This window comes from Drosophila miranda, chromosome XR (genome assembly GCF_003369915.1).
Source record: "Drosophila miranda strain MSH22 chromosome XR, D.miranda_PacBio2.1, whole genome shotgun sequence".
Classification (NCBI taxonomy): domain Eukaryota; kingdom Metazoa; phylum Arthropoda; class Insecta; order Diptera; family Drosophilidae; genus Drosophila; species Drosophila miranda.
The window spans coordinates 27,973,976-28,045,704 of record NC_046674.1 but is presented as its reverse complement, the minus strand read 5'-3'; the positions used below and the strand labels follow the sequence as shown (position 1 = coordinate 28,045,704).

The 71,729-nt window shown below is 47.5% G+C and overlaps 2 protein-coding genes and 1 long non-coding RNA gene across 8 annotated transcripts; 2 read left to right on the top strand and 1 right to left on the bottom strand.

Moving 5' to 3' along the window:
- Window positions 1-5,973: 5,973 nt before the first annotated feature.
- Window positions 5,974-8,483, top strand: LOC117186413 (predicted GPI-anchored protein 58). Its single transcript, XM_033387177.1, has 3 exons — window positions 5,974-6,292; window positions 6,348-7,202; window positions 7,258-8,483. The coding sequence occupies exons 2-3, from the start codon at window positions 7,067-7,069 to the stop codon at window positions 7,932-7,934; spliced, it is 813 nt and encodes a 270-aa protein (XP_033243068.1). The 5' UTR covers window positions 5,974-6,292; window positions 6,348-7,066; the 3' UTR covers window positions 7,935-8,483.
- A 16,250-nt stretch (window positions 8,484-24,733) lies between these two features.
- Window positions 24,734-25,810, top strand: LOC117186311. 6 transcript variants are annotated; one of them, XR_004471412.1, is made up of 3 exons: window positions 24,794-25,232; window positions 25,291-25,527; window positions 25,717-25,810. It is a non-coding gene; the product is annotated as an uncharacterized LOC117186311 (long non-coding RNA). The 6 variants fall into 6 exon arrangements; XR_004471416.1 differs by lacking the exon at window positions 25,717-25,810 and having other exon boundaries at window positions 24,832-25,071; window positions 25,125-25,232; window positions 25,291-25,528; XR_004471415.1 differs by lacking the exon at window positions 25,717-25,810 and having other exon boundaries at window positions 24,832-25,084; window positions 25,125-25,232; window positions 25,291-25,528.
- An 18,174-nt stretch (window positions 25,811-43,984) lies between these two features.
- LOC117186081 (atrophin-1-like) lies at window positions 43,985-45,992 on the bottom strand (the record flags this gene model as incomplete). The annotated part of the gene is made up of 2 exons (XM_033386181.1): window positions 43,985-45,210; window positions 45,266-45,992. Coding segments are annotated over 2 exons (1,404 nt in total), but the record flags the coding sequence as incomplete, so codon positions are not given.
- Between the last annotated feature and the right edge of the window lie 25,737 nt (window positions 45,993-71,729).

Sequence of the window (71,729 nt, the reverse complement as noted above, 5' to 3'; positions counted from 1 at the left end):
CACGCTCATGCATGCAATTTATTTAGAGTAAAGCAATATTCTTTCACTTACGTGCCATCCATCTCCAAAAGCGCTTTTGTCGAAGACGATCCGCTTGCTATAATTGCTGTAAATGTAATTTTATTGGGAGAGCACAACAACAAAAAGAGAAAAGAAGAGAAAGAACAAGGCGCGCAGAGGCTTTCGGGGGACTGCTTTTTTTCTTTGCTTTTGAGCATTGATATTGTATTTCTATTCCCTTATGCCTTTCTTTTCTTTGGGCTCCACATAGGGCTAGCCCTTACGGTTTAAGGGAAAAGAAAAGCAAGACTGAATTAACGGCGCTACACTGCCGAAAGGGGAGCAAGGTATTTGTATTCGTACTCACTAAGACCTTGCCTATTGGCTCATGGGTATAATTTTGATCTGGGTTTTTATTTCCTCTACTTTTTTTTCACTAAGCCAGGTCGGCCGAGGGCAAGATATTTACGCAAAAAAAACTTGGGGGCCAAAAAAAAAATGTTCAATATTCCGCTTTTAGTTTCGCAGCTTCCCGGCGCCGACGATGCTGCTGATGCACTGAGTCGGACCCACAGCTGGAGCGGCGGACTCTCTGCCTTGCGCTTCTCTGCGCCGGCGGCGAATTCGATCGGTTCTTGTGCTTTTTTTTTTTTTTTCGGGAGCGCAGTCTCTTCTCTTCCCTTTCTATGGCCAGCTGGTTGTGGCTGCGGCCGGCTCGGTCATCGATCCCAATTATCTTTTTCCGCTATTCTCCCTTGGAAATCTGCTTGGCACAACGTGCCAATTCTGTAATACAAGAAAACCCATGTTCCATTTAACACTACCTAGCGACACCTAAACCCCAATGTCCAACTTACCGCTATGTGGCGATTGGCACTCTTGTTATATTAACTTGCAAATGGCCGTCCGAAACAAAAAAAAGAGACCACTTTCGGATGCCTTGCCTCCGGCGTGGGGTCAGAATGGAACGCCCCCTTACTGGGGTGGCAAATTTCTTTTCGATTTCTTTATGGTATAATTTGAAAGCAACACGATTCTTTTGTTTGTCTTTTTTTCTTTGATTTAGCACTGGCGCGAGGTTTAGTTATGTTTTTCCGCTAATATTTCCTCTTTCCACCACAAACACTACCTTCTGAAGTGGGGCCCAAAATCGAAAAGAGCGACCGTAGCTGGACTTGCATTCACGAACCCTCCTAACAGCGAAAGTGCCAACCACCATTTCCCTCGAGTTAACATAACCGCGGCCGACTCTCTCCCGAGTCCGACCGTCTGCCCAAAAAGTACCCGTCGATCACGAGCAATAGGGGCGCTAAACGCAATTACGATATTCCCTGGATTTAAAATTTTTGATTAGTTTTTTTTTTCCGTTCTTTTATTTTTGTTGTTGTTGTAGTAATATTTTTGTAGCTGGTTCAAGCGTCACTACACCCCATTGAAAATTTGTGGGCCTACTTGAAGAAGAAAGTGGGAAAAAGACAGCCCAAAAACCGCAATCAGCTGAAAGAATTCATACTGGAAGAGTGGCAAAAGATTCCCTTTGAGTATGACCTACAAAAACTGATCAGTTCAATGAAAAAACGGCTCCAGCATGTAGTCAATGCTAAGGGAGGACACACCAAATATTAAAATAAGTTAAATATATTAAATAATCACGAAGAATTTTGAATTTATAAAATGAAAATATTTTGTGTAAAGACTTTCTTGACAGTGTCAAAAATGAGTAATCATTGTTTTTGTTATTTTTTAAGTTACCTACATATATATAGTTTTGTTATTTTTTTTTCACAAACTACTTTATAATTAATCCCTGAATGGTTATGAATTAAAAAAATTTGATAAATTGGAATCAAAAGCCATTATACTCTTATGCAAAGTCAACAAATTTAATTTATTTTCAGTGTGTAAAGAGTTTCTTGACATACTATATATGTATGTATTAACGTTGAATTTTCATGCTCGTCCCAATTGTTTGTAAGTTGACTAACAGGTTTGGTTTTTTACTATTATGTATGTGTTTTTATACCCGATACTCAAAATGAGTATTGGGGTATATTAGATTTGTGGTGAAAATGGATGTGTGTAACGTCCAGAAGGAATCGTTTCCGACCCCATAAAGTATATATATTCTTGATCAGCATCAATAGCCGAGTCGATTGAGCCCTGTCTGTCTATCCGTCTGTCCGTCCGTCCGTCTGTCCGTCCCTATCAGCGCCTAGTGCTCAAAGACTATAAGAGCTAGAGCAACGACGTTTTATATCCGGACTTCTGTGATATGTCACTGCTACAAGAATATTTCAAAATTTCGCCCCGCCCACTTCCGCTCCCACAAAGGGCGAAAATCCACAATTTCGACGATACGAGAACTAAAAACCCAGAATCGTAGAGGATGACTATATGTTCTAGAGTGTAAAATCTCAACCAGATCGTATAATTATTATAGCCAGAATCAAGAAAACAAGAAAACAATTTCATTCTTTCTCGCTCTGTCTCTCTCTAACACACAGGTTTCATGGTCGGTTTTGCCAATTGCAAAATATGAGTTCAAGGATCTCAGAACCTATAAGAGCCAGAGCAACCAAATTTGGTATCCACACTCCTGTGATATCGGACCTTGACCGTTTCGTGTCCAAATTTCGCCACACCCCCTTCCGCCGCCGCAAAGGACGAAAATCTGGGGCATCCACAAATCTCAGAGACTATTAAGTCTAGAGTAACCAAATTTGGTATCCGCACTTCTGTTAGATCTCACTATAAAACGTATATCTCCAAATTTCGCCCCACCCCACATCCCCACATTGCATCCACAATATTCAAGATACGAGAAAACTAAAAACGCAGAATCATAGATAATGACCATATCTATCAGATTGCTGAATCTAAATTAGATCAGATCATTTTTATAGCCAAAAGGAACAAATCAATTTGCAGTGGAAATATGGCAGCCTGGTTATCCCGTTATTTAAAATTTTGCAAATTAGCATTTGGAAATTTAAAGTTGCGCTTATTGGCTTGTTTTGATTTTTGCTGTCAATATGCCACCGAAACAAAAGGAAACCACCGTAGCGCAGAGGAAAATAATCCTGCACTTGCAAGGCAAATCGTATGCGGAAATAGGCGAAATTATGGAAAGAAGCCGCTTCACAATTAGGAGCATCGTTCAACGCTTTAAGGGAGCCTCAAACTTGGAGAGCTCTAAGCACACAGGTCGCCCAAAAGTTTTAAGCAACCGCGAATGCAGCCAAATCATTCGCAAAGTGAAATTGAGCCCCACCATATCCTCCACACAGATCGCTGCTGATCTAAAAAAAGACATTGGGACGGATGTTCACCCGATTACGGTACGCCGAGTACTACACGAGGCCAACTACCATGCGCGTGTGGCTCGACGAAAACCTTTGATCTCGGAGACTAATAAAAAAAAACGTCTGAACTACGCCAAGGAGTTTATAACTAAGCCCAAAGATTTCTGGCAACAGGTGCTATTTTCCGATGAAAGTAAATTCAATATTTTCCGATCGGATGGATTCCAAACAGTGTGGAGAAAGCCAAATACCGAGTTCGACAATCAAAACATAACTCCAACTGTTAAGCATGGTGGTGGAAGTGTCATGGTGTGGGGTTGCATGTCTGCTGCTGGTGTGGGTGAATTGGTATTTATAGACGGCATAATGGACAAAAATATCTATCTGAATATTTTGAAGGATAACCTAAAAAAAAGTGTCGAAAATCTAAATTTACCAAATTCCTTCACATTTCAGCAAGACAACGACCCCAAGCATTCGGCCCATATAGTCAAAATGTGGCTTACTTACAATACCGCCCATGGTCTGCCACACCCACCACAGTCCCCGGACCTCAATCCAATTGAACATTTGTGGGAGGAATTGGATAGGCGCATTAGAAAGCGGGCTATAAGGACAAAAGCCGACCTAAAACAAGCCTTAATGGAAGAATGGCAAAATATAGGGGAGGAAACTACTAAAAAATTAGTAGACTCGATGCCAGCTCGCTTATCGGCCGTCATTAAGGCTAAGGGATTAAACAATTTGCCAATAAATTTGTTCATCGAAATATACCTTATTTTTTAGTTTTTTAATTTTTACTATTACTATGTTTAATTTTTTGAAATAAGTTTTTTGTTTATGTATAAAAAATACTTTAATCTCTTTGTTCAATATACTTTTTACGATTTATTTTCATTCCAAGGGTCACACGGTGGCCAGAAAGTTTAAAAAGCTTACTGTGCCAAAAATTTAGTTCGTCACTGTACATATATATGGCCGTTCTGCGATCCACTCTCATGCGAGGACACGGACGATATCGATGCAAGAGATGTGGCTTAAACCATATGCTCAAGAATGCCGGTGCACACTCGAAGATGGTGGCCATCTTTATTGAGGGTCTGGCCAAGATCAAACTTCTCCAGAGCCACGCGAATGGTTTTAAGATTTTTTTGTATAATAATAACGCAATAATAATAATATAATCAAATGGGAAAGTTTTGAAACATCCGCCATACATCGATGCATTGAACAAACATCGATGTTTGATTTTGACAACATCGATGGACATCGACATCGATGTTTTCATTCAAATTTACATCACTAGTGTGGTATTCGCAAGCGTTATATTTTTTAATAAACTTTAACTAACTTAAATAAAAGGCTGGCCGCTGCTTTGGCAGAGAGGTCGGTGTCAGCACCGTGCATAAATGTATATAATATACATATAAGTGGATATGTACATATATATGGCACGTTCTGCGATCCACTCTCATGCGAGGACACGGACGATATCGATGCAAGAGATGTGGCTTAAACCATATGCTCAAGAAAGCCGGTACATGCTCGAAGATGGTGGCCATCTTTATTGAGGGTCTGGCCAAGATCAAACTTGTGAAAATGTGAATGTGAAAATTTGTGAACGGGCTAACAAAATCATCTCTAAGTACTTCACTAGTCATGTAAATAGCCAATAGCTAAACCGGAATACATGTGCTCATACTGATGGAATGCCTCTCTTTCAACAGGTCGAACAAACACACGTCCCACAGGTACAGATACACTCCGAGGAGAGGATTCGTTGCGGAGGTTCTAGTAAGTTCCGAGGAGAAGTTTGGATGCGGAGGTTCAAGGACGCTCCGAGGAGGATATTCGTTGCGGAGGTTCAAGTTTGCTCCGTGGGTAATATTCGTTGCGGAGGTTCAGGTACGCTCCGAGGAGAAGTTGGGATGCGGAGGTTCAAGTACGCTCCGAGATTATTTGTTGCGAAGGTTCAAGTACGCTCCGAGGAGAATATTCGTTGCGGAGGTTCAAGTTTGCTCCGTGGGTAATATTCGTTGCGGAGGTTTAGGTACGCTTTGAGGAGAAGTTGGGATGCGGAGGTTCAAGTACGCTCCGAGAATATTCGTTGCAGAGGTTCAAGTTCGCTCCAAGGAGAAGTTGGAAGGCGGACGTTTAGGTACGCTTCGCAGCAGCAGCCAAACCATGAAGTAAATATACAAGGTGGTCTCGTCGGTTAAAGTGAGTGAGACGGCATATGTTGATGTGGATTAACCCTTAACAGGCCCCTGGGATTTAAAATTTCCTATTATAATACAAAGAGTTGCACTTTTTGTTTATAGTTTTATTCTTATTAATTTTGAATTGGCAAGCAAACGGATGGATATTTTTTTGTTAAGGTTGTCGGCCTCAACCATTTCCTCATTTGCATTTTTATTTACATTTATTTATATATTTTCACACGCCAAACTTACTCTGTTTGCGTGTTCGAATTGACGAAACCATCTTTTAAACTTTCTTCCTCTCTCTCCGGCACGGCGTTATCAATCAATTTCTTCCTATTATAAGTCTGCCCTTTGTTAGGAGCAGACTTCCTTCATTTTTTGTTGGGGGCACGTAAGGGCGAAAACTTTATGAAAAAATTCGTCCGCAAACAACCTTCCACATCAACAAGCAAACACGCACGATAAGGGACGACACGAACGAACTTCGGCTCCCGACGAGACCTATTTAGTCATTCACAGTCCAAAGATAATATTAATAGAATAAATAAAACCGTTTTTAGATAATTGAAACAAAAAATTTAACTCGATTAGCATTTTGCGCTCAGCTTGCATCGAACCACGCGACTATCGATATGTTATACAAATTATTCATCTGTTGAAGTCCGGAACGTTCGAAAGCTTTTCGCTGGCTTGGGTCCAAAACAGACAAGTAAAATCAGTTAATAACCAAGGCAAGCCAATAGCAACAGCATCATCATCAGCAGCAGTCGAGAGAAACTGGTTTCTGTAATTAGCATGCACATTTGATCGCTGAATTATGATTAACGTTTTCATTTCGCAGAATTTTCTGTTTTTGTCGGAGTCTGCTCTGTATTCAAGGGGCCATCGAAAGTATTGAAAATCGTTAAGACCGATCTGTCACGGAGGCAGATGACCGGATCACGGATGGCTTCTTCCAATTGAGCAGTAGTCGCCCTCAGCCTGTTTGCCCTCCTGCTGACGCAAGGAAGCGTTGATGTTGTGGATGCGTGACGTAACCAAGGCAGCAACCAGCGCAAAACATCATCCTCATCCAGCTCCAATGGTCATGTGACCCAGCCCAGCTACATCACGAACGGACATGCGGCCGGCAACTCGCATGCGGACGTGGCCAAGCTGAGTTATCCCAACTACAACTCGCAGCCGAATCGGCCGAATGTGAATGCGAACGCGAATCCGGCTTCGGCTCCGGCTCCTCAAGCTGGCTGGAATGTGCCCCAGGGTCCGCCACCCGCCTACTCCGCCTCAAATCCCGTAGGCGGCGCTAGACCAAATGTGCACGAGCAGGCGCCCTCCTATCATGCACCCAGCTATGGGGCAGCTCCGCCCAGCTATGGTGCCGCTCCGCCAAGCTATGGAGCAGCCACCTCAAACGTCCATCAGCCTATCACGGCCACCCAAAACCATGGCACCCAATATGCCGGAGCACCACCCGGAGCCACGTACTATCCATCGGGCGGACACAATGGCTACCCAAGCAATCTACCAGCCGGCGCCACCTACTACCCCTCGTCGGTACATATGCTCATGGGCGGGGGCTATCAGCCGGCAGCCGCACCGCCGGGGGCCACATATTACCAGGCTGGCTCTGCTCTGCCTCCAGGGGCCACCTACTATTCGCAGCCACCCCAACAATCATCATCAGGCCTGGGCTTTGGTAAGTTCATCTCTCTCTCTATCTCCTCCACTCTAATACGGAAGCTTTTCTGCAGGAACGGGTCTACTTGCTGGTGGATTGGGTGGCGCTCTGCTTGGCCACGCGTTGACCCCCTCCGGCGGCAGCTCATCGCAGCCAGCTGCAGCTGCAGCTCCTGCAGCTGCCGGTCAGGACCTCATTATCATCATCAACAATGGAGTGCCGGTGAATGCCAGCGACGGCACCACAGCTATCAATGCAGCTGGAGTAGCTGCAGCAGCACCAGCACCAGCACCAATGAACACGACCCAAGATGCCCAGCCAGCTGCAATGCCAGCTCCCATGGCGCCATTCAGTCCGGAAACCTCCAATATGACCGTGCCTAATTCGGCAGATGCAGCTGCAGCTCCACCGCCACCCGGTGGCATAATTTGTGTGCCCACCAAGGTCAATGAGACAGATCCGGCCGACAGCACCAAGATGATTGAGGTGGAGAAGATCGCCTGCTATCCGGCGCCTCCGCCACCGACGGCAGCACCCGGCGAAGGACCTGCTCCCATGGCAGCGGCCCAACCAGGGTCTCAGCAGGTGCAGACACCCCCGGCGGCCTCCTCATCGATGGACGCAGCCCTCAAGTCCAGCGCTAGCGGAGCCTCACTCCTGGCACCTGGTGGTAGCCTGGGCCTTTTGCTGGTTGCAGTCGGTGCACTCGCCATGCGTCTGACAGCTCCAGAACTTTCCAATTCGTTTTAAATCCTCTATTATCCGGTTTTAGTACCATTAGTCACTCCACTGTTAGCCGTCCACTGCACCCACCACCCCTAGTTGACCACCCCTGTGCGCAGCTTTTAGGGGCCTTGAAATGATTGCCGCAGGTTACCCAAGAGTCTGTTTACGCTGGCCAAGATCGATATTCCAAATGCGTTATGGTCCCGCTCGCCATGGGCGTGGACAAGTGACAAATAGCACGTGTTAATTGGGTGAAAATTGTTTATTTATTGCGTACCCTCTTCAAACTACAGCAGTCAGTGTTCAGCGACATCCCGTCTTAGTATTTCCAGCTTATTGTCTCGATATATTTATATATAAATATGAACTTATACATAATGTATACCCAAAAACCGTACCCATTTACGTGAAAGCGCGTTTCCTTAACTTAACCCTCGATTGTGCCTGTGAGCCTAAGATCCATTCAGTCGTCTCTCAACAACGAATCTCTCACAAGTTTGAACCAAAAAGACATTCGAATATATAATACCCTTTATTCTCAAGTAACGAATTATGTAAGCAAAAAAAAAAAAACGAAAGTACTAAGTACGGCCCTAAAAGGGTTTGAATATTTTTCTAGAATTATAATTGCTGCACGTTTGGCATGTGTCTGTACTTATTCGACAATCCTGGCCGTTGGCCTGGACACCGAGTCGACGGACAGTGTACCATTGTCAGTCGTTTACCATTCACACACACATGCCGCTTGTTTTTTGTGCAGTTTTCCCCCCTTCGGAAAATGTTCGAAAAGTTGAAATTCAGTTAAGTTTTTGGGCAAGCTAAAATAATAGAAAGAAGAAGAAATGAAAAAAGTGAACAATTAATGGGAAATGAGAAAAGTACTTTTTTGTGTTGTAAGTTGTGCCAAGTACTGATAACGTTTAAGGTGTGAAAAACTCGTTTTTAAATTTAACAACTATTTAAACTATAAAAAACTACTTACTAAAACAAAACGACAAAAACAAAAAAAAATGAAAATTTATAAACAAAATCTACTATTATTATTTAACGACAACAAAAAATGCTTTTGATGTACATTTTATACACAAACACCTAAACACTCTCAATCACACATACACACACACACGTGCCAAAAAAGTACCACACACTCAAACTCATACACAGACACACACCAAACCACAAAAGTACTTTGACAACTCGATTCAGGAACAGCAGAGGAAGAAGACCAAATGAACCAGAACCACAACTTCAACCAGAAAAAAAACAACCAAAAATTTGCTTTGCCATCACAAGATTTGACAAGATTTAATTTCGTTTGGTTTTTTTTTAAACGTTTTCTAATAATTTCTAATAACTAAAGGCAGTTTGTACTCTTTAAAAGATGATGAAAAAAAGAAAAAATGGAAACTCTATACAGAAGAAGCTTAAAAGGAATACCGATGGGAAGTGAGTTGAAAATGAAAGCGCAAGGCAGGGGAATACTTTTAAAAAAAGGCATATTTATACCCGATACTCAAAATGAGTATTGGGGTATATTAGATTTGTGGTAAAAGTGGATGTGTGTAACGTCCAGAAGGAATCGTTTCCGACCCCATAAAGTATATACATTCTTGATCAGCATTAATAGCCGAGTCGATTGAGCCATGTCTGTCTGTCCGTCCGTCCGTCTGTCCGTCTGTCCGTCCGTCCGTCTGTCCGTCCCCTTCAGCGCCTAGTGCTCAAAGACTATGAGAGCTAGAGCAACGATGTTTTGGATCCAGACTTCTGTGATATGTCACTGCTACAAAAATATCTCAAAACTTCGCCCCGACCACTTCCGCCCCCACAAAGGGCGAAAATCTGTTGCATCCACAATATTGCAGATTCGTGAAAACTAAAAACGCAGAATCATAGATCACGACCATATCTATCAGATTGCTGAATCTGGATCAGATCGGATCATTTTTGTAGCCAAAAGCAAGGAATCAATTTGCAGTGGCTACGCAGCGCCCGACGTCACGCTCAGACTGATTTTCTGTCTCTCTCGCACGCACTCTTTGTCGTGTCGTTTAATATTAGCGGCGTCTGCCAGAGGAGAGCCATACTGACTTAGTATCGGGTATAACTGTAGAGTTGCGGTGTCCGCAGCAACTCACAACGTTCCCCCTCGTTTTTTATATATGTATGTACATATACAAGAATATTTATATAACAAAGAAAAACAAAAAGATAAAAAGGAAACGTAAAAGTAAAAGAAAAAGTAAAAGTAAAGGAAGAAAATTGAAGAGAGAAAGAAAACGTTTTTAGCGGTACAAACACGAGTACAAATCAAGAGTTTTATTATTATTGTATTTTTTATTTCGAATCTTTTTTTGGTCATCTACATCTATGAGAATGGAGTTTTACATATTTAAATGAAAGTTTTTAAGCCATTACTATACGAGCCATTATTACGATACTATAAGGCAGGAAGGAAGAAGATAGATAGGGAGGTAAGACAGGAGACAGAGACATTCTTTTTAAAACGCGAAGATAACGATTAGCGATAGCGATAGGGATAACGATGTGAAGCGAGTTTTAACGTAAGCCTAGCCAGCAGCAACAGGAACTTAACGAAGAAAGCCAACTAGACTAGGAGTACAGAACCGTTAACAAAGCAGGAAAGCAAGAAAGCCGGACAGCCGGAAAGCAGAGCAAAGCAGTAAACCAGCAAATAGCCCAGCACGCAAGACGCCTCTCACACAGTGAAATCGACGATAGGGAAACGCAGACACGCAGAAAGAGAGCTAAATGAAAACTAAACTATAATGAAAATAGCATTTGAAAAAGAGATCAGATCATGAAAAAGTTGAATAAGAATAAAAAAAATAAAATACAAATTGGGGGTTATTTTGTTTAGTTTCGAAAAGAAAAAAATTTGGACGCAAAATCCAGCCAGAATCAAGAGCAGCAAAAATCAGGAATACCAGCAAGGACGAAAAGAGTCAGCAAAGTTAGTCAGAATGAAACAAAATGAAAGGAAAATCAGACCCACTCTGAAAGACGTCGCGACACAAAACAACAACAAATTTCCGAATCTGTACCAAACAACTTAGCGAAACGCAGAGATTGGAACAGCGGAACAACAGATAAAGTAAACACAAAAACAAAAACAAAGTGAGAAAACCAGAAACCGAAAAACATTTTTCAATGCAAACGAGAAAACAAACATGAAATATAACTTTCAACATTTACTATATATTTTTAGCGTTTAAGATCCCATCCCGAAAATGGAAGAGAAATAAACCTATTGTGTCAGACCGTAAGGAAATGTACTAAAAAAAAAAAAACATTAAAAAAGCCCCAAAAAAATAGGGAAACCAAAAAAAAATAATCAAAGAAAAAGCTACAATATTACTACTACAAAAAATAAGAAAACAAAAATCAAGAAATTTTGATACACCCCCCTACACATACACACACACTGAATTCTCTATGTGAAATTCAAAAGGCGGAACCACACTCTATTCGTAAATTTAAATGTATAACACAAACACAAACAACAACCACAACAGGAACCAGAAACAGAAAAAAAAATCTGCTATAGTTCTACGAAAATGCATGAATAATATTATGTATAGCCTGTTCGGAGCAGAACCCAGCCGATTAGCTGCTTGCCAAATAGCACCTAATTCTTCGGCCCTCAGCCGCTTATTTTGTTTGTTACTTATGTCTATGTCACTCATTTGTTTGTTAAAGCTCTGCGCTTGCTTGCCCTGCTAAACGCTCTCTGCCAGCTCGCTCTTCGCTATCTCCGCTTTGCGTCTGCCTACCGACGTCGGCCGAGCGAAGCTGCGCTTAGCGATCGGAGCGGCAATGTAAAGGGCAGGCAAGCCACACTTGCAATTTGGATGTCACGCATTAAAACACACTTACATACACCTACATACACGCATTGCTGGCTATTAATTTCTCTGTCGCGACAATTCGGTCAGTGCAGTGCGGTAGGCAGTGCAGCGAACTCACTAATACACACAAGCGGAGTACAAAGCGGAATCGGACAGCTCGCACAGCCGCACAGCTAAAGGCATTAGCTGTAATCCCTTTGCTTTCGGTTCCCACGTTTATACGTATACAGGGTGTCTTTTTCGGTCGTGCTGAGTGACTCTTTTAAAACCTCAACATGGCAGCACCTGAGCCTACCAATGTCGCGAACGCAGCAATGCCGAGTGATGTAGATTTCTACAAGCACAAGGCCGAGTCCATCGCGCGCCAACTAAAGGCCATGGATCGCTTTCTCACCAAGGGAGAGCTTGCCGAGTTAGATGAGGCAGAACTTCAAGCTCGCTTAGAGCAGATCGAGCGAATGAATGCGGATTTCGATGCCGCTCAAACGAGCCTTGAAAGGCTGGATTTCCTGCAGTTAGCCCATGATGCCCGGCTGGACTTTTCGAATGTTTATGTCAAGGTTAGGTCTAGGCTGTCGCGGGAGTTGATGGCTGCTCGCACGGTAAATGTTGCCAATTCAACGGCTCGGCATACTCTCGAGGGGAATTCGTCGTTGTTCGCCTATAATAGTATAGGCCGTTCTCGAATGCCCGAGTTGCAGCTTCCGCGATTCGGTGGGAGCTACATGGATTGGCCAGAATTCCACGCGATGTTTTCGACAATGGTGCACAAAGACCATCGTATACCAATCATCGAAAAATTCCAATATCTTCGTGGATGTCTAGATGGTGCTGCGCTGGATACGATTCGTTCCTTGGAACTTTCTGAGGAGAATTACGACAAGGCGTTGAATTTACTAATGTTGCGATTCGATAATAAACTGTTACATTTTCAGGCACACGTCAAGGCTCTTTTCGGGTTGCAAGGGGTGGAGAAGGGCTCGGCTATCGGCTTGCGCGCGCTCAGCGATAAAATCAATTCGCACTTGCGTGCACTTCAGACCTTGGCGACCCCGCAGGAGATTTCCGATGGGTTGCTGATCTTCATCATAGGCACGAAATTGGACCACAAGACCAAGGAGAAATGGGAAGAGAACTTGCCGACGTCAGGATTGCCTCGGTGGTCAAGCATGGCCTCATTCTTGGAAGCAAGATCTCGGATGCTGGAAAATTTGGGATCGGCTATGGTAACAATTCCTAGCCAGCAGGTGGGAGAAAGTAAACCTAGCACCCTAATCACCTCCATTAACGATCATAATAGCTCAACATGCAAGTATTGCAAATCCTCCGATCACTACATATCCCGATGCCAGGCATTTATAGATCTCCCTGTTTTTTCTCGATACAAGGAGGTGAAGAAGCGCCATTTATGTCTAAACTGCCTCAACAAAGGCCATTCATTGCAACGCTGCAAGTCAGGGGCATGTAGAAATTGCCAAGCCAAGCATCACACACTGCTCCACATGCAGTCGGGCGCTGACGCTGAGTTGCCGTCGCCGAGCACGGAATCGACCCAGCATGATCCTGCAAGTGCCCTAGTAGCAAGCAAATATATTAGCCCTCCCCCCTCGAGTCAGAAATCTCTGCCTAGCCAAAACGTGCTGCTAGCTACTGCAATCGTATATGTCAGGGGCCGTTTTGGATCGCTTATTCCATGTCGTGCCATTTTAGATTCCGCTTCTCAGGTTAACTTTATAACATCGAGACTCGCCAATCAGCTGCAGTTAGATCCTCACCCGTCTCACGTTCAAATCGCCGGTATTGGAGAGTCAATTCTACCATCCAGCAAGGCTGTGGACATCGTCCTGCAATCTCAAGACGAAAGCTATCGCGGTTTCCTCTCTGCAATTATCACTGCCTCAATCACAGGAATGCAGCCTAACTTCGGCCTAGACGCAAAGGATTGGCCAATGCCAAATAATCTAAAACTGGCTGATCCTAATTTCGCCAAGCCCCAGCGTGTCGATCTGTTGATAGGTGCTGGTTTGTTCTTCGAATTAATGTGCGTTGGACAGATTCGACTGTCAGACCAATTGCCAACATTGCAGAAGACGAAACTTGGCTGGATAGTGTCAGGAAGTATTAAAAACTCTGAGAAAGCCCGTGCGGCGCTAGCAGCCGTTGAAGATCCCCCTGTCATCTCCGCTTGCGAGACTAATTTGTGCGATATTGTAAGGCGGTTTTGGGAAGTCGATGGAGATTATTCGCCCTCATCAATTTCGGAGGAAGATGTTCATTGCGAACAGCATTTCGTCACAAACTGCATTCGCCTAGAGTCCGGAGCTTACTCCGTGCGTTTGCCAACCAAATTCAGTCTAGAGGAATTAGGAGAATCGTATCAGCAGGCGCTACGTAGATTTCTCAATTTGGAGAGGAAGCTAGCAAAAAATGCACAGCTTAAGGCAAAATATATGGAGTTTCTCCAGGAGTATCGTGATTTAGGACACATGTCGCCAGCTTCGCGGCAGTCAGACCTCCCGCAGTACTTCTTGCCTCACCATTGCGTCCACAAGCAGGATAGTACAACCACCAAATTACGCGTAGTGTTCGATGGATCTGCCAAAACAGCGTCTGGAGTATCACTGAATGATGCGCTAATGGCTGGACCCACCATCCAACCTAAAATTCTGATAACTCTGCTTCGTTTCCGCTTTTTTAAAGTCGCCTTGTGTGGCGATATCTGCAAAATGTACCGCTGTGTACGCGTTTCCCATCCCGATACGCACGTGCAGTGCATCCTATGGCGCAATGACCCGAAGGAGGAGATTCAGGTGTTCAAGTTGGAGACTGTTACTTACGGAACCAAACCTGCCGCTTTCTTAGCAATTCGTGCTATGCATCAATTGGCAAATGATGAAGAGTTGCGTTTTCCGCTTGGCGCTGATGTTGTTCGAAGAGATTTCTATGTCGATGATCTCATATCTGGAGGGGACAGCATTGATTCTGTCATCAAGATTCGTCAGCAGGTAAAGGAGCTATTTTCGAAAGGATGTTTTCCCATACGTAAATGGTGTTCCAATGAACCCGCTGCTTTGGAAGGCGTATCGGAGGCGGATCGCGAAAAGTTCCTTACCCTTCATGACGGGACTGAAGTAACCAAGGCGCTTGGTCTAGTTTGGGATCCCACCACGGACAATCTTCTGTTTAGCTTCGCTCACGTCGGAACCGCTGCAGGCCCAATATCGAAGCGTTCGGTCCTGTCTACACTAGCTAGGTTCTACGATCCTCTTGGGCTCATCTCTCCCATCATCACAAAAGCTAAAATATTTATGCAGTCGCTATGGAACGAAAGCCTAAAATTGAATTGGGACGAAAGCCTGCCCCAGGATCTACATACGACTTGGATTGAGCTGACTTCGCAGTTGTCGATGGTTAAAAACTTTAAGTTTCCACGTTACGTGCTTCGGCAGCAAGCCAGATTAGAAATGCACGCGTTTTGTGATGCGAGCCAAGCAGCATATGGCGCCTGTGTATACATGCGTTCGGAAGCTCTTGGCATTGTGCAAAGTCATCTCTTATGCTCTAAATCCAGAGTCGCGCCCTTGAAAAGTATGACTATCCCCAAGCTTGAGCTGTCCGCTGCCCTCGTATTAGCCGAACTAGTGTCCACCATAGTTAAGGGATTATCAGCTCCATGCCAAATACATTGCTGGTCGGATTCGTCCATAGCCCTTGCCTGGATTCGAGAATCACCATTGAATTTTAATATATTTGTTTCTAATCGAGTTCAGCGGATCCAGGAGCTCACCGCTGGAATGACTTGGCATCACGTGCCCACAAAGTTGAATCCTGCCGACATCATATCACGTGGATCCACGCCCGCTGAACTAATGGATAGCAGCCTTTGGATCTCTGGACCACCATTCTTGCGTCTTGAGAGCTCAGAGTGGCCTGCAGGCTTGCAATTGCCGACCGATGTACCAGAACGTCGTCATGCAGCATTGGTTGTTTCAAACGAAAGGGATGTATCGTACGATTGCAAATTTCAAAACTCATTCGGATCCATGCAGCGCGTCTTTGCTTACATATATCGATTCTACATTCTCAAGGACAAAGGCATAGCGCGGTCGAAGGGTCAACTTACCGTAATCGACATCAAAAATGGTACGCATTTGCTCATAAGGGCAATACAGCAGCAACAATTTTCGGAAGAGATAAGGGCCCTCGCCAGCAAACAGGCCCTACCCCCAAAAAGCACGATGGCCTCACTGAATCCATTTCTGGAAAGCTTTGGATTGCTGCGGGTTGGAGGCCGCCTCCAAAATGCCGAATTGGACTACGACGCGAAGCACCCGATCCTGCTTCCTAAGGGACATCCTGTCACTGTCTCTATTATTATCTTCTTTCACGAAAGGTTTCTGCACGCAGAAGCTCAAGGATTGCTCGGACTGCTTCGGCAAAAATTCTGGCCTATTGGTGGACGCAAATATGTTGCGGGAATCATTCGCAAATGTGTTAGATGCTTTCGTTTGAAGCCAGTGCTGAGGGAACATATCATGGGAAACTTGCCTGCGGATCGCGTAAGGACTAATCCAGCATTCCACACAACGGGCGTTGATTTTTGCGGACCCTTTTATCACAAGTCGGAAGTCAAAAGCAGGCCTCCTATCAAATGTTACATCGCTGTCTTCGTATGCTTTAGCACCAAAGCAACTCATTTGGAAGTCGTTCGGGATCTATCTACAGAATCCTTTCTGGCAGCATTAAGGCGTTTTATAAGTCTACGTCCCAAACCTCGAATCATCTGGTCAGACAACGCTACAAATTTTGTAGGAGCAAAAAATGAGCTTTTGGAGCTTCGGCAAATGTTCCTCAGTGATCCTCATACGTCGGCTGTGTCACATCTCTGCGTTTCTAGTGGAATCGATTGGAAATTCATCCCCCCTCGCTCACCTCATTTTGGGGGTTTGTGGGAGGCGGCTGTTAAAGCAGCTAAATATCATTTTCATCGCATCGTCGGGACCTACATTTTTACTCTTGATGAAATTTAGACCTTGGCTTGTGAAATCTCTGCTTTGTTAAATTCCCGTCCGCTTTATGCAATTACAGAAAGTCCCGATGATCTAGATGTGCTCACGCCAAACCACTTTCTCAATGGAGCCCCAAAAGCTGCATTCGACGAGCCAGATGTGACGCATCTCCGGGTCAACCTACTTAGTCGATGGCAGCGGCTGTGTCAAATGAAGCAGGCGTTTTGGAGAAAATGGAGCATGGCGTATCTTTCGATTCTTCAGGAGCGGAGCAAGTGGCGGTCATCGTCTCCAAACATCAAGCTAGGAGCGCTCGTCATGATCAAGGAGGAAACGCTGCCACCATTAAGGTGGCCGCTTGGCCGCATTGAGAGCGTCATCCCAGGAAAAGATGGAACCATCAGAGTAGCCGTCATCCGCACTCAAAAGGGCCTTTTCAAGAGGGCCGTTGGAAAAATAGCGGTTCTGCCCCTTCAGGATGGATCTGTTGAAAGCCTTTGCCTTCCAACGGGGGGTGAATGTTCGGAGCAGAACCCAGCCGATTAGCTGCTTGCCAAATAGCACCTAATTCTTCGGCCCTCAGCCGCTTATTTTGTTTGTTACTTATGTCTATGTCACTCATTTGTTTGTTAAAGCTCTGCGCTTGCTTGCCCTGCTAAACGCTCTCTGCCAGCTCGCTCTTCGCTATCTCCGCTTTGCGTCTGCCTACCGACGTCGGCCGAGCGAAGCTGCGCTTAGCGATCGGAGCGGCAATGTAAAGGGCAGGCAAGCCACACTTGCAATTTGGATGTCACGCATTAAAGAACATATCGTAATTTTATTTCTGCGCCGAGTTTTATTTAATTCGAAATAATTAGTCGGCCGATTGGGGATAAAAAACATTATCTCCACAGAAAGCATTTGGCAAAGGACTTCTTCCTTTACAAGGACAATTCACAAGCGCACATGGACACTAATAATTTGATTGATTGCGTGGCTCTGTGCAAAGATTAAAAATGCATAAAAATATCAAGTGCACAATATACATTTTCTTATTTACGAAAAATCATTTATTGAGTAAATTTCTTTTCGATTTAATTTTTTTTTTTCACATGTTCACAAAATTTTATTTGGGTTTTCTAATTTTTTCCTTGCCCTTGGGATACAATGCAAGCTTGTGGGTTGTATTTTTTGTGGGTTTGTATTTGTGTTAGTTAGATTTTGATGTTTGTTTAATTTGGTGTGGTAAATTTTCGTATTGAGCGCTAGCAATTAACATTTAATTACACCGAAATGGGGAAAACATCTTACGCAGATTAGTACGAGTATACATCTATGTATATTTGTATAAGTTTTTGGTTTTGGTTTGGGGTACGGGTACGGATACGGATTGAAATTATAGAGAAGAACTTTGTAATTTTGATAATTGGTAAACAAATGCCATTTACTCGCTGGTAAACACTTGGTTCTAAACTTATATGATACAACGGCAGACATGACATGACATCCATTAGTACGTTATATCTCTAGGGGGCGGTTTGCTTTAGCCTATGTAATGTCGTTTATATGGTTATATGGTTACTGTGTACTTTATGGCAGATATAAACATACACAGAGTGTGTACAGCACATACATATGGATATGTTTTTTTTTTTTTTTTTTAATTCCATTTAATTGCTCGTATTTACAACTTATTTTATACTTAAAGCAAACTATATTAAAGGTTAGACTATGCAAGCCCAACATGTGTGGTACGGCCGTGAAGCAATGCTTCACACATGTGCAGGCTTCGTTTAGACTACAGTCCAAGTTCAACAGGAACTGGAATTCCTGTGTGTAAAACTGATTCTTCCCGCTTGGGTCGATTGCTTGATCTGTGCTTTGTATCGGATCCGACCATAGTGTTGTTAACCCGAGCCCTTCCGCTCACTATACCTGAAGACGCCTACCACCCTACTTTCGAGGTGTCGCTAGATATGGATTTCTAGCTATCTTTGTTCTAGGTCTCAAAGAGTCCTCTTCAAAAAATCCCTCTCTTTACCAGTAAAGGTTTCTTCGGGAGTACCACAAGGCAGCCATCTAGGCCCCTCACTCTTCACACTCTTTATTAATGACTTACCTTCAGTATTAACATACTCTCGAGTACTTATGTATGCGGATGATGTTAAACTCTGTGTCCAGTACAAGGACATTTCATTTCATTCTCGCTTGCAATCCGATCTCAATAACTTTCAGTCATGGTGTTGTGCAAACTTGTTACACCTTAATGCCTCGAAATGCAAAGTTATGACATTTAATCGTTCTAGCCCTTTGTTGGCTCCCTACACCCTATTTGGTGGTTCTCTTGAGAGAATTACCCTGGTGGATGATCTGGGTGTTATGTTAGACCCCAAGTTAAAGTTTTCCGAACACATTTCTACCATGGTAAATAAGGCCATGGGCGTGCTTGGGTTTATAAAGAGGTGGTCAAAGGAATTTGACGACCCCTATATAACAAAGACTCTCTATACCTCGCTTGTTCGTCCGATCTTAAAATACGGCTCCTGTGTATGGTGCCCTCAGTACAAAGTACACCAGGACCGTATAGAATCAGTACAGAAAAACTTTTTACTCTTTGCTCTGCGGGGCCTTAACTGGGATGCGGGTGTAAGACTCCCATCTTACTCTAGTAGACTACTATTAGTAAACCTCCCATCCTTAGTTAACCGTAGAAAAATGCTTGGTGTGATATTTATGCACAACTTGATCAGGGGTGACATAGACAGCCCTGATCTGTTGAGCCGCATAAACTTCACGATTCCTATTAGACTGACTAGAAATTTTATACCGTTGTTCCTTCCACTTTGTAGATCGAATTATTCCTTGCATGAACCGTTTAGGGTCTTATGCTCGGATTATAATTCCCTCTACCATATTATATCCACCACTAATTCTCTTCCTCTTATTAAATTATTAATCCTTACACACCTTTCTATTAATTAGTAACTGTAGTGGTATTTGTACTTTGATTGCATGCTTAGTTTCTTAGTTAGTTTAGTACTAATTTTCCTCGAATGTTAGTCTAATAGCTATCTTTCTTGCATGTTCGCGTTTGGTTCGGCTACGCACCGCGCGTCATGCGGCAGCGCCCCTCGGTCGGTTGGGCGGGAGGAGGGCTGCGTTTTGCCTGGGATCCGCTTGTAACAGCCTTCTGCTGGTGTCACACGGGCCACTTGACGGTGCAGTAACTGCATCGCCTCTTGAAAGATGCAGTCATTGCATGTCAACGTCCAACGTAACTGGACTCTTGTCTGGTGCTCAACAGCGCGCAGTTCCCTCATAATGGTCGCCGCGAAGCAGCTCGTCGCCTCCCAGATTTCCGGGGACAGGAGCATGCACGGCACCAAGCTCTGCTTGACTACGGCTCCACCCAGCGCTTCTTCTAGCCGCTGGCGCTGCGCTGCGAACCTGCCACACGAAAATATCGCATGCTCGGCATCCTCCTCCACGTAGTGCCCGCACCAAGAGCATTCTGCGGAGTCCGCGTGCCCGAAGCGATGAAGGTAGCTTCGGAAGCAGCCGTAACCACTGAGGAGCTGAGTCAGGTAAAAGTTGACCTGCCCGTGCTTCCTGCTTACCCACGCGTCGATGGACGGGATAAGCTGGTGGGTCCAACGCCCCTCTCTCTCCTGTTTGCACGCCATGCGTACCTGCCTTTTCGCCGCCGCGTCCATTCCTCTGCCATGTGTTTCCTGGTAGTATGTGGACCGTTCATCCGCCAGGAATTCCAGGGGTGCTATGCCCGCGATCACGTGTGCGGCCTCGTCCGAGACCGTTCGGAAGGCACTGGTGATCCGAATCGAAGAGAGGCGGTGCGTGGCTGCCAGACCCCGTGCGTAGCTCGCTGTTCGAAGGGCCTTTGCCCAGATTGGCGCCGCATATAGCATCACCGATCTTGTGACCTCGTTAGCAGTTGTCGCCGCCATTGCTTTGGTCCTCGGGTGTTCAGCATTAGCCTCGAGAGCGCACCGCTGGTGGTCGCCGCCTTCGTGCCCATGTAGGCCAAGTGCTCCCGAAAGCAGAGACGTGTGTCCACCAGGACACCAAGGTATTTGATAGCGCGCTTAGACGAAACCAGGGTACCTGCCACTGAGATGTTGGCCGTCTCGACTTTCTTCCGGCTGGATACCAGCACTGCCTCTGTTTTGTGGGGTGCGAGTTCGAGCCCGACCAGGTCCAGCCACTGTTGAATGCGCGCTATCGTTTGGTTGCAGGTCGTTTCCACGACGGACAGGTCTTTTGCCACCACTAGGACAGCCACATCGTCTGCAAAACCCACCATGTGTACTCCGTGGGGGAGGCTGAGTCGCAAGATGCCGTCATACATTGCGTTCCACAGAGTGGGGCCAAGCACTGAACCCTGCGGGACGCCTGCCGATACCTCGTATTCCTCCGTGCCAGCCTGCGTGTCGTACAAAAGCAGCCTTCTCTCAAAGTAGCTTTGTCCATCCGCTGCAGGTACCTGGGTGTGTCGAAACTCTCCAGCGCCCTTAGGATGCAGCTCCACCTCGCCGTGTTGAACGCGTTCTTAATGTCTAGGGTGACTACTAGGCAGTACTCTTTCCCGCCGCCTTTCCACCGAGTGCCGGCAATTGCACCGGAGGCAATGTCCACCACCTTACGAACGGCGTCTATCGTGGATCGGGCCTTGCGAAAGCCGTATTGGTGCGGTGAGAGGTCGCCAGCCTCCGCGATGGAGCGTTCCAGTCGCGCGCAGACCACCTTCTCAAGCAGTTTACCCGCGGTGTCGATTAGGCAGATAGGCCTATACGACGACGCTGTCCCCGGCGGCTTGCCTGGCTTGGGAATAAGCACTAGCTTCTGTATTTTCCACCTCACAGGGAACACTCCTTCCCGAAGGCACTGATTTAGCAGCTTCGCAAAGATGTCCGGACGCGTGGAGAGGGCGAGCAAGAGGGCTCTGTTCGGGATAGAGTCCGGCCCAGGAGCCTTGTTCGGCCCAGGCAGTGCTTCCGCGCGAGCGCTGGTAGCGTCGTCGAGCTTGGTTGCATTCCCGGCGTAGCGCGGCAATGTCCTCGTTCCACCAGAACACAGGTTGGTGGTGGCGACCGTAGTGCTTCCTCTGCGCCATGGTGGCAGTGCATGCTGCCTCCAGATGCTCCATGACATGGTTGGCCATGCATTCAGCATTTCCATTCGCCGTGAGGTTGGACATAAGCTCCATGAACAGGGCCGTATTGAGCGTTTCGGCGCGATAGCATCTCCATCTGGGCGCAGCTGTCTCTACGCTAGACGTCTGTTGGCCTGTGTCCCATATAATTTCCCTGTGGTCGCTCCCTGTGTAGATGTTGCTGATGCTCCAGCCCGATGAATTAAAAAGTGAGCTGCTGACAAATGTAAGGTCGATGACCGATCCTGTTCCTGCTCTGGAGAAGGTATGCTGGTTTCCCTCGTTGAGGAGCGCGATGTCCAGGGGCGCAATGATCTCCAGCAGAGCTCTACCTCTCGCATTCGTCGCCACGCTTCCCCATTCCTCAGCCCACGCGTTGAAGTCCCCTCCAATGGCTACTGGGTGACGTCCTCTAGCATCAGCCGCTAGGTTGTCTAGAGTACCTGCGAACTCGGAGAGCGTCAGGCGTGGGGCAAGGTAGACGCTCCGACCTTGGCGCGCACAAACCCAGCAGCAGCGCTTGAGAGGGAAAGCTGCAATGGCGTGGCCCCGCATAGCCATATCGCGGCCTTTTTGGTGGCATCCAAGATGAACCCAGGGGACTCCCTAGTTTGATATGGCTCGCTGAGGATGGCGAGGTCAATTGCCAATTCTCTTATGGATTGGCTCAGCAGGTCTTGAGCCGCAGCGCAGTGGTTGAGGTTGAGCTGCATAACCTTCATTATTGGGCCGGCAAGCTGGGCACGCTCCTGGCTGCTGGACATCTCCTGCTACCCGCATAATGGTTCGTCTCATTGCTGTTGTTAGCGGTGCAGATGAAACACCGCGGATCGCATTGACAGGTTGCCGCCTTGTGCCCGTTCACGCCGCATCTGAGGCAGCATCCGGTGCGATCCACCGCGCTCTTGCACCTGATTGCTAGATGCCCAAACTCCAGACACCTGTAGCATCGTCGTTGAGCTGTCCGCTCCCGGATCCTACAGCTTGTCCATCCGACTTTAAGTTTCCCCACCATGAGCAGGGCTCTTGCCTGCACGGGCGGCAGGCACACAACTGCCAGTTGCGTACCAGCGAACGATGGCCTCAGGCTTTTAATGGCGCTGGTGTCCACGCTGGGGGCGTCTATCGATGCAGCTATCGCTGCTGCGATGTCCTCCTTCTCGACCAGGCTGTCGAGATCCCTGACCTCCACGCAGAGTTCTTCTGACACCGCCCTGATGCCCGTCTGCAGTCCCAGTGCCGCGCTGATATCCTCCTTGAGCTTAGCTGTGTTGCTTTTGCTCGCGCCGTTGAGCTCGAGCAGCAGCTCGCCCTTTGCCGTCCTCCGGATTCTGTTAACATTATCCCCTACCTCCTGAAGCTTGCCATCCTGGCGCCTGGTGACCATACGGAGGATGTCGCTATAGCTAAGCTCGCCCTGGGGTTGAATGATTATTGCGTCTGGCCTTGGCTCGCGCTCACGGGGCTCCCTTTTTTTCCTTACCCTAGGGCCCACCTGCTGCCACTTGAGCTGTTTCTTAGCGGCTGGGGTGGCACCATGGTCCACTGTACCCGAGGGGGCTAGTTCATCCTGGGACTGCGCCGGCGGTTTGAGCTGGGTCGACGCTTGTTGAAGCTTTGTGCCTCTCTGCCTCTTTGTGGGCTCCGCAGCCATTTGAGGCGACTCGCGCAGCCTCTTTGAGCAGGTGTGCGGCGCCTTCGCAGCTGTTTGGGTACCAGTAGTGGCGGTCTCAATTGTCCTGGTGTGCAGCTTCTCGAAATTGTTGACCACCAGGGCCTGAAGGGTTACCACTCTCAGGGCTAAATCTTTCATCACGTTGTCCACATGCCGCTGGTCGTTCATCCTCTTGACCAGCTCATTGGCCCGAGTACCCAGGTTTTTTAGCATCTCTAATGGGTCAGAGTGCGGTCGCTCCTTCTCTTTGCCATCCGGGCCGGGCTTGAACATGCTCGAGCCCTGAGCTTTCGCAGGTGCTGACGGTGGTGGGGATCTGGTAAGGGCGTTGCGCCTACCAAAGACTGCGTCCTCAGTCATCTTCTCTATCTGTGTGTTTGGTGTGTGGGGGGTGTTGTCCATGTAAATAGAATCTCCACTCGAGTTCGTTATTCCTGGCCGCAGTACGTAGTCACCGTGGTGATCCCATGGGTGTCTTTCCGTGGAGTGAGGTCCATGCGAGGGTTGACCCTGGGCCTTATGAGCACCAGGGTTCAGAGCCAGATCGGTGCTAGTTGGGATATGAATCAACCAAGCCTACGCAACCACAATAGTGGGACGGCCAGGAAGCGTTAAACGAGGCCTACCAAGGATTTAACGAGACGGGGGCGGTGGAGACATTAACCTATGAGCCATTTCAACAGGGGTTCAGCCTGCCTACTCAGGTCATAGAATGCCGACGCCGTCAGCCCACAGTCTAATGTACGTAAGGGGGGTTCCAGTGGGTCGTACGTAACACCTTACTGGTCTCGGTGTTACGGGCGGTATAGTACCTACCAAGGCGCCTATGGCACCGATGGGTCCACTATATAGGCTTATCCTGGGCATCCCGCGATGGCCGGGAATTTCATCCAGACGATAGTCGCTGGGGTTAAACCGCCCCTTCTCGGTATCCAGCGCCCCGTTAAAGGGTACGCCGCCGTAGCGCTGGGGTTGGCAGGAGGACAGCTCCGGGACCCGTTGTGTACCCGATGGCCTCAGAAAGCGCCGATGTGCAGTGTGAGCCTCTAAATATCCCCATCAGTTCCACTATGCCAAATCCTATAGACCCATGGTGAGGGGGCCGAAAAGTCGTGGTATACTTCTAGGATGTATGATGCAGCGCTATCTGCCGGTGCTCGTCTTCCTCTACGTGCTACGTAGCAGCGCCCTCTGACGGTGGGACACGCCTGCGATGAGTAGGCTATCGCCGTCTTGTAGCCCTGGTCAGCAGCTGTTGCTCTGATCAGGAAAATAGACATACAGAAAAACGTGGAGCTCATCCTAAAGAAGCTAAGGCAACTGGTGCATTATGTCGGGCCTTAAAACGGCCAACCTACGCATACTCGCGCGGTGCAGGCAACTCAGTTGCCTGACATGGCAACTCCGTCACCATCCATCTTGGGCCGGTGAGAGGAGGAGAGAAACTCACCCCGGGAGCTTCGTGAGTGTTATGAGTGAGTTGGAGTTTGAGTGACAAACCCCAAATTAATTTAGCCATGGCAGATTGCTTTAAAATCCTGATTGACGACCTTCTTGGGTTTGGACACGGTCTGCTCGGGCCAGGAGTCCAGAGTAAAGCTCAGTAGGCATCGCGCCCATAGGGTAAGTATGGGTGGATGTACGCTCGCTTACCGTTGATCACTCTCTCTTTGAGTTATAGCCAGTCACTTCACTCAGTGGCTGCTACCGCCGACGCGGAAGAAAAGAACCGCCAGCCTGGATCGGAGGCGGGCACAACGAGGAGGAGCTCGACCTGCCCTGATAGCCAGAACGGTACCTCGTCAGCCCAGGGCCTATTCCACCCCCGGCGGCTGCGCAGACACACGGAGCGCGGCGCAAACACAGGAGCAACGGAGGCGCGCGACCGACCCGGGTTTTTTCACACTCTGTGTTATATGTATGTATATATGTATATGTATACATATGTATATGTGGCGTGGTGTTGTTATTGTACAATGTACATCCAGATCCATAACAATATTGATGGCATTCTGATTGGGCATACAAATACTAGTACCTCTCCGACGTTCTTGCTCATGTCTTTTTGTTTTTTTTTTTTTCTTTGAATTTCTATCTTTTTTCATAGGAAACAACAAAAATGGACGCAAAATTATTGTTATAGTAGTATTCAAGTTGACCCATTTTGCTTTTTATGTTTGTTTAACTATTTATGTATATATTATTATTATTTATTATTATTATATAAAGCTAATAAATAGTTAAAACTTGGTATTAACAGGGTATGGGGCTATAGCTGCTGAGGCCTTAAGCTCACTATAGTATTATTATACGTTTGAGGATGTATGTACTTATATACATATGTACAGGGTTGGTTCTATACGTTATTATATGTTGTGGAGGAATTATTATCTAAAATACTAATTGTGTATATGTATATGTACAGGGATGATTGTTTATGAGGTTATATGTAGTGAATGATTTTAGATTGGTCTAGATAGTTGAGGATTATTTTTGAATTTTTGGTGTTAGGGTTGGAGATGTATTGCATGGGGTCGGTGTTATGGAATATTGAGGATCTTTGAAGAGAGAGGGCGGGGCATGTGTATAGTATGTGTCTTATGTCTATGGTTGGGTTGTGGCACAGTGGGCATGCGTTGGAGGATGTTTTATCCATGTAGTGGGCATTGGTGAATCTTGTGTGCCCTAGTCTCAATCTATTTAGGATGACTTGGTGTCTTCTGTTAAGGTTGTTTAGGTTTTTGGGGGGAGGATGAGTGGAAGATAGGTTGATAACTTGTTGGTACCAGGGGGAAGTCTTAGTGAGGAGGTCTGTTTGTTTAGTTATGAGGATTTTCTTAAGGTATAGTGAGATGTCGTTAGAATTATGATTGGTGGTATATATGAGGGGTAGTTTGGAGGTAGTTTTGGCTGCGGTGTCAGCAATTTCGTTCCCTTTTATGCCAATGTGGCTAGGTATCCATATAATTGTTATTTTTGGGAAAAGTTTGGTGACGAGGTTACGGATTGTGGTGGGGTAGTACGAGGGATTGTTGGGATTGGTAATTGCGGATATAGAGGAGAGTGAATCAGTGCAGATAGCGTATCTTCCGCGTTTGTTGCGGCTTAGTAGAATGGCTTCGTGGATAGCTATGATTTCGCTGGAAAGGACTGAGGAGTACTGTGGAAGTAGTCCGGATTTTATGGTTGATGTCTCATTGCAGATGCTATAGCTGGTAATGCCTGCTGCTTTGGACCCGTCTGTGTATAGGAAGGTGTGTTGGTGGAGGTTGGATTTGATGGAGTGGAAGAGTTGGTGGAAGACTATTGGGGGGGTGGTGTTTTTATCGTGTTTGGATAGGGTGATGTTGGTTGCTTTAAGGATGGTTGTCATGTTGAATTTATTGGTGTTGGAGGTTTTAATCGGGGAGAACGGTATGAGGTTATTCTGGGATATTTGTTTGGCTCTGTCAATCGTGCTAAGCAGTCTGTGTTTTTTTTTTTTTTTGGTTTTTTGGGAGTGAGTTTAGGGGGGTGTCTTTAGCGTGGATGAGGTTTTTAAATATTTTGCCAGTTAGAAAATCTCGCTTGTTTTCCAAGGTGTGAAGGTTGGCTTCGGATAGAAGGTTGTTAGTGGGTGTGGTGCGGAATGCACCCAGGGCGGCTCTTGTTGCTGCGTTAATCGTAGATTTCAGGCGGTTAAGCTGGCTTTTTGGTGCGTAACCGTATATGGGGAGGCAGAAGTCGACTTTGGATATGATTAGAGATTTGATAATTTGTACAAGTGATGAGGTGTGGCAGTTGTATTTTAAGGACGAGAGGTGTTTGATAATGCCCAGTGGCTTGGCAAGGTCTATTTTGAGTTTATTGATATGTGAGTTCCAGTTGTATCTAGAGTTAAGTGTGAGGCCTAGTAGTCTGAGTGAGTTGTTTTGGTTGATGGATGTGTTGCCAGTAATGAATTTAGGTTTGCAGTTATGTTTGCGACATATGTGTAGAAGTTGGCTTTTATCTTTGGATAGGTCTGCACCTGACTGAGTGCACCAGCTGCTTATTTGGTTGAGGATTGTTTGGATGTCGGTTGTGGGGCTTTTCCTTTTGCTGTGTTGGATGATAAGGAGGAAGTCGTCGGCGTATGCACTGAATTTGATCTGCTTGTGAGAGGATAAGATTTCGGAGAGGGGGTTGTACGCTATAAGAAAAAGGATAACTGAGATGGGGGAGCCTTGGGGTATGCCGTTGGGGAGAGGGACGGTGTTCGAGAGGATCGAGCCACTTTTCACATGACATGAAGTTTATGACGTATTGTAATATTCGTGGACCTACTTTCCATTTTTTTAGTTGTTGGATGATGGAGTGGATTCCTATTTTGTCGAAAGCTTTGGTGAAGTCAAGGGATATTAAGGTGAGATGTTTTTTTAGGGCGATGGCTCTGGTAGCTAGGTGGTCTACGTAGAGTAGACTATCTATTACCGATTTGCCTCTTTTAAAATCTAGTTGGCTGTTGTGAATTAATTTGTTGTTTAAAACAAACCACCACAACCTTTTTGCCACTATCTTATCGAGTGTTTTGGCTAGGCATGAATTAAGTGATATGGGTCTGTAGGATTTTATGTCTGTTAGTGGTTTTTGTGGTGTTAGGATCGGGAGGACTAGGCTGAGTTTGAGCGATTGAGGGATGTATGAGTCAAGTATTTTGTTAAAGTGGTTTATTATTCTGATTTTGAGGGTGGGGGGTGCGTTTTTTATCATGGAGTATGAGATTCGGTCGAGGCCGGGGGTGTGGCCTTTCAGGGAGTACAGAGCTGATGAGAATTCTATGAATGTAATGTCCTTTTCGATTTCAAATGCTGATGGAGTTGGGGTATAGTTGATAAGAGAGTCTGTTTGGGATTTGTTCGAACGGAATGTTGGGGAGAAATTACGATCATGACCTTCTTCTGACCACGTGTGGGCGAAGGAGTTGGCTATTTCGGTTTGGTTGGTTGTGTCTGTTTGGGTGTGGGGGTTGAAAATATTGTGAATGTTTTTGACAGGGTAAAGTCCGCATAGTCGTCTGATGTTAGACCATGTTGAGGGTGTGTCAGAGGTAGGGTGTATTTGGGCTGTGAAATCAAGAATCGATTTCTGTTTAGCTTCCCTGATTGCTCTTTTGAATTTGGCATTTGCTTTTTTATATTCTATGTAGGTGGTGTTGTTTATGTCTCGTTTGAGCTTTTTCCATTTAGTGATTTTTAAACTTTTAAGGATTGCTAGTTCTTTGTTCCACCAGGGAACGGTACGGGGGAGGGAGAAAGTGGTGTTTTGGGGGATGGAAAGGTGGTCGCTATGGATTATTATTTTTTTAATTAGAGCTTTTTCCCTGTTGACGTTGTCGCTTGTTTGGGTAGTGGAGTTGAGTTTATGGATGTGTTTTTGGTATAGGTCCCAGTCGGCTCTTTTCAGTTTGAAGGACGGTTTAGAGGTAAAGTTTGGGAGCGATGGGTTGTTGAAGAGAGAGATTAGTATGGGGAAGTGGTCGCTACCGTGGAGGTCGTCTATTACTTCCCAGAGGAGTTCTGGAGCAATAGTTGCTGATGCTAGGGAGAGGTCAATGTGGGTGAATGTCTTGTGTGTTGAGAAGTGGGTGGGGGATTTGTCGTTTAGGAGGATGTAGTTGGAATGGTCTAGGAAGGAGGCTAAAGTTTTCCTTCTTAGGTTGGCCGTAGGTGAGCCCCAGTAAGGGTGCCAGCTGAAAACACAGCTGTACCTCCATCTCTGGCATCTCATCTTATCGGTCATATTTAATTCATTTGGGCATTCAGGGGGGTTCTGTGTTTGTGGACAATTTAATCGTAGAACATCGAAAGCGTTTCGGAAACGAACGGATCAGTTTGGATAGGACTTCAGGAAACGAAACCAACTGAAACCCGACGGGGCCAAACCAAAGCGAAAAACCGGGTACAACTAAAAATAAATTACTGAAAATACGGAAACACTGAACTACAGATAAATAAAAGAAAATAATAAAAACAAGGGTGTAACAAATTTTTTTGTTTGTTTTTTTTTTGGGGTTTTTTTTAATAATATTTTACTCTTTTTTTTTTATATTTATAATATTTATAGATATTTTAGCTCTGTAATGTAGATACAATTTACAATGCAGATAGATCCGTGTCGTCAAATCAATCCGATTAAATGAACTTAACGTAAGATGTAAAATGTAGACGACGCAAAAAAAAAGCTCTAAACTAATTTTAGATAAAGATTACAAATAAAGGTAAATTTAAAAATAATTAATGTAAAAATATTGTGTTTTTTTGTGTGTTTTTTGTAACTTTTAATTGTCATTGTTATTTTTTGTATGTTTTTCATGATTTTTTTTAGTTTGGTAGGTATACATATATATAAATATATATATTTTTTTTAAAAGGCTTTTTACTATGTAGTTTTGCTCGCCATTCAAAAAAATGATAAAAATGCTTGGTATATATATTTTTTAATTATTTTACTGTTACGATGAGAGGGTGGGGTGTGGTATGGAGGGGCTGTTGGAAGTGTTGGGGGATATCCAGCGAGGGGCTTTAATTATAAACTACTATCACACAGGCAACCCTTCGCTGGATGGAGTAATTAGGAAAAAACGGACCTTGTGGATCCAGGGGCTTCTAAGGTTTCTGGGGGCTTTATGGCGGCAAAATAAAATATACAAAAACAAAAATGATACAAATTAATCAAATTAAAGTTAATCAAAGAGGATGCCCATTATGGGTACACAATCAATTGGAAATCCAATCCTCTTCTCTCTCTCTCTCGCTCTCGCTCTCAAAATGCCTTCGGCTTAGTACACAACGGGTATGATACGAGTAACTATATCGTTGCTGGTTGCATCTATACACATATTGAATAGGTACTGTATATATTTATGGGTTTATTGTAGATTACGGGTTTCGGTTTAGAGTTTAGAGTGGCTTGGGGGGGCCTGGATTACGGGGTGGGGGAATCATTTTAATGATGCATTTCTTGATGAGTATGGGAGGTGGCTGTGGTGGGGTGGGGTTGGGTTTGCTTGTATGTATGTATCTTTGCAATAAACATAACGGTAACTAAATATATGTTGTAGCTCAGTCTCCAGTTGATTACCGTGTATAATTTATAACAAATCGAAACAATAAAAAAATATATATAGGTATATTTATAATATTAAATCGTATTAAACTAAGGACTATCATATATATCTGTATATGTATATGTACATAGAAATATATATCATATATTCAAAATGCTTGAAATGTACAAAAACAAACAAACAAAGTTTAGTGGGCTGCGGTTTAGGGTAGGGTTTTCTGGTTCGATTCGTAAAAGGAACGTACGTTTCCAGTTTCCTATTTCCTCTCCATTCCACTCGTTTCGCGTTTCGTTTCCATGCATTGGCTATACATAATATTATTCATGCATTTTCGTAGAAAATGAGTAAATTTCTTTTCGATTTAATTTTTTTTTTCACATGTTCACAAAATTGTATTTGGGTTTTCTAATTTTTTCCTTGGCCTTGGGATACAATGCAAGCTTGTGGGTTGTATTTTTTGTGGGTTTGTATTTGTGTTAGTTAGATTTTGATGTTTGTTTAATTTGGTGTGGTAAATTTTCGTATTGAGCGCTAGCAATTAACATTTAATTACACCGAAATGGGGAAAACATCTTACGCAGATTAGTACGAGTATACATCTATGTATATTTGTATAAGTTTTTGGTTTTGGTTTGGGGTACGGGTACGGATACGGATTGAAATTATAGAGAAGAACTTTGTAATTTTGATAATTGGTAAACAAATGCCATTTACTCGCTGGTAAACACTTGGTTCTAAGCTTATATGATACAACGGCAGACATGACATGACATCCATTAGTACGTTATATCTCTAGGGGGCGGTTTGCTTTAGCCTATGTAATGTCGTTTATATGGTTATATGGTTACTGTGTACTTTATGGCAGATATAAACATACACAGAGTGGGTACAGCACATACATATGGATATGTATACATATGTATATGTGGCGTGGTGTTGTTATTGTACAATGTACATCCAGATCCATAACAATATTGATGGAATTCTGATTGGGCATACAAATACTAGTACCTCTCCGACGTTCTTGCTCATGTCTTTTTGTTTTGTTTTTTTTCTTTGAATTTCTATCTTTTTTCATAGGAAACAAAAAAAATGGACGCAAAATTATTGTTATAGTAGTATTCAAGTTGACCCATTTTGCTTTTTATGTTTGTTTAACTATTTATGTATATAGGAATATGCAAAACGTACACTTAATATATTTTATTTTTAGGTTTTTTTTTTGCTTTTTTTTCCCCACGTTACTTCATTAAGGTTTCCGTTACTATATAGTAAATGCAGCTCTAAAACTTTGTATTCTCTGACATTGTTTATTTTTTAATTTCTGTGTGGGTATTGTATATAGTCCTTATGCCTGCTTAATTACATTTAATAACATTTCTATAGAAATATTCAAAGCTGAGGTAGTTTTTTCATTCATTATTCATTTACTATAGTTTATGTTTAGTTTAGTTTACGTTTACTCCATATGGTATATATATATGTATATGTATATATATATACATGTATATACACGCACGTGGTTAGCTTACGGGTAGCATGACGGTATTACAGGTGTAGTCATCTGTAAACACAACTGTACCTCCATCTCTGGCATCTCATCTTATCGGTCATATTTAATTCATTTGGGCTTTCAGGGGGGTTCTGTGTTTGTGGACAATTTAATCGTAGAACATCGAAAGCGTTTCGGAAACGAACGGATCAGTTTGGATAGGACTTGAGGAATTCAGGAAACGAAACCAACTGAAACCCGACGGGGCCAAACCAAAGCGAAAAACCGGGTACAACTAAAAATAAATTACTGAAAATACGGAAACACTGAACTACAGATAATAAAAGAAAATAATAAAAACAAGGGTGTAACAAATTTTTTTGTTTGTTTTTTTTGGGTTTTTTTTAATAATATTTTACTCTTTTTTTGTTATATTTATAATATTTATAGATATTTTAGCTCTGTAATGTAGATACAATTTACAATGCAGATAGATCCGTGTCGTCAAATCAATCCGATTAAATGAACTTAACGTAAGATTTAAAATGTAGACGACGCAAAAAAAAAGCTCTAAACTAATTTTAGATAAAGATTACAAATAAAGGTAAATTTAAAAATAATTAATGTAAAAATATTGTGTTTTTTTTTTGTGTGTTTTTTGTAACTTTTCATATTCATTGTTATTTTTTGTATGTTTTTCATGATTTTTTTTAGTTTGGTAGGTATACATATATATAAATATATATATTTTTTTTAAAAGGCTTTTTACTATGTAGTTTTGCTCGCCATTCAAAAAAATGATAAAAATGCTTGGTATATATATTTTTTAATTATTTTACTGTTACGATGAGAGGGTGGGGTGTGGTATGGAGGGGCTGTTGGAAATGTTGGGGGATATCCAGCGAGGGGCTTTAATTATAAACTACTATCACACAGGCAACCCTTCGCTGGATGGAGTAATTAGGAGAAAACGGACCTTGTGGATCCAGGGGCTTCTAAGGTTTCTGGGGGCTTTATGGCGGCAAAATGAAATACACAACAACAAAAATGATACAAATTAATCAAATTAAAGTTAATCAAAGAGGATGCCCATTATGGGTACACAATCAATTGGAAATCCAATCCTCTACGTTTCCAGTTTCCTATTTCCTCTCCATTCCAATCGTTTCGCGTTTCGTTTCCATGCATTGGCTATACATAATATTATTCATGCATTTTCGTAGAACTATAGCAGATTTTTTTTTTTTCTGTTTCTGGTTCCTGTTGTGGTTGTTGTTTGTGTTTGTGTTATACATTTAAATGTACGAATAGAGTGTGGTTCCGCCTTTCGAATTTCACATAGAGAATTCAGTGGGTGTGGATGTGTAGGGGGGTGTATCAAAATTTCTTGATTTTTGTTTTCTTATTTTTTGTAGTAGTAATATTGTAGCTTTTTCTTTGATTATTTTTTTTGGGTTTCCCTATTTTTTTGGGGCTTTTTTAATGTTTTTTTTTTTTTTAGTACATTTCTCTTACGGTCTGACACAATAGGTTTATTTTTCTTCCATTTTCGGGATGGGATCTTAAACGCTAAAAATATATAGTAAATGTTGAAAGTTGTATTTCATGTTTGTTTTCTCGTTTGCATTGAAAAATGTTTTTCGGTTTCTGTTTTTCTCACTTTGTTTTTGTTTTTGTGTTTACTTTTTCTGTTGTTCCGCTGTTCCAATCTCTGCGTTTCGCTAAGTTGTTTGGTACAGTTTCGGAAATTTGTTGTTGTGTTGTGTCGCGACGTCTTTCAGAGTGGGTCTGATTTTCCTTTCATTTTGTTTCATTCTGACTAACTTTGCTGACTCTTTTCGTCCTTGCTGGTATTCCTGATTTTTGCTGCTCTTGATTCTGGCTGGATTTTGCGTCCAAATTTTTTTCTTTTCGAAACTAAACAAAATAGCCCCCAAGGTTAGGTTAGGTTAGGTAGAGACGGCCGCCAAGCTCGCTCGGAGCCCAGCACACTTAGGCCGGTTTCGGCCCGTTGTGATACCGCTTGGGATCATTCCCTCCCTGCAGATGAGACTTCATGTCAACAGTTGTCCCATCCAGATGCCCTTATAAAGTTGACGATCTTTCTGGGACATAGCGTGGACATCTCCGAGATGTCGTTCAGAAAGGCAGAGCCCAAGTGATGCAGCCTCCTTCTGCTGAGAGCTGGACAGGAACAGAACAGGTGTTCCACTGTTTCCTCCTCGTCCTCGTCTCTGCAGCTGCGGCAGAAATCATTGTATGGGGTACCCAGCCTGCTTGCGTGGGTGCCTACTAGCCAGTGTCCTGTGAGGGAACGTATGACTGCGCTGCACCTTTCCCTGCCTAGTTTGCAGAGCTCTGAGGTGCGCTTCTTATCTATGGTCGGCCATGTTTGCCGAGCTGTGCGACAACGTGGCCCTATTTGCCACTTGTTGTCTATCAGTCGCGTGTACTGCTCCTTTATGATGAGCTTGCAGGTGGCCATAGGCATACAAATATCCTCCTTATCTTGGAGAAGGGGGGTTGTAGTGCCAGATCTGGCCAGCTCGTCCGCTATGCAGTTGCCCTCGATATCCCGGTGGCCCGGGACCCATATAAGGCTGATAGCAAATTGCTGAGCCATCTCGTGAAGAGATCTGCGGCACTTCGCCACAGTAGCCGAGTTCGAGGAGATCTCGTTAAGTGATCTGATCGCAGCTTGGCTTGGCTGTCGCTGTAGATGTTTAGATTGGTTGCCGTGGTGGTAACCGTGTGAAGGCAGTACAGAGCCTCCCTGATTGCTGTAACTTCCGCTTGGAAGACGCTACAGTGATCCAGTGAGCCTGAAAGATTGCCTTATGTTAAGTTGTTCAGAGTAGATTCCTCCTCCAACCCTGCCGTCCAGTTTTGAGCCATCCGTGAAGATGCTTATGGCCCCGTCTGGGCCGGGGAGTCCCTCGAGCCAATCGTCTCTATGAGGGATGATTATGCTGAATGGAGTCTCCGTGTGCTCCATTGGAACTTGATAGTCCGTTCTTGCTGGGACCATGTTGTTTTTATTTAGTATAGATGAGTGACCTATGTTCTGGGGTACCCATTGTTCAGAGTCCCTAAGACGTATTGCTGCCATTTCTGCCCGCTCCTTTCCTGCATAGTCAAGGCTCTGAAGGCATAACATGGCGTTTAGCGCATCATTTGGTGTAGTTCGAAGAGCTCCACTGATGCAGAGGGCGGCTGTTCGCTGAACCTTGCCCAGCTGATTGGTGATTGTCCTTTTTGTTAGGGCAGGCCACCAGACAGTAACTCCGTAGAGTATTATAGGTCTGACTATTGCCAGATATATCCATCGGACTATGCTTGGGTTCATGCCCCACTTTAGGCCGATAGCTTTTTTGCAAGTATAGAGTGCTGTCGTTGCCTTCCTCACTCTATCCTTGACATTCAGGTTCCAGCTAAGCTTTTTGTCAATTACCAACCCTAAGTAACTGGCACTGTCGCTGAAGGAGAGCCTGTATCCGTTTAGTGTTGGGGGGTTGAGGGGCGGGACCTTGTATTTTTTTGTGAATAACACGAGCTCCGCTTTCGAGGGATTTAGTCCCAATCCGCGCGATTCTGTCCATTCGGACAATCGAGCAAGCTTTGCGGTCATTAGGTCGCATAGTGTTTGGGGGTATTTCCCCGCACAGATAATTGCAACGTCATCCGCGTATGCCACTACTTTACAGCCCCCCTCTTCCAGGTCGCATAGAATCTTATTGACTGCAATGTTCCATAGAAGAGGAGACAGAACTCCCCCTTGCGGGGTTCCTCTGTTGACATACCTTGACTGGGTGGACGATCCCATCGATGATGTCACCGTCCTGCGTATGAGCAATTGATCAATGAGCATCACCAAGTGACGGTCCACCCCCAGGTCAGTCAGGGCTTCTGTAATGGCGCCCGGTGTGACGTTGTTGAAGGCTCCCTCGATATCGAGAAAAGCTATTAGTGAGTATTCTTTGAGATGCAGGGATTTTTCTACACTCGAGATCACTTCGTGAAGTGCCGTTTCCGTGGATTTTCCTTTCCGGTAGGCATGCTGCGCACTTGAGTACAGCTGGGGACTTATGGTAGTCCGTAATTGTAACCCGATAAGTCTCTCAAAGGTTTTGAGTAGGAAAGACGATAAACTGATTGGTCTAAAGTCTTTCGGGGTTGAGTGTGAGGCTTTGCCTGCTTTAGGGATGAAAACTATCCTAGCCTTAAGCCACGCTTGCGGTATTGTACATACCGCCAGTATCTTCCTGAAGATACTATGTAGCCAGTTGGTGGCCGTCTCCCCGGCCTTCTGAAGTTGGGCCGGGATTACCTGGTCCGGGCCTGGCGATTTAAACGGGTTGAAGCTGTTTACTGCCCAACTTATGTTCCGTTTTGTAAGGATATGGTCCATCGATTCTACCGATCCCTCTCCTGGGAGGTGTGACGGCTCGGTGGATGTGCATCCGGGGAAATGCGTGTCGAGCAGAATGTGTAGGGACTCCTCACTAGAGTTGGTCCACGTGCCATCATTCTTTTTGAGGTAACCTCTCTTATAGCCTTCCTCGTTTGCTTTTTGTATAGTGCTAGACTGGTTTTATAGTCTGCCCAGTGAGTATCCTCCTTAGTTCTTGTGGCTCTATTGAATAGAGTCCTACAAGTTCTACGAAGGGTGTCTAGTTGCTTAGACCACCAGGGGGGTTTCTTTTTCCCCCTTGGTCTGGTAGAAGGGCATGCTGCCTTGAAGGCTTTGTTGCACGCATCCGTAAACCTGTTCACAAGACGGTTTAGGTTGTCTTCAGTGTTCGGGCAATTAGGGGCGTTAGGAGGGAGTAGCTCCTCCAGGGTTGTGTTATATTTTTCCCAGTTGGCTTTTCTGGGGTTGATATAGTCGGTTGGTTTGGGAATATCGAAGGATAATATCGTCTCGATATACCTGTGGTCCGAGAAGGAGTGGTCTCCTAGGACTCTCCAGCTCTTGATTGTGTCCAGCAGTTTGCTTGACACTAGCGTGAGGTCAATGACCTCCTGCCGATTTTTATACCCGATACTCAAAATGAGTATTGGGGTATATTAGATTTGTGGTAAAAGTGGATGTGTGTAACGTCCAGAAGGAATCGTTTCCGACCCCATAAAGTATATATATTCTTGATCAGCATCAATAGCCGAGTCGATTGAGCCCTGTCTGTCTGTCCGTCTGTCCGTCCGTCCGTCTGTCCGTCCCCTTCAGCGCCTAGTGCTCAAAGACTATAAGAGCTAGAGCAACGATGTTTTGGATCCAGACTTCTGTGATATGTCACTGCTACAAAAATATTTCAAAACTTCGCCCCGCCCACTTCCGCCACCACAAAGGACGAAAATCTGTGGCATCCACAATTTTAAAGATATGAGAAAACCAAAAACGTAGAATTGTAGAGAATGACCATATCTTTAAGACTGCGGAATCTGAATTGGATCGTATTATTATTATAGCCAGCATCAAGAAAACAATTTCATTTTTTCTCGCCCTGTCTCTCTCTAACACACACGTAGCATAGGCGGCTTTGCTTAGAGTAAAACATTAGCGCCTAGATCTCAGAGACTACAAAAGCTAAAGCAACCAAATTTGGTATCCACACTCCAAATATATCGGACCGAGACGAGTTTGTTTCAAAATTTCGCCACACCCCCTTCCGCCCCCGCAAAGGACGAAAATCTGGGGATATTCAAAAATCTCAGAGACTATTAAGGCTAGAGTAACCAAATTTGGTATCCGCACTTCTGTTAGATCTTACTATAAAACGTGTATCTCAAAATTTCGCCCCACCCCCTTCCGCCGCCACAAAGGACGAAAATCTGTTGCATCCACAATATTGCACATTCGAGAAAACTAAAAACGCAGAATCATATATAATGACCATATCTATCAGATTTCTGAATCTGGATCAGATCAGATAATTTTTATAGCCAATAGGAACAAATCAATTTGCAGTGGCTACGCAGCGCCCGACGTCACGCTCAGACTGATTTTCTGTCTCTCTCGCACGCACTCTTTGTCGTGTCGTTTAATATTAGCGGCGTCTGCCGGAGGAGAGCCATACTGACTTAGTATCGGGTATAACTGTAGAGTTGCGGTGTCCGCAGCAACTCACAACGTTCCCCCTCGTTTTTAATTATAAATGTGGGGTCGTTACCCCGATTGCATATGAATAAATTTGAGTTCAGGATGAAGCTGAACAGTGACTCACCCCTTACATTCGTGTCCGTGCTCCCCCATTGGGTGTGGTGGGCGTTGGCATCGCAACCTATAAGTAGGTATTTGTCCGTCCTTTCGCTGTCGCTGGCTATTTTGCGAACAAGGTCGTTCGGAGGATCATCCTCCTCGTGGGCCATATAGGACGCCACCAGCCTGAGATGATTCCCTTTTAGTTCTAGGCTTACCGCCGTGTTATCGCCATCGCTATAATTATGGAGCAGAAAGATATTTAGGTGCTTTCTAGCAAGTATGCAGGTACGGATTTTACCTTTATTTTGGGATACAATGATCTTGAATTCCCTCGTCCCCAATCCACAGACCTTGCCTCCTACCACCCAAGGCTCCTGGATCAGGACTACGTCGGCACCGCTTGCGTCTAGGCGGAGTATGAGAGCAGCGGATGCTGCTTTACAGTGGTGGAGATTTATTTGAAGGATCCTTAGGACCATCTTCAAGATTCTCCACCACCGTGATGTCCGCGTCCGAGTCATCTGAGACTCTCTCGCGGCACATTGACTCAAAGTCGAGCATCAGCTCTGTCTCTGAGGAGAAGCCTTCCTGGTCTGGCTCCAGCTCGTCGTCAGGCGCTTCGATCTCCGCAGCGACATCCTGCACGTCTGGGTTGACGACAGGAAGCGCCGCGGCCGCCGCGTCCGATTTGTACACCTTGATGGTGACCGAGCTGAAGCCGAAGTTTAGCTCTCCTTTTGCTGCCTCTATCGGGGCCAGCGACTCTTTATTGAGAACGAGCACTGCCTGGTTAGTCGGCCCTTGTGTCGTCTCAACCTTGGCTACCTTCCAATCTGAGGTTGGTAGTCCTGGGTTGCATCTCTGCAGCATCTTGAGGATGCGTTCTGGCTCCTTAAAGGTAGCCGGCACCCAAATTCTGGCCCTCGGTCTGCTGGGCACCTCGCTCCAGTCGACTGCGACGAGTTTTGCCCCAGCATAGACCTCGCCGACCTGCGCTACCGCCGCTTTATAAAGCTTTACAGAGCGCTCGTCTTCGCAGGCAATTATCTTAACATTGCCCTGGAACCACCCCATGTCCTTGCAAACTGGCGGAGGTCCAGGGTCTTTGTCGAGGAGTTCGAAGCAGCGGTCGGCCAGTGCCGCTTCCACCCACTTCCACTGACTCCTTGGGATTCTACCCTCTGCGCTGCCTCTGTCGAGGACACCAATTAGCGTCCTCTCCTTGGCAATCTGCGCAAAGGAGACATTTGGCAGTACTCTGGAGCGCTTTGCTACCGGTCCCGGTGTCTCCTGCGAGCGCTGCCTCTTGGCTTGGGGAGCCACCTTTTTCTGTTCCAAGGTGAACTCCGGGAGCACGGCCGAAGCCCATTCCACCTTCTTCAGCCTGTCGGCTGATGGGCTGGCTTCACTGCTGGCGTGTTGCCGACGGAGTATGTGCCCTGCACTCCTCTTTTCGGCATATGTGTAGCGTCTGGCTTGGGCGCTTGTCGACGGAAAGTCAACCCCCTCCGCTTTACCAGAAGGTCGGGCAGCCGCAATATTGCTTAGCTTTCCTTCCAAGGTGTCAGCTTCGGGAGTTACCTTGCCACCCACACCGGATTCGGGATGGGACCCCCTCGGGTTCGCACAGGCACCTTCCACCTTGCAGGTATTCCCTACTATAGAGCCGGTTCGGCCAGGCCTTTGGGCCGCTGCCTTTCCGAGCTTGGGATTGCTCCCAGTTGGCATTTGGGGAGCGCCGCACTCAGTTGTTTTTTTGTTTGTTTTTTGGTTTTTGTTCTTGTTATACATCCTGTTCCCACGAGATGCAGAGAAAGGGAAAGGTCAGCCCGGGCAGAGATCCACGTTGCCCGGGTAAGGCATCATTAGAACAGGGGGCTGCCAAGTCCCTGAGCCCTCCGTTAGCGACTGGGCTAGTTTTTATACCGGGCCCCCAGCCAGGCTGACTCTCGGCACGGGTCGAGTAACACACTTAGTCCGGCCCGGTGTGAGGTGGGTGTGGGGGTTGGGATGTGGGTAGGTATTGTGTATGGATGGGAGTGTGTGAGCTACTTATTGAGGCGGCACCACAAGCGCATCGTCAGTGCTGCTACCTAGCTAACACCCGCTGGCTGTCCGGGACTGCTTATTTCGGTACTCTCCCGTGAGGGATGCCCGCTTATTCGCAGCTGACCTACCGAGGTAGACCGTTCGCTATCCGCAACCCGCGACCCGTCCGGTGGCCTCAGCTAGGCCCCCTTTGAGCTACCTCACGAGCTCATCAGACCAGAAAATAACCCCCAATTTGTATTTTATTTTTTTTATTTTTATTCAACTTTTTCATGATCTGATCTCTTTTTCAAATGCTATTTCATCGGATATTTATTTCATTTATAATTATTTTCTCAATTCTTCTTCTTGCTCTTGCTATTTGCTGGTTTACTGCTTTGCTCTGCTTTCCGGCTGTCCGGCTTTCTTGCTTTCCTGCTTTGTTAACGGTTCTGTACTCCTAGTCTAGTTGGCTTTCTTCGTTAAGTTCCTGTTGCTGCTGGCTAGGCTTACGTTAAAACTCGCTTCACATCGTTATCCCTATCGCTATCGCTAATCGTTATCTTCGCGTTTTAAAAAGAATTTCTCTGTCTCCTGTCTCACCTCCCTATCTATCTCCTGCCTTCCTGCCTTAGTGCCTTAACAATTTGAAAAACAAATCTCCCATATTTCCTCGTATAGTAATGGCTTAAAAACTTTCATTTAAATATGTAAAACTCCATTCTCATAGATATAGATGACCAAAAAAAGATTCGAAATAAAAAATACAATAATAATAAAACTCTTGATTTGTACTCGTGTTTGTACCGCTAAAAACGTTTTCTTTCTTTCTTCAATTTTCTTCCTTTACTTTTACTTTTACGTTTCCTTTTTATCTTTTTGTTTTTCTTTGTTATATAAATATTCTTGTATATGTACATACATATATAAAAAAATATGACTTTTTTTTTAAAGTATTCCCATGCCTTGCGCTTTCATTTTCAACTCACTTCCCATCGGTATTCCTTTTAAGCTTCTTCTGTATAGAATTTCCATTTTTTCTTTTTTTCATCATCTTTTAAAGAGTACAAACTGCCTTTAATTATTAGAAATTATTAGAAAACGTTTAAAAAAAATCCAAACGAAATTAAATCTTGTCAAATCTTGTGATGGCAAAGCAAATTTTTGGTTGTTTTTTTTCTGGTTGAAGTTGTGGTTCTGGTTCATTTGGTCTTCTTCCTCTGCTGTTCCTGAATCGAGTTGTCAAATTACTTTTGTGGTTTGGTGTGTGTCTGTTTTTTTTTTTTTTTTTTTTATATTCATATACTTATTTATTTGCTCTATAATATATACTATAGAATTTATATTTAACTTAATTTAACGGACAAGAGTATGTTGGGACTAGGGGCCCCGCGGACTGCGGTACTGCCGCAAAGCATTGCTTCGCAGTGGCGTGGACACCTACTCCGTCTGCTCCTTCCGCCTTCTCTCCACGGACCTAAGCGTTCGCATCACGCTAGAGGCGAACTCCGCTTCCCACACCTTCGGGTCTGCCAGCATCAGCGGCACCAGAGTCTCGGTGCTGACCCTAGACCCTGCTGCTGTCTCCAATGTCTGACGCTCGAGGTCAAACCTGTGACAGTCGAAGAGGACGTGGCGAGCGTCCTCCTCTATGCCTGTGCCACACTCGGGGCACCAGTCCTCTGTCTCGTGGCCGAAGCGCTTGAGGTAGCCGCGGAAGCAGCCATGTCCGCTCAGTGCCTGGGTAAGGTAGAAATCCGTCTGAGATGGTCCGGAACGAGCACGCGATCCTAATGGCGCACAGTCTGTACGTTTCCTCCACTCCTCGCATGTAGCTCCTCACCTTCGCGGCTTCTGCCCACACCGGTGCGGCGTAGAGCATCTGCGACGTCACGACGCTCGTCAGCAGTTTCCTCGTTGCCTGCTTTGGCCCTCTGGTGTTTAGCAGCATCCTGGATAGCGCTCCCGCGGTCCCACCGGCCTTCGTGTGGACGTATTCCAGATGCTCTTTGAAGGACAGGCGCGTGTCGATGAGGACTCCAAGGTACTTGATGGACCCCTGCGATTCGATCGCGGTCCCACCAACCTGCACTCTGGCGGTCTCGACCACTTTACGGCTGGATATCAGGACCGCCTCCGTTTTTTGGGCCGCCAGCTCCAGCCCCGCGGCGGCTAGCCACGCCTCAACGGCTTGTATGGCGACGTTGGCAAGCTCCTCCACTGCGGCAAGTTCCTTCGCTACCGCCACTATTGCGACGTCGTCAGCGAAACCCACCAGGTTATTGTTGGCTGGCATCGGGAGCCGTAGGACGCCGTCGTACATGGCGTTCCAGAGCAGAGGTCCCAAAACGGAGCCCTGCGGAACTCCGGCTGAGACTTCGTATGCCCTAGAGCCCTGACATGTGTCCATTGTCAGCACCCTATCGCTGAAATAGCTGCGCGCTATATTCAGTAGGTAGCCCGGGATGTTGAAGGACCTCAGTGCCTCCAGCGTCCGGGTCCAGTCAGCCGAGTTGAAGGCGTTCCTTATGTCCAGTGTCACCACCAGACAATAGGACTTGGTTCCGCCCCTCCACCTAGTCCCAGCAATGGCTTCCTCCGCCGTTTGTACGACCCTCAAGATGGCGTCCAGCGTCGACCTCCCTTTCCTGAACCCGTATTGGTTCTGGGAGAGACCGCCTGCTGCTTCGATGGCTGCGCTCAGCCTCGCACCGATCACCCTTTCGAAGACCTTTCCCATGGAGTCCAGAAGGCAGATGGGCCTGTAGGAAGAGGCCACCCCTGGCGGCTTGCCCGGCTTGGTTAATAGTAGCAGCCGTTGCCTTTTCCACCTCTCGGGGAACGTCCTCTCCTGGAGGCATTTGTTGAAAAGGCCCGCAACTTCCCTCGGGAGTAGAAGAAGTGCCAGTTTCAGCGCGCTGTTGGGGATCGCATCCGGACCCGGAGCCTTCCTAGGTATCAGGTTTCTGCCTGCCTGTGTGTGTCTGTGTCTGAGTTTGAGTGTGTGGTATTTTTTGTGCACGTGTGTGTGTGTGTGTGTGTGATTGAGAGTGTTTGTAAATAAAATGTACATCAAAAGCATTTTTTGTTGTCGTTAAATAATAATAGTAGATTTTTTTTATAAATTTTCATTTTTTTTTTTGTTTTTGTCGTTTTGTTTTAGTAAGTAGTTTTTATAGTTTAAATAGTTGTTAAATTTAAAAACGAGTTTATCACACCTTAAACGTTATCAGTACTTGGCACAACTTACAACACAAAAAAGTACTTTTCTCTTTTCCCATTAATTTTTCACTTTTTTCCTTTCTTCTTCTTTCTATTATTTTAGCTTGCCCAAAAACTCAACTGAATTTCAACTTTTCAAACATTTTCCGAAGGGGGAAAACTGCACAAAAAACAAGAGGCATGTGTGTGTGAATGGTAAACGACTGACAATGTTACACTGTCCGTCTACTCGGTGTCCAGGCCAACGGCCAGGATTGTCGAATAAGTACAGACACATGCCAAACGTGCAGCAATTATAATTCTAGAAAAATATTCAAACCCTTTTAGGGCCGTACTTAGTACTTTCGTTTTTTTTTTTTTGCTTACATAATTCGTTACTTGAGAATAAAGGGTATTATATATTCGAATGTCTTTTTGGTTCAAACTTGTGAGAGATTCGTTGTTGAGAGACGACTGAATGGATCTTAGGCTCACAGGCACAATCGAGGGTTAAGTTAAGGAAACGCGCTTTCACGCAAATGGGTACGGTTTTTGGGTATACATTATGTATAAGTTCATATTTATATATAAATATATCGAGTCAATAAGCTGGAAATACTAAGACGGGATGTCGCTGAATACTGACTGCTGTAGTTTGAAGAGGGTACGCAATAAATAAACAATTTTCACCCAATTAACACGTGCTATTTGTCACTTGTCCACGCCCATGGCGAGCGGGACCATAACGCATTTGGAATATCGATCTTGGCCAGCGTAAACAGACTCTTGGGTAACCTGCGGCAATCATTTCAAGGCCCCTAAAAGCTGCGCACAGGGGTGGTCAACTAGGGGTGGTGGGTGCAGTGGACGGCTAACAGTGGAGTGACTAATGGTACTAAAACCGGATAATAGAGGATTTAAAACGAATTGGAAAGTTCTGGAGCTGTCAGACGCATGGCGAGTGCACCGACTGCAACCAGCAAAAGGCCCAGGCTACCACCAGGTGCCAGGAGTGAGGCTCCGCTAGCGCTGGACTTGAGGGCTGCGTCCATCGATGAGGAGGCCGCCGGGGGTGTCTGCACCTGCTGAGACCCTGGTTGGGCCGCTGCCATGGGAGCAGGTCCTTCGCCGGGTGCTGCCGTCGGTGGCGGAGGCGCCGGATAGCAGGCGATCTTCTCCACCTCAATCATCTTGGTGCTGTCGGCCGGATCTGTCTCATTGACCTTGGTGGGCACACAAATTATGCCACCGGCTGGCGGTGGAGCTGCAGCTGCATCTGCCGAATTAGGCACGGTCATATTGGAGGTTTCCGGACTGAATGGCGCCATGGGAGCTGGCATTGCAGCTGGCTGGGCATCTTGGGTCGTGTTCATTGGTGCTGGTGCTGGTGCTGCTGCAGCTACTCCAGCTGCATTGATAACTGTGGTGCCGTCGCTGGCATTCACCAGCACTCCATTGTTGATGATGATAATGAGGTCCTGACCGGCAGCTGCAGGAGCTGCAGCTGCAGCTGGCTGCGATGAGCTGCCACCGGAGGGGGTCAACGCGTGGCCAAGCAGAGCGCCACCCAATCCACCAGCAAGTAGACCCGTTCCTGCAGAAAAGCTTCCGTATTAGAGTGGAGGAGATAGAGAGAGAGATGAACTTACCAAAGCCCAGGCCTGATGATGATTGTTGGGGTGGCTGCGAATAGTAGGTGGCCCCTGGAGGCAGAGCAGAGCCAGCCTGGTAATATGTGGCCCCCGGCGGTGCGGCTGCCGGCTGATAGCCCCCGCCCATGGGCATATGTCCCGACGAGGGATAGTAGGTGGCGCCGGCTGGTAGATTGCTTGGGTAGCCATTGTGTCCGCCCGATGGATAGTACGTGGCTCCGGGTGGTGCTCCGGCATATTGGGTGCCATGGTTTTGGGTGGCCGTGATAGGCTGATGGACGTTTGAGGTGGCTGCTCCATAGCTTGGCGGAACGGCACCATAGCTGGGCGGAGCTGCCCCATAGCTGGGTGCATGATAGGAGGGCGCCTGCTCGTGCACATTTGGTCTAGCGCCGCCTACGGGATTTGAGGCGGAGTAGGCGGGTGGCGGACCCTGGGGCACATTCCAGCCAGCTTGAGGAGCCGGAGCCGAAGCCGGATTCGCGTTCGCATTCACATTCGGCCGATTCGGCTGCGAGTTGTAGTTGGGATAACTCAGCTTGGCCACGTCCGCATGCGAGTTGCCGGCCGCATGTCCGTTCGTGATGTAGCTGGGCTGGGTCACATGACCATTGGAGCTGGATGAGGATGATGTTTTGCGCTGGTTGCTGCCTTGGTTACGTCGCGCATCCACAACATCAACGCTCCCTTGCGTCAGCAGGAGGGCAAACAGGCTGAGGGTGACTACTGCTCAATTGGAAGAAGCCATCCGTGATCCGGTCATCTGCCTCCGTGACAGGTCGGTCTTAACGATTTTCAATACTTTCGATGGCCCCTTGAATACAGAGCAGACTCCGACAAATACAGAAAATTCTGCGAAATGAAAACGTTAATCATAATTCAGCGATCAAATGTGTTATGGGCGGTTTTGGAGAGAGCCGATAGGTATCAGGGCTGGAGAAGAAAGAGACAGCGGCATCTATAGTGGATCCTGGGAAGCAGTGGCAGAGTTGCGTGGTAGAAAAGGAAACGGGGCGAGGAAGAAAGAAAAAGAGAGTTTCCGGTGGAGAAGAGTAGAGGCCGCACGTGCCCTAAAAGAAAAAAAGGAAACAAAATTGGTGATCGTGGAGACGACGATCCCACCAAGACATCAGCGGCAGGCATCAACATCAGCAGAAGCGGCGGACATCGGCAGCAGCATGCCGGTACTGGCCAGGCCGGAAAACTGGTGCGAGAACCGTCAGCGGAGCACCGGCACCAAGGAACCGTCAGCGGAGCACCGACTGGAGACACGTTTCTGTCCCCACACACCAACCCCCCCCCGGGGAAAGAATCCGGACTTCAAAGCAGAAATACACCCGCACGAATCAATATCACACACCTTCATCCACCCACATCACACACAACCCACGCATGTATACCCTCATTCATAACACATCACATAACATCACCACATTTCACAAATCTACACCTGTCCGACCCACAATTAAACAATATATCACGATCATATAAAAAAAACACCACGATCAAACGTAAACATCAGCAAGCATCAGGAAGCAACAACTTCTATCAAAGGGGGCTGCCAATTCGGCCGAAATAGGGTTTATTTTGTTGTTAGTATTTTTGTGTTAGTATTTGTTTCCTTTATATAAACCTAGATTATTAATTAATGATGTTCAAGAAGATAAATAAGAAAATATAATGGATATAAAAATGAAAATTTGAAAAGAGTCATGAGTGAATAGAAAACGGTAGTTGGGTGGGACGAGAGCGAGAAGAAGAGCGGGACCCTGAATATGAAAAGGGAGCGAATTCAAAAGGTGGCGCTCATGGAAGGGAGGGACCCTGCTAGGGATAACGAAACCAACTATCCCCGCTGACGAAAGTGCCAACGAGGACAAGTCTGTCCTATAAATTAGATTTGTTTTTTTTGTATGTTTTTTTTTGTTTTTTTGTTTTGTTCAATCCGTCCCCTGGCTTATCGGGTCGGAAACACCCCTGACTTCCCCGTGAGCTAGCTGGGAACGATAGGCCAGGGTGGCAAAGAGGCGGATCATAACAAATGGCGCCCAACGGTAATAGAAGGGATCTATTTTAAACGCGAGTCTTAAAGACCCGGTGTAAAATGGAACACTGGTATAACGAAACTCAGCCGGACCGCGAGCCGGGAATAAATCCTAGCCGTCGTAGCCGCTGAGAGGAGTAGAAGAGAGGAAAATGGACATGGTAGTTATGTATCGGAGGTAGAAGGGAAGGAAGTGTGTGTCCCGAGTTGTGGTCCAGGTATTACCAGGTGGTAGTAGCCTCGTTGTCCGACTCGTGGAGCTCGCTGTCAGGATCTGAAAAGAGGAAGAGGTGCCGGAGGATCTGTCGAGTCGTGGTCCGGGTTATGTCCAGAGGCATTAACGTCGTTGTCCGATTCTGGGGGATCCACGGTGATCTGAGGGAGGAAACAGCAAAGGGAGTTGGCACTCAGAAAAAGTAAGCGAAGGTAAATAGCAAGGGGAAAAGAAGGGGGTCCGCTCACCTGCAAAACAATTAATGCAGTTGTCTCTCGTCCCACCAAACAAATTAAAGGTGAATTTTTGTCTGAAGCAGTTTGGGAATTATATGTTTTTTTTGTTAGTGATTAAGCAGACTATTGGAAAGCCGAAGCAAGAAAACCCAAAGCGAAATCATTTTTTTTTTGAGGACTGACGATTCTCGCTAGCATTGTTTGAAAGCAATTTTAGAAGTAGGCATTAGGCAAGTCATCGGAAAAAGAGTTTTTGTTTGGGAGAGGAAGTATTTAGTTATTTAGTGTTGCATTTAAGTAGGCGATTAATTGTAGATGTAGGTGTTTATTTATTTGATTGAATCTGTTTGTAGGAGGGCGGATCACCGGAGTGGCTTTCCAGCGACGAGTGGGAAAATATCCAAAAGAAGAAGTCAGAGTTGTTCCAAAAAATATGTTCCTTGTATTTCGGTATATATGTATGTGGACTGTAGGTGCGCGTATGTGCACAACGACAGCTTGTAGCGGGGTGGGAAACGTAACTGCTTAACTCTATGCCTTATGGTGCTTTTTCTGCCGTGAGCGCCGTGTGGATCGTGGATTGTGGATCCGAGCGCCCCTCCGAGCGCGCGAGAGCGAGTTGGGACCGGGGCGCACGGAGTTGGCACAGTGCGCGGAAATTGTTTACGGCTGGCCTGAACATCCTCCCCCCCCCTTGCAGGATTGCAAAGTATAATGGGGTGGCCTATGGCTGGGCGTACGCCCCGGACCCGATTCATCCCAAAAAAGGCGCTCTGGACTTGACAAGGACGTCGACTCAGTGTAGCTCCACGGTCGGATAGGCGGGAGGATGCGCAAAACGGGGGTTGCTCTTGAGGAATCTGTGGATGGCGCCGTGGTTCCTACGACGGGGCGGCTCGCGGGGAGACGAGTGTGTCGTTCGTCGTGAGCCGATGTAGATGGCGACGGTACAGTCGTGGCTGAGCGGGCTGGACGACGAGGGCGGCGTTTTGCATGGTTCGATTTAGATGGCGACGATGCTCCCGAGGCTGAGCGGGCCGGACGACGAGACGTGGGTACGTGGAGTAGCGTGTGGTTGTTTTTGCCGGAGTGTTGGTGAGCCAGGCAGTTCCCGCAATACTGGTTGATAAGGACAGCTCGGAGTTTCTCTTCGGGGCTCAGGAGAAGAAATTGGTGGTAGGTCCGTAGCGGATGGACTCCTTGGCAGATTCGGCAACGGTAGGAGCCAATTTCCCGAGCACGTCGGTTCTCCCTGGTGCGGTTGGCGCGGGGACGTGGGGCCATATCTGGGTGCGGATAACTAAATTGAAATAAAGGCGTCGAAGACACATTAGAAACGATCTTGGAACGGGTGAGAGGCACATTTAAGACATTGGAAATTGCCGCCCGGTTACATAGTCTGGTGAGGCTATGTTGATCTAAGGACGGATTCACCTTCGAGTTCAGGCTTGAATTCGGACCGGAGCGTAGAGCTTTCATACAGTGCATATTTTGGAAATATTTCCGTCGGTCAGGAGACCGTTCGAGAACTTCTGCGGAGGGAGCTGGAAGGAAATTGCTGTCGTAAAAAGACCCCGAGTCTTCTACCAGTGTGATAGGTCGTCTGGAAATTTGACTCGAGAACGATGAGATTTGATTCATCACCTGAGGCACTGGACCTGTGAGTACCCAGCCAAAAATGGTCTCCTGCCCGAGGAGAGAGTCACAGATGTTGGTCAGTGAGCCACTTAACTGAATGGACGGAAGGATATCCGCTCCAATCAGGATATCTATTTGTGAACTCTCATAGAAGGTCGGATCCGCCCATGAGAGGTTCGGCAGGTCTCTCAAGAACCCTTGCGAGATCGGATGCGATGGAATATTCGCGGCCAATTCCGGAATAACGTAGGCTGTGGCATTTAGTTGTAAGCCCGGCTTAGTCGGAGAACGGATGGAAAAACTGCAGAGCTTCTTTGACTGAGCGGATACGGCATTATTTAGGCCGGAGACCTGTGCCTGGATACGTTGGAATGGCAATTTGATCATTTGATCACAAAACGTTCTGTAATGAACGTCGCCTCTGAGCCAGAGTCGATCAGAGCGCGGGCGTGGAAAGTTTTTCCCAGGTGGCAAATATTAACGATGGCCGTGCCTAGGAGGACAGCACTCGTGCCGGAGGCGAAATATGACTGAACGTTTGGCTGGGCTTCGGACGAACTTGGATTTTGTACGCTTGGTACTCGTAGATGTAGCTCGGGCCACGCTGAGGAATTTTGTGCCGTTGTGGAAATCGCCTCGCTGGAGTTTGCTGGATTGCTACGGTGCAGAAGCGTATGGTGCCGGTCTCCACAAATTATGCAATTGAGGGCGCTTTGGCATGCTCGTATCTGGTGGCCCCTTGCAAAGCAGTTCAAACAAAGCTGCTTTTGCTTAATGTAGTCGGAGCGAGCGCCAGCGGGCATTTGAAGGAAGTAAGGGCATAACCGGATTGGATGATACTCTTTGGAGCAGAGATCACACGTGCTCCTCGTTTGATTCACTGTGGTCTCGAACGAGTGGGCACTCCTAGGATAAGGACTTCCTTGAGACCGAAACGGATTGCTTCTCGAATTGTCTGCAGTGCGTATGCTCGCCCTGGAGTGGGCCTGAGTCTCCATGCCTGGATGGTCGTCCTCGGTCACTTCGAGAGACAGGTACCGCTCCGCCAGGAACTTGTCCATGGCGTGCCAGGTGGGAATTTCGGACTTGTGCGTCACGGATTGCTCCCAAAGCTAAAAGGTACACTAAAACTCCGTCAGCGAAAACGCTGTCTGTGGAGACCTCGGAATGGGTGAGTGTCGTGAGGCACTTGTGGACGGCCCTCTGGAGCTCTTTTAGCGCTGCTGCTGACTCGGTACGGATTTGGGGCAGACTGAAAAGGATCTTCAGCTGGGCCTTGAGTATCAGCCTCTTGTTTTGGAAACGCTCACGGAGGGCGTTCCATGCGGACGCGAAACCCTCGTTCGTAAGTGGAGCCTGTGCCACTATGTCGTGGGCTTCACCGCTGGTCTTTTTGTTGAGGTGGAACAGTTTTTCCACTGGAGCCAACCTTGGGTTTTCTATGTAGATGGCGGTGAACAGGTCTCGGAACGTGGGCCACTGCTGGTAGTCCCCACTGAAAACTTCAGTGTCACATGGAGGGAGGCGGCAACCGCCGGAAGTCGGCACTTGAACGGCCAGTTGAGGCGTGTGAGGGACAGTCGGGGGCTCGAGCTGATCGTTCAGTTCGGCCAGGCATTGCGCGTAGACCGCGTAGCAGTCATCGTACATCTCTTGGACATAAGCTACACCCTCTGGATCCTCTTCCGCCATCGTCACCGAACAGGCCGCGAACTCCGCGTCCACCTTTGCCCACAGGCTTCGGAGTTGTTCTCGATGGACTTGGGAGAGCGAGCGGGTTGGTGTGCTAGCATCTGGAGCGCTGAGCTTCTGGTCGAAGCGGGTCAGTCTGCTTGCGGCCAAGGCAAACTTAGACTGTGCGGAACTGGCGGCCATAGTGCTAGGAGCCGTGCGAGGGACTCCCGAGGGGAGCAACAAATCCTCGAAGGCATGTGGTGCGTGAGCCCTGGACGTGGTCGGACCTCGCTCAGCTGGGGCCGGACGGGAAGATGTGGGCGTAGTGGTTGAGCCGTTGGAGCTGGGTGGATGGGTCAAACTCAGCGAACTCACCCGCTTAAACTTCTTGCGAGATTTCTTCTCAACAGTGGGCATGTTTTGCTGATGGATCTGCGATAACGCGTAGTAGAGTCGCAAAGGTAGGTGAGCTGAAAGGGCGACGTGGAATTTCAGAACTACGAACCGTGGATATGTGGTTTGTCGTGGAATTTTTTGCGAGTATTTAAATTATGGAAATAGTACACCGTGGCCGGAATATATAGATATAAATACTACGATTGAACTACGGTTGAAAACAATATACTCTCGAAATGCAGGGTAGCGCGTCACTTGGCGTTCCGTTACAGTCAAGCGCGGCACCGAAAAATATTCTCCCAACAACTAAAACGCAGGCAAACGGTGGAGAAGCGAAAGCGAAAAGAAAAACGAAAAGAATGCACCGCTGCTGCTGCTTGTATGTGTGTATGTATGGCTGTAAGTGCTATGTACCGCGGCTTGGGTTGAAGAGATGTCAAACAACGGGTAAAACGGTGGATAACCGTTTTATATACAATATGTATATTATATAGATGTGCAAGAATATGCTAATTTAAAATGCGTACGTATAGATATGTAAGATAAATACATACATATGTACATATGTGCAGTATGTATGGATCGTTATTTTGTTGGTAGTATAATTAGTTAAATAAGGAGGCGCAGTGATTTGTTATTTTATTTCCTTATAAAACCGACAAACTATGGAACGTTGAGCATGCACGGAATAAACCACAAAAATAATTGCAAGAATATGCCTTTATGTTTGTTGCCAGCCGCTTGGATTGCGTTGCGATGTGTACTGTGAGGAACCGTGGTTCCCACAGGCCGAATTCGACCAAAGCATAGCCGGATAAAGGCGGTGGGACGGTCGGATAAAGGCTGATGGCTGGCTGGATAAGGCGAAGGTCAGCCCAGATACCCACGGATAGCCGGATGCGGCGAAGAGGCCAAGGGCCCCGAGAGGAGAAGTGTCCCGCTCTCGGATCGGGCCGGCAGCGATCCGACGCATGACCAAATAGGGGCATGGGATCACGCCACCGGCCAGGCCCCGTTACGAAGGCCGTGGAAACCAGGAGACGGCGATGGAAGACTACCAACGCCGAGCCGGGGCCCGTCAAGGGGCTATATAAGGAGGCTGCGGCAACGAAGCGGCTCTCTTTTTCCGTGGAGAAGTGATCGCGCGCGCACGTTGAAACCCCGCCGAAACGTGAGAGTAATACCCGGTACGGTTCGAAGAAGTGCAGTGAAGTGAATAGCAACAGGAAGACAGGCCCCGCCTGCCCCCAGAGTGAGTCTAAGTTAAGAGGTGATCCACAGTTGCCGGCGGAAGCTAAGAGGGGAGTGCGAGACGTAGAGTGCGGATTTGCGTGGCGGGCCAAAGCAATAGCGGAGGTCAAACTGCCCCAATCAACAGCCTCAACGCTGCCACACCCGACGAGAGCCCACGCGTGGTGGAGATCCATAGATAAGCTGAATTGTAGCATCTAGCCCTAAGTCCTAATATAAGTACGAATAAAGAGAGATTCGATTAAAGAAAAGGAAGGTCTAATCATTTGTCGTTGGGGGCAACAATAAAAATACGTTGCGACGAATCGGCCGACCGCTGAGCGAGCCCAGCAAACTCAAGCGAACCAAGAAGCAGGTCCGTTACAACTGGCGCCCAACGTGGGGCCTACAACGAAAAATAGTAGGACAAAGGGAGGAGAAATATAGATGAGAGAATGGGGAAGGGACAATGGATCCACCGGTTGAGAAAGGAGGAGCTTGTCCAATGCGGCCACGCCTTCGGCGTGCGGCTGGAGGGCACAGTGGACGAAATGAGAAGAACATTTAAGGAGTGGATGAGGGAACACGAAGATGAGTCGGAGTGGGCCGATCTGATTGAGGTATGGGAGTGTCGGGCGGACAGGTCCTCGCCGACACCCCGGGCGGACGACAAACAAGCCGCGTACGAGCACCTGGCACCCCCACCCGGCGCAACCGCGGCGACGCTGTGGAGGTCCCCAGTCGACATACAGAGAGAATTGATAGCGAGTCTCTCAGTACCAATACCGGAACGCTCGCACACGGGGACGCCTAGCAGGCCCCGCCACCAAGGAAGGGATCGAAGCCGAGAGACCGAAAGAGGGAGAACCGAACCAGCCACAATACGGCCAGCACACCTGGACTACGCTAGAGTGGCGAAACAGGTGAGAGAGTGGTCGTTCCGGTTCGACGGGACGACGAAGCCTCTCGAGTTCTTGGAGCAGGTCGAGTGGTCCGCCGAGACGTACGGTGTGAATCCGGATCTGATCCCAAGGGCGATGCCGGAGCTGCTAAAAGGGCGGGCGCTGATGTGGTTCGTGGCGAACAATCGACAGTGGAGAACGTGGAAAGAGTTCTCGTCGAGCTTCCAGGCTTACTCTCTGCTGCGGGGATACTTTGAGAAGTTGCTGCAGGAAGTGAGGATGCGGAAACAGAAATGGGGCAAGCCATTCAAAGAGTATATGGTAGAGATGCAGACACTTATGCGACCCCTGAAATGTCCCCAAGAGGAGCAGACGGAGCTGATTCGTGAGAATAGCATGCCCGATCTGAGAGCGTATATGAGGCCGCACCGGTGCAAGGACCTCGACACCATGATGGAACTGGCAGACGAGTTCGAGGCGTTGGAGAGGGACCGCCTAGAGTTCCAACGGGAGAATCCAACCGTGAAAGCCCGGGCAGCGAATCCCTTCCACAAGCCAGCCGAGACGACGGCATGTCGGCGATGCAAGGACGGCCCGCTGGACGGAGCAGCACGGGAGGAGACGGGAGAGCGTGTCATTAGGCCGACACCGACCAACGGCAATATCGAGAACGGATATGTCAAGAATCCGGCCCAGGCGTGCCGAAGGTGTGGGAGCGCGGATCATTGGAGCCGGGAGTGCAACGGCCGACCTCTCACCTACTGCTGGAGATGCGGAAAAGTGGGCATCTCGGCATGGCAATGCTGCAGGAAGACGGGAAACGCCCCGCGACCCACGCCGCGGAGGGCCGTGCCAGGGTCGCAAGAAACGGTCCCTCAAGCCTAGTCGGCAGGCTGACCAGCGAGGAGGAACAGTTATCCGCAGTAGTGGAGGTCGCGGGCATGGAGCTGCAAGCCACGGTGGATACAGGAGCTACCAGCAGTTTCGTGAGCCGCGAGCTGGCGGACCGACTAAAGGGTGAAGGCCGGGAGGCGGCGGCAAGGAAAAGGGTGAGGTTGGCGGATGGCCATAGCCAGGAGGTCACGTGCCAGATTGAAACGAAGGTATGCTTTGGGAACAAGGAGATCCCAATGGTGCTACTCGTATCGCCGGGTGTGATTGATGAGTTAGTGTTGGGATGGGATTTTCTCCGCGCGGTCGGGGCAGTGGTGACCTGTGCAGGGCACAGGGTGGTGATCCCTGCCCAAGATCGGGAACGAGGAGACCAGGAGGAAAGACTGTCCGTGGCGAAGGCCGAAGCTGGAGACACGGCTCCGGAGTCCGACAACGAAACGGACACGACCCTAAGAATGGCCGCCAGAGGGGTGTCAGCGGGCATGAGGCAGAATAAGGGGGCGAGGGAAGAGCCAGTGGAGGAATTCTTAGCCCGAGAGTTAGAGGCATTTTCCAAGATCGAGGGGGTGTCTAATGTGGCGGTGCACACAATCACCATGAGTGACCCGCAACCGATTAAGCAAAGATATTACCCGAAGAACCCCAAAATGCAGGCCGAGATTAACCAGAAAGTGGACGAACTAGTAGAAATGGGATGCATAGAGCCGCCAAAGAGCCCCTACAGTTCGCCTATAGTGATGGTAAAGAAGAAAAATGGCAAATGGAGATTGTGCGTGGACTTTCGTCAAGTTAACGCGAGATCAGTAAAGGACGCGTACCCAATGCCCAGGATCGATTACATCCTCGATCAACTGCGGGAAGCGAAATTCATAAGTAGCCTAGATCTGAAGGATGGATATTGGCAGATCCCCCTGGCCGAGAGCAGCCGGCCGATCACGGCGTTCACGGTGCCCGGAAAGGGGCTATACCAATGGAAGGTGATGCCGTTTGGGTTACACTCCGCGTCGGCCACCTTCCAACGGGCGTTAGACCAAGTGATTGGGCCAGAAATGATGCCGCACGCGTTCGCATACCAGGATGACATAGTGGTCATCGGGCGAACAGAGGAAGAACACCGAAGAAACCTGAAAGAGGTGTTTCGACGGCTGCGCTTGGCGAACCTGCGGCTGAACGCAGACAAGTGCGAGTTCTTTAGGAAAGAGCTGCGGTATCTAGGCCACAAGGTGACCGGTGAGGGGATATGTACAGACCCCGAGAAAGTCGCAGCCATAGCCGAATTAAAACCGCCGACAAATGTCAAGGAGCTGAGACAGTACTTGGGAGTGGCCTCATGGTACCGGAGGTTCGTGCCCGACTTCGCCACCCTCGTGCAGCCCCTGTCCGGGCTCCTCAAGAAGAAGACGGAATGGGTCTGGACACAAGAACGGCAAGAAGCGTTCGAGGAGGTGAAAAGACGACTAGTGGCGGACCCCGTGCTGGCGTGCCCCGACTTCTCGAAGAAGTTCATTCTGCAGACAGACGCCAGTGATTACGGGCTGGGTGCGATTCTCACGCAGAAGACGGAAAAGGGCGAACGGGTAATATCATATGCTAGCAGGACGCTAAATGGACCCGAAAGGAACTATTCGGCGACCGAGAAAGAATGTCTGGCCATTGTGTGGGCCATCCGCCGGTTGAGGCCATACTTGGAAGGATATCGCTTCAAGGTGGTCACGGACCACATGGCTCTGAAATGGCTAAATAGCATAGAAAGTCCGTCGGGAAGAGTGGCGAGATGGGCATTAGAGCTACAGCAGTACGACTTTGAAGTCGCGTACAGGAAAGGACAGCTCAACGTGGTAGCCGACGCACTCTCCCGACAACCGGTGGAGGAGCGAGGCCGTCGGATAAGAAGTGAGGAGGGAACACAACCAGTAGGCGAGCCGCCCTGCAAGTGGTTAGAGGGCATGGTAGAAAAGATCAGAAAAGAATCCCCGAAGTACCCCGACTATGTGGAGAAGGGGGGAAACTTGTACCGGCACATTCCTCACCGGGCAGGGAGCGAAGAAGTCGCCTCGTGGAAGTTATGTGTGCCGAAATATGCCCGAGAAAGGGTCTTAAAGGAAAGCCACGATAGTCCGGAAGGAGGCCACGCCGGCGGAAGGAGAACCGCGGCACGGGTGGCGGCAAGATATTACTGGCCAGGGATGTACAGGGACGTGAGGGCCTACGTGCGGAAGTGCGAACTATGTCTTCGCTATAAGCCAAGTCAGCTACAAGCGGCAGGAGAAATGTTGACACAGGTGCCGGAAGAACCATGGGCAACGGTATGCGCGGACTTTGTGGGTCCTCTGCCGAGGTCGAAACATGGGAACTCGATGTTGTTGGTGCTGGTGGATCGATTCTCCAAGTGGACCGAGTTGGTGCCGCTGAGGAAGGCCACAGCAGAGGCACTAATAAAGGCCTGTCGGGAGCGCATAATAGCCCGTTTTGGCACGCCCAAAGTCTTCATTACGGACAATGGGGTGCAGTTTGCAAGCAGGGCATTTACAAGATTCCTGGAGCAGCTAGGAGTTCGTCACCAGTTTACGGCGCCATACACGCCGCAAGAGAATCCGACAGAGCGAACGAACAGAACGGTAAAGACCATGATAGCTCAGTTTACCGAGGGTGATCAAAGGTGTTGGGATGAAAAATGGCCGGAGCTGATGCTGGCCATGAATTCGGGAGTGTCGGATACAACGGGATATTCACCGGCGTTCGTGGTGCAAGGAAGGGAACCCCGGCTGCCAAAGGCCCTATATGACGAGGAGACGGTAGGCACGGGACAAGGCACAGAGACGCCGGATGAAAATGCGAAGAAATTAAAGGAGCTGTTTCAGTTGGTTCGACGCAACTTGGAAAGGGCAGCCCAGGATCAGGCCAGGCATTACAACCTGAGAAGAAGACCCTGGAGACCCAAAGTGGGAGGAGTCGTGTGGGCCAAACAGCACCACCTTTCCAATGCAGCGGAGGGATTCGCCGCGAAGCTGGCACCAAGGTAAGATGGGCCATACCAGATAGAGGACTTTATATCCCCGGTTATCTGCAACCTAAGAAAGGAGGGCGACAGGAAGAAGAGAACGGCACACATACGAGATCTGAAACCCCAACCCGAGGAGCGAGAGACACAGGGGTGAAGGAGAATGGCTGTAATAGGTCGCCCTAAAGGGTCACGCAGGACCAGGAACGGTAGAGTGCCACGCAGGACACTGGGGAAGGGTGCCGCGCAGGACACGCACGAGACTCGTCAGCACGCAGGGTGATGGGCTTGTGCACTTAGATTAAAAAAAAAAAAAAAGGCGAACAGGAAGACTGTGGTTGGAGAAATCTGAAAAAAGCGAAAATTAGTAAAAAGAAAGGAAAATAAAACGAGAAGAGGAAAAGCTCAGCAAACCTGAACAGGAAACGCGTCACCCAAAGCTGGGAGGCGAATCCAGGGTCGGGGAGTGTAATCTCAGACAGCGGATGACCAGGAAAAACCCAGGGGCCAGGTTCACGCCTCAACGCGGACTCACGGGGCAACTACGAGCGTCGGGCCGGAACGACGGGTGCCGCTCATGCGTGGACTACCGGGCGAGGAGTCGGATGATCCTCGGGTCCGAGCCACTGTGTGAGGGAGACACCTGTCAAAAGAGTCCGGCCGGTGGCGCATAGGAGTTGCCCTGGGATGTGAGCCCAAGATTCCAGCCCGGGCGGAGGGTCGGAGGACCCATTGTTCACGAGCGGAATCGCGGCAAGCGGCCCGCATTGAGGGCAGAGGGCGAGCTGGAAAGGGAGAAAGGATGGAGTAAAAGTCATCCGGGTCGGGAGAACTCACCCAGGCCAAGGAGGGTCCGAGCAGCACGGGATGAAGAAGACAGGTCGGCGGTGGCATGTAAGAATAAATAGCAATTTTTTTTATAACAATTAAAAGTAAATAATTAGCAATCCATCAATCCATTAAATAGCAATTAAAATAAACAAGAATAAAGGGCTAAATAAAAGTTGTGAATAAGCAAAAATAAAATGGGGGAATAAAAAGCAAAATAATCATGAACGGGAAGGGGGTGGGTCCATCAAAGATGGAAAAGTTTTATCCATGAGCCAACAGAGAAACGCGGCGAGAACACAACAGTATCCAAAAAAAAAAGGGATAAGGCGAAATCGGATAGAGAGCGGAGAGCGCGACGGCACTCGCACAACCAGGGGTAAGATGCCGTTAGAGAGCGCGGCCGGCAGAGAGACGAGGCTGAGGGCCATGAGTACAAACGCAACAACCGTTAGAACCAGGCGGGAGAGACCGAGACACGGAGCACCGGCACCGGTAGAGGGAACGATTGGCAATGCAACGCGTGTATATAGGCGGGTGGAAAACGGAACAGCGAACACTTGAAGGTAATTATCACCAGAAAGAACGCAAGAAAAGCAGCAAGAAAAAAAATGGAGATGAAACGCGGGCTCAACCACGAGGATGGCAGGAAGAAGATGGATGATATGAGGGCCTTCCTGGAGGAGCAACAGGCGATCGTGGGAGGAGGGGGCTATCGCGCCGGTACTTCTCGTCAGCGACGGGCGTCTCTGCTCTCGCGTAGCGACGAGGAGGATTGGTGCGATGGCTCCCAGTTCCTTCAACTGCTGGCCTCGCCGTTGGTGTCACCGGCGCCATCGGGGCACGACTCGGTGTCGCCGACGGTGTCATCGGATGAGGAGGAGGAGGACGACGACGAGGTCATATGCACCGACGGCCCGCGCGCGCCAACCGCTCAGGAGAAGGCCAGATGGAGACGGCAGCAAAGGGCGGAGCCGGAGACGAGGAATGGAAGGCCGCTGACCCTGCGCGACAAAATTGAGGCGGTGAGGCGGAGGTTTCAGGAGGCGACGCCGGAGGAGAAGCGCCGGATGCACCAAGTGCTGGAGAGGGCGCGGGCGATCAGGCGGCGGAGGGACGAGCGGATGGAGGCGCGGCGGCGACAGGCGGAAAGAGCCGCCAGTACGGAGGAGCACGGCCAAGAGAGCGACGAGGCGCCGCCACCCCCACCATTCCGGGTGGTGCTGCCGCCGATGCAGCCCCGGACCGACGAGGCGGAGACCGAGGGAACGCCGCCCCAGGCCACGGGCAAGCAGGCTACGAACCCAGAGGCCGAGTGGCAGCGGCGGCTGCAGCAGGCCGAGGAGGAGGAAGGCGAGCTGTGGCAACCTACGCCACCGGCCGAGGATGACGAGGGCTCCGAGAGGCGGCAGCCGCAGGCCGAGGAGGAGCAGCACCAGCAGCACCAGCACCAGCACCAGCAGCAGCAGCAGCAGCACCAGCAGCACCAGCAGCACCGGCAGCAGCAGCACCAGCAGCAGCAGCACCAGCAGCAACGGCAGCACCAGCAGCAGCAGCACCAGCAGCAGCAGCACCAGCAGCACCAGCAGCAGGGGCAGGAGCAGTGGCAGCAGCAACCACAGTGGAGGGGACCGGAGGCGGCCGTAATGGGTCCGTAGGTATCGCAGGAGGTGCGGACCGCCGTGCGCCAGGGGATGGTGTGGCACCACCAGACCCTGCACATCACGTGAGCCTCGGGGCCCGCCCCGAGCGAAGCCCAGCCAGAGGCCGGCGCCCGGGTGTGGGAGGAGAGTCCACGCGGCAGCAACAACAGGGACCCGCGGAGGAGGGACCCCGGACCCGCCCCCACGACCTCAGCGGCAGCAATGGCGACGGCGGAGGCAGCGATGCGGACTGCAGAAGCGGCGAAGGTGACAGCAGAGACGCAGGCCGCGGAAATGGCGAGGGCGGCCCAGCCGGCGACGGCGGTCCCGACGGCGACGGCCGAAGCAGCGGCAGCCGCGGCGACGGCGGAGGCGGCGATGCGAACGGCAGTGGTGGCGACGACGGCAGCAGGGACGCATACCGCTGAAACGGCGACGGCGGTCCAGACAGCGACGGCCGAGACAGCGGCAGAGGCGGCGACGGCGGCAGCAGAGACGCAGACCGCGGAAACGGCGACGGCGGCCCAGACGGCGACGGCCGAGGCAGCGGCAGAAGCCGAGACGCGGGCCGCGGAAACGGCGACGGCGGCGACAGCACCGACGGAGGTGGAACTCGAGGCGTGGGAGCGCGGACCGTGGGTGTGGCCCGCACCGGAGAGGTCGACGGCGGCCGAGCGCCCGGCTCTGAAGCGGCAGGCCTCCTGCCCGGAGCCCTGTGCAGGACCGAAGCGACCGGCCCTGCAACGGCAGAGCTCGGCACCAGCAGCCACGGTCCACTGGACGGCGATCCCGCGGGAGGAGTGGCCGGCGGCGGTGGTCCGCGCGCAGACCCAGATTCGCCTCGTGGGTAGGAGGGTGAAGAAGCTGGTGAGCGAGCAGGGTACCCGGTACCGCATTGCGATGTCGGCCACACGCACGGAGGTGTTCCGCGAGCAAAAGTAAGGAAAAAAAGGGGAAAGGAAAAAAAAAGAGCAAAAGAAAAAAAAAGAAAGAAAAAATCAAGGGCGAAACACGCGGGAAGAAAATGAATAAAGAGAGAAGAAAAAGAGAAAAGTGGAATACTTACGGGGGAGAGATATCGAGTGGATCGCCTAAACGCCCCTACACCTTATCGATAGGTGGGGATTCGGCCCCAGCCAGAAAATTGCAAGGGCTGGCAGCGCCGCCCGAGCAAAGGCGCCAGAGGGCGCCAGGGCGCCCGTGATCCCAGATGCCGTAAGGAGCGCGCGTAAAATGGGGCCGTTTGAATGAGGAAAGCACACTCCGTCGCAAGGTCGCGGAAAACGGGAGTATTCCGCTGCGGGAAGAAAGAGGGGGGTGTGAGGAACCGTGGTTCCCACAGGCCGAATTCGACCAAAGCATAGCCGGATAAAGGCGGTGGGACGGTCGGATAAAGGCTGATGGCTGGCTGGATAAGGCGAAGGTCAGCCCAGATACCCACGGATAGCCGGATGCGGCGAAGAGGCCAAGGGCCCCGAGAGGAGAAGTGTCCCGCTCTCGGATCGGGCCGGCAGCGATCCGACGCATGACCAAATAGGGGCATGGGATCACGCCACCGGCCAGGCCCCGTTACGAAGGCCGTGGAAACCAGGAGACGGCGATGGAAGACTACCAACGCCGAGCCGGGGCCCGTCAAGGGGCTATAAAAGGAGGCTGCGGCAACGAAGCGGCTCTCTTTTTCCGTGGAGAAGTGATCGCGCGCGCACGTTGAAACCCCGCCGAAACGTGAGAGTAATACCCGGTACGGTTCGAAGAAGTGCAGTGAAGTGAATAGCAACAGGAAGACAGGCCCCGCCTGCCCCCAGAGTGAGTCTAAGTTAAGAGGTGATCCACAGTTGCCGGCGGAAGCTAAGAGGGGAGTGCGAGACGTAGAGTGCGGATTTGCGTGGCGGGCCAAAGCAATAGCGGAGGTCAAACTGCCCCAATCAACAGCCTCAACGCTGCCACACCCGACGAGAGCCCACGCGTGGTGGAGATCCATAGATAGATGAATTGTAGCATCTAGCCCTAAGTCCTAATATAAGTACGAATAAAGAGAGATTCGATTAAAGAAAAGGAAGGTCTAATCATTTGTCGTTGGGGGCAACAATAAAAATACGTTGCGACGAATCGGCCGACCGCTGAGCGAGCCCAGCAAACTCAAGCGAACCAAGAAGCAGGTCCGTTACAGTACATACATGTATGTATGTATGTATGTTAGCAACGAAAGCTCAGCTGGTAGCTGGAGAGGTAAGAATATTATTTACACTGGATCGGAAGCTGAACGCAGGAGCTAGCTCGGATCAAATTAAACCTTTGGAGAAGTAGGAAGCCACAACCGTTGGCAGAACGAAGTATGGTTTAATTTGGAGCTAGAGCGAGAAATAAATACATACACATGCATGTACATATGCCACGGGAACTCGGACTGGGATGGAAAACTCGCACAAAATCACTGCACTGTTGTTAGGCACAATCGAAGAGTACTTATCTTGAACTTGGAGCGATCCGCCGATGCTGGCTGGGGTGAGCTTCTCCTTATGGGGAAGGCGACGATCCGGCTCGAAGGACCAATGTTTGTAGTGGGGCGGATCGAAGCTCAACTCTCCCACAACGCAATTGCTGTAGCCGTCATAAGAAATGAAAACCGTTATGTTTAGTGGTATATATATATATAATTATGTGTGTGTATTTGGTTGGACGGTCGCGCGGTAGATCGGCCGTCTGAAGCGGGGGTGAAATCGTAACTCTATGCCTTATGGTGCTTTTTCTGCCGTGAGCGCCGTGTGGATCGTGGATTGTGGATCCGAGCGCCCCTCCGAGCGCGCGAGAGCGAGTTGGGACCGGGGCGCACGGAGTTGGCACAGTGCGCGGAAATTGTTTACGGCTGGCCTGAACAGAATCAATTTAAATATTTAGATTTATCAATTTATTGATTTAAATTAACCGATTTATGTATTTAAATTTATTTATTTGGTTATCTAAACATGGAATTAATTATTCGCTTATTTATTTATTGCACTATTTATTTATTTGTTTTCTTCTTACGATTGAAGGTATTGAGGATTAATTAGCCAGGAACTAGGTGTTTAGTGGAGTGGGGTAGTCAGATAATAAACAATCCAATTTATTTATTTATTTATTTATTTATTTATTAAATTAACAAATTATCTGTTAATAATGGTACTTAGTTACTAAAGGCGGAAAAAGATAAGTTAAAAGTTAGCTAAATTTAAATGGTTATAAATATTGCATGCAATTAGTTTAAGAGACAGTTCAGGGGATAGGGTTAGACAGAGGGAGTTATAATTATGGCATAAAACCCTAAAAGGTTCATGATCAGCATAATTAGACCTACATATGGGTCTTATCTTATCTTATCACCAAGATAGTTAAGTAAATAGGGAATAGACGAAGGAAAGGAGTACGTTAGGAAAATTGGTTGATGAGTGACCCGGAGATTTTTAAAGGGTCGGGAAAGACAAGGCGTAGCCCAGAAGCACAGCGCAGGTACCAGCCGTACAACATGCCGACGACTCGGTCCCAGGACGGTAAAGCCGGCAGTAGGCCGGAAGGGCCGTCGCAAGTGGCGGAAAACGTACATGCGGGGTTGCACCAGGAGGACCCAGAGGCCGGAGCGGTAGGAGGTCAACAGCGAGCCCGTAAGGACCTGGTGTTACCGTCCGAGTTAAGCTCAGCCGTGAACGCAGCCTTAGCCCAAGCACAGGAGACCTACCGAGCGTCGCTCGGGCAGCAAATGGAAGCGCTGAGATCGTCAATGCAAGCAGACATGCTAAAGTTCATGCGAGAGATCAACGCGGTGGTGGGTTCGTTAAAAGCGGAGCGAACGGCGAGTGATGCGAATGGAAGGAATCGGGGATCAAATGCAACCAGTCTGGGAGGAGGTCAGCAGGAAGCACCCGCGAACCAGCAAGCACATCCAACGCACTTGTTCGTGGACAACCGAACATTGGAGGCCGATCAGAGGACCCAAGCCGATCAGAGACCCGTGGAGGAGTGGCTGTTCAACGGGATGGGCGCAGGAGCAAACCCTAACAGGAGAGGCTAGGCAGGAGCAAGTGCAGATACGAAGATGGGAACTTAGCTTCGACGGCGATCCAAAGGGGATGCCCGTGGCGGAATTCATATTCCGGGTGGAGCATCTACAGACGTCGTACCAGGTACCGTGGGCGGAGGTGTTGAAAGCCTTTCACACATTGGTCAGTGGCCACGCAAGGGATTGGTACTGGATGCATGTTCGGACGGTAGGAATGCCGGACTGGCCGAATCTGAGATATGGTCTCCAGCAGCAGTTTCAAGTTCGTCGGACAGAGTACGAGCTGGAGAAGTTGCAAGGCTCACGTATTGGGGTGTTTCACGCAAAGGACCTGAAGCAGTGGCCCGGCTATCTCAGTCGATGGAGCCAGAGACTCTCAATCTCAGGGTGTGGGCGATTGCCTACGTTTGGGGCCCCTTAATTGAAAAAGCCCGCCTGCTTGGCACTCCCGTTTCGGCGGAGTAATCCTGGAAACGGTAGTGTGGTGTTATGGGCGGTTTTGGAGAGAGCCGATAGGTATCAGGGCTGGAGAAGAAAGAGACAGCGGCATCTATAGTGGATCCTGGGAAGCAGTGGCAGAGTTGCGTGGGAAAAAAGGAAACGGGGCGAGGAAGAAAGAAAAAGAGAGTTTCCGGTGGAGAAGAGTAGAGGCCGCCCGTGCCCTAAAAGAAAACGAGGGGGAACGTTGTGAGTTGCTGCGGACACCCCAACTCTACGGTTATACCCGATACTAAGTCAGTATAACTCTCCTCCGGCAGACGCCGCTAATATTAAACGACACGACAAAGAGTGCGTGCGAGAGAGACAGAAAATCAGTCTGAGCATGAAGTCGGGCGCTGCGTAGCCACTGAAAATTGATTTCTTGCTTTTGGCTACAAAAATGATCCGATCTGATCCAGATTCAGCAATCTGATAGATATGGTCATTATCTATGACTCTGCGTTTTTAGTTTTCTCGAATGTGCAATATTGTGGATGCAACAGATTTTCGTTTTTTGTAGGGGCGGAAGGGGGTGGGGCGAAATTCTGAGATATACGTTTTATAGTGAGATCTAACAGAAGTGCGGATACCAAATTTGGTTACTCTAGCCTTAATAGTCTCTGAGATTTGTGGATGCCCCAGATTTTCGTCCTTTGCGGGGGCGGAAGGGGGTGTGGCGAAATTTGGACACGAAACGGTCAAGGTCCGATATCACAGGAGTGTGGATACCGAATTTGGTTGCTCTGGCTCTTATAGGTTCTGAGATCTTTGAACTCATATTTTGCAATTGACAAAACCGACCATGAAACCTGTGTGTTAGAGAGAGACAGAGCGAGAAAGAATGAAATTGTTTTCTTGATTCTGGCTATAATCATTATTCGATCTGGTTCAGATTTTGCACTGTAGAAGATATGGTCATCCTCACCGATTCTGCGTTTTTGGTTTTTTCGTATCTTTAAAAATGTGGATGCCACAGATTTTCGTCCTTTGTGGGGGCGGAAGTGGGCGGGGAGAAGTTTTGAAATATTTTTGTAGCAGTGACATATCACAGAAGTCTGGATCCAAAACATCGTTGCTCTAGCTCTTATAGTCTTTGAGCACTAGGCGCTGAAGGGGACGGACGGACGGACGGACGGACGGACGGACAGACGGACAGACAGACAGACAGACAGGGCTCAATCGACTCGGCTATTGATGCTGATCAAGAATATATATACTTTATGGGGTCGGAAACGATTCCTTCTGGACGTTACACAAATCCACTTTTACCACAAATCTAATATACCCCAATACTCATTTTGAGTATCGGGTATAAAAAGGAAACAAAATTGGTGATCGTGGAGACGACGATCCCACTAAGACATCAGCGGCAGGCATCAACATCAGCAGAAGCGGCGGACATCGGCAGCAGCATCCCGGTACTGGCCAGGCCGGAAAACTGGTGCGAGAACCGTCAGCGAGCACCGACTGGAGACACGTTTATTTTGTTGTTAGTATTTTTGTGTTAGTATTTGTTTCCTTTATATAAACCTAGATTATTAATTAATGATGTTCAAGAAGATAAATATGAAAATATAATGGATATAAAAATGAAAATTTGAAAAGAGTCATGAGTGAATAGAAAACGGTAGTTGGGTGGGACGAGAGCGAGAAGAAGAGCGGGACCCTGAATATGAAAAGGGAGCGAATTCAAAAGGTGGCGCTCATGGAAGGGAGGGTCCCTGCTAGGGATAACGAAACCAACTATCCCCGCTGACGAAAGTGCCAACGAGGACAAGTCTGTCCTATAAATTAGATTTGTTTTTTTTGTATGTTTTTTTGTTTTGTTCAATCCGTCCCCTGGCTTATCGGGTCGGAAACACCCCTGACTTCCCCGTGAGCTAGCTGGGAACGATAGGCCAGGCTGGCAAAGAGGCGGATCATAACAAATGTGCATGCTAATTACAGAAACCAGTTTCTCTCGACTGCTGCTGATGATGATGCTGCTGCTGCTGTTGCTATTGGCTTGCCTTGGTTATTAACTGATTTCACTTGTCTGTTTTGGACCCAAGCCAGCGAAAAGCTTTCGAACGTTCCGGACTTCAACAGATGAATAATTTGTATAACATATCGATAGTCGCGTGGTTCGATGCAAGCTGAGCGCAAAATGCTAATCGAGCTAAATTTTTTGTTTCAATTATCTAAAAACGGTTTTATTTATTCTATTAATATTATCTTTGGACTGTGAATGACTAAATAGGTCTCGTCGGGAGCCGAAGTTCGTTCGTGTCGTCCCTTATCGTGCGTGTTTGCTTGTTGATGTGGAAGGTTGTTTGCGGACGAATTTTTTTATAAAGTTTTCGCCCTTACGTGCCCCCAACAAAAAATGAAGGAAGTCTGCTCCTAACAAACGGCAGACTTATAATAGGAAGAAATTGATTGATAACGCCGTGCCGGAGAGAGAGGAAGAAAGTTTAAAAGATGGTTTCGTCAATTCGAACACGCAAACAGAGTAAGTTTGGCGTGTGAAAATATATAAATAAATGTAAATAAAAATGCAAATGAGGAAATGGTTGAGGCCGACAACCTTAACAAAAAAACATCCATCCGTTTGCTTGCAAATTCAAAATTAATAAGAATAAAACTATAAACAAAAAGTGCAACTCTTTGTATTATAATAGGAAATTTTAAATCCCAGGGGCCTGTTAAGGGTTAATCCACATCAACATATGCCGTCTCACTCACTTTTACCGACGAGACCACCTTGTATATTTGCTTCATGGTTTGGCTGCTGCTGCGAAGCGTACCTAAACGTCCGCCTTCCAACTTCTCCTTGGAGCGAACTTGAACCTCCGCAACGAATATTCTCCTCGGAGCGTACTTGAACCTTCGCAACAAATAATCTCGGAGCGTACTTGAACCTCCGCATCCCAACTTCTCCTCGGAGCGTACCTGAACCTCCGCAACGAATATTACCCACGGAGCAAACTTGAACCTCCGCAACGAATATCCTCCTCGGAGCGTCCTTGAACCTCCGCATCCCAACTTCTCCTCGGAACGTACTAGAACCTCCGCAACAAATCCTCTCCTCGGAGTGTATCTGTACCGGTGGGACGTGTGTTTGTTCGACCTGTTGAAAGAGAGGCATTCCATCAGTATGAGCACATGTATTCCGGTTTAGCTATTGGCTATTTACATGACTAGTGAAGTACTAAGAGATGATTTTGTTAGCCCGTTCACAAATTTTCACATTCACATTTTCACAAGTTTGATCTTGGCCAGACCCTCAATAAAGATGGCCACCATCTTCGAGCATGTACCGGCTTTCTTGAGCATATGGTTTAAGCCACATGGACCGCACCCAAGGCACATCTCTTGCATCGATATCGTCCGTGTCCTCGCATGAGAGTGGATCGCAGAACGGCCATATATATGTACATATCCACTTATATGTATATTATATACATTTATGCACGGTGCTGACACCGACCTCTCTGCCAAAGCAGCGGCCAGCCTTTTATTTAAGTTAGTTAAAGTTTATTAAAAAATATAACACTTGCGCATACCACACTAGTGATGTAAATTTGAATGAAAACATCGATGTCGATGTCCATCGATGTGTCAAAATCAAACATCGATGTTTGTTCAATGCATCTATGTATGGCGGATGTTTCAAAACTTTCCCATTTGATTATATTATTATTATTGCGTTATTATGATACAAAAAAATCCTAAAACCATTCGCGTGGCTCTGGAGAAGTTTGATCTTGGCCAGACCCTCAATAAAGATGGCCACCATCTTCGAGTGTGCACCGGCATTCTTGAGCATATGGTTTAAGCCACATCTCTTGCATCGATATCGTCCGTGTCCTCGCATGAGAGTGGATCGCAGAACGGCCATATATATGTACATATCCACTTATATGTATATTATATACATTTATGCACGGTGCTGACACCGACCTCTCTGCCAAAGCAGCGGCCAGCCTTTTATTTAAGTTAGTTAAAGTTTATTAAAAAATATAACACTTGCGCATACCACACTAGTGATGTAAATTTGAATGAAAACATCGATGTCGATGTCCATCGATGTTGTCAAAATCAAACATCGATGTTTGTTCAATGCATCTATGTATGGCGGATGTTTCAAAACTTTCCAGTTTGATTATATTATTATTATTGCGTTATTATGATACAAAAAAATCTTAAAACCATTCGCGTGGCTCTGGAGAAGTTTGATCTTGGCCAGACCCTCAATAAAGATGGCCACCAACTTCGAGTGTGCACCGGCATTCTTGAGCATATGGTTTAAGCCACATCTCTTGCATCGATATCGTCCGTGTCCTCGCATGAGAGTGGATCGCAGAACGGCCATATATATGTACATATCCACTTATATGTATATTATATACATTTATGCACGGTGCTGACACCGACCTCTCTGCCAAAGCAGCGGCCAGCCTTTTATTTAAGTTAGTTAAAGTTTATTAAAAAATATAACGCTTGCGAATACCACACTAGTGATGTAAATTTGAATGAAAACATCGATGTCGATGTCCATCGATGTTGTCAGAATCAAACATCGATGTTTGTTCAATGCATCTATGTATGGCGGATGTTTCAAAACTTTCCCATTTGATTATATTATTATTATTGCGTTATTATGATACAAAAAAATCTTAAAACCATTCGCGTGGCTCTGGAGAAGTTTGATCTTGGCCAGACCCTCAATAAAGAGGGCCACCAACTTCGAGTGTGCACCGGCATTCTTGAGCATATGGTTTAAGCCACATCTCTTGCATCGATATCGTCCGTGTCCTCGCATGAGAGTGGATCGCAGAACGGCCATATATATGTACATATCCACTTATATGTATATTATATACATTTATGCACGGTGCTGACACCGACCTCTCTGCCAAAGCAGCGCCCAGCCTTTTATTTAAGTAAGTTAAAGTTTATTAAAAAATATAACACTTGCGAATACCACACTAGTGGTTGCGGAGGTTCAAGCTTGGGTATTATTCGTTGCGGAAGTTCAGGTACGCTCCGAGGGGAAGTTGGGATGCGGACAGCCTCATCAGAGGCTGTCGCCGTGTCTTCAGATCCTGATTTCGCGCACCGTAGAATACCCACTCCGCAGGTTTACGGTTTATGTACCGTATACAACCCAGTTTCCAACAACACAATTTTTAAGTTTTAAGATTTTTTTGTATAATAATAATAATATAATCAAATGGGAAAGTTTTAAAACATCCGCCATACATCGATGCATTGAACAAACCTCGATGTTTAATTTTGACAACATCGATGGACATCGACATCGATGCTTTCATTCAAATTTACATCACTAGTGTGGTATGCGCAAGTGTTATATTTTTTAATAAACTTTAATAATAATAATATAATCAAATGGGAAAGTTTTAAAACATCCGCCATACATCGATGCATTGAACAAACATCGATGTTTAATTTTGACAACATCGATGGACATCGACATCGATGTTTTCATTCAAATTTACATCACTAGTGTGGTATGCGCAAGTGTTATATTTTTTAATAAAATAAAAGGCGGGCGCTGCTTCGGCAGAGAGGTCGGCGTCAGCACCGTACATAAATGTATATAATATACATATAAGTGGATATGTACATACATATGGCCGTTCTGCGATCCCCTCTCATGCGAGGACACGGACGATATCGATGCAAGAGATGTGCCTTGTGTGCGGTCCATGTGGCTTAAACCATATGCTCAAGAAAGCCGGTAAACACTCGAAGATGGTGGCCATCTTTATTGAGGATCTGGCCAGAAACAAGCTTCTCCAGAGCCACGCGAATGTGAAAATTTGTAACAAAATCATCGCTAAGTACTTCACTAGTCATGTAAATAGCCAATACTGGCTACAAACACACGTCCCACAGATCCACATATCCACAGATTTAGAAACCAGAACCCAGAAGAGCAACAATAAGGCGAAGCCGAAGCTTCCTCCTTAAGCTTGAAGCCCAACCAATTCACCCAATAATGATAGCAATATATATATTCTCCTTGATTGGATAAATTTCTTGGATACATCAACATCTCTTGCCTCGTAAGGTTCATTTAGGAAGTCCAGAAAAGCCCAGCTTTGTCACGGTCGAAAATCTCTGGAGTGTCCTCTTGACAGTTTTTGAGATTCGTTATGAACCACCAGGCTTCTCTTGTGTTCGAGTTGACGTTGATCTCTGTTTACTTTCTAGCATAGCTTGTCTTCTTGCCGATTTTAACAGCCATTTTCCATTTGACCTTAAGATCAACAGAAGAACAATCATTTTGAAAAGAGGGTCCTAAAGCTGCCTTTTCCCGCGACTCCATAAAGTCGCTGAAAAATTTTGCCAACTTTTCGTCCCACCATAGTTTTGGGCATTTGAAGTCATTTTTGTTAGCTTTAATCGAATGAATATTATGTTTTACAAACTTCATATTCATTTAGATTTTTTTAAAAAGGTTCGTTTTTTTTGTTTGTTTATGTATGTCTTTCTTCGCTATTTTCCTCATTTGTACTGATGGATTTGACATTTCCCTTGAGTTGCTCAAACGAGACAACGTGTATATCATCTGTTGAATGGTAAATTTGATCACTTCTGAATTTGTTTTCAAAAAAAGGTACATGATCACTAGAATCGTTAGTATAAGATTCTAATTGATAGTGAGGCTTTTGTAAAGGAACCGTTGTTCTCTGCACTAACTTGCCGCATAGCTATGCTTCTTCACAGTCACAAAACTACTCTCATAGAGATCGAACGTGCCTACGCTAACTAAAAGCTCATCGCAAAACCTCGCACAAAGCAGAATCACCAACAACTACCAACAATTATAACTAGAACAGTAACAAACACAAATATTCAATTAAGTGACAACCTAACGGAATCTAAACCAGAGGCGCCGTAATGGGGGACCCCCCAGATCGAGGGCCTAGACTCTCTCCCCAAATTGAAACCCTTCTACAAACACCTGGACCGAAATTCGAGAACAGATCCCAACAAAGACCTCAACCTGGTATCCCCCTTTCTCATAAAAAAACAAGTTGACTACACCTGTGGAGGTGAAGTCGAAATCTGCAAAAAAATAAGAAACGGAACAATTTTGATAAAGACGAAAACAAACATACAAGCGAAAAAACTAATACACCTAAAATCTCTTGCAAGCGACATCAACGTCAACGTCACAATACACAACTCTCTTAACTACTCAAAGGGCGTCGTTTACTCTAACGATTTAAGAGG

Bases quoted from the DNA above. Each gene is read 5' to 3' on its own strand.
- LOC117186413 (XM_033387177.1), top strand. From the start codon at position 7,067: ATGCTCATGGGCGGGGGCTATCAGCCGGCAGCCGCACCGCCGGGGGCC. The intron at 7,203-7,257 runs GTAAGTTCATCT...GCTTTTCTGCAG, and splicing joins ATCATCAGGCCTGGGCTTTG to GAACGGGTCTACTTGCTGGT.